At 39.7% G+C, this 63,466-nt stretch overlaps 3 protein-coding genes across 3 annotated transcripts; all 3 read left to right on the top strand.

Moving 5' to 3' along the window:
* Positions 1-32,205: 32,205 nt before the first annotated feature.
* Positions 32,206-32,781, top strand: LOC109213313 (uncharacterized protein At4g02000-like). Its single transcript, XM_019377096.1, has one exon. It carries the CDS (start codon positions 32,206-32,208, stop codon positions 32,779-32,781), a length of 576 nt encoding a protein of 191 aa, XP_019232641.1.
* Positions 32,782-50,037: 17,256 nt separating this feature from the next.
* On the top strand, positions 50,038-55,382 carry LOC109213315 (cystathionine gamma-synthase 1, chloroplastic-like). Its single transcript, XM_019377098.1, has 11 exons — positions 50,038-50,770; positions 51,200-51,303; positions 51,815-51,888; positions 51,978-52,146; positions 52,448-52,507; positions 52,600-52,803; positions 52,898-52,984; positions 53,330-53,437; positions 54,248-54,343; positions 54,426-54,544; positions 55,036-55,382. Exons 1-11 carry the CDS (start codon positions 50,254-50,256, stop codon positions 55,157-55,159), a joined length of 1,662 nt encoding a protein of 553 aa, XP_019232643.1. The 5' UTR covers positions 50,038-50,253; the 3' UTR covers positions 55,160-55,382.
* Positions 55,383-57,147: 1,765 nt separating this feature from the next.
* LOC109213314 (transmembrane emp24 domain-containing protein p24delta9-like) lies at positions 57,148-59,461 on the top strand. The gene is made up of 4 exons (XM_019377097.1): positions 57,148-57,571; positions 58,141-58,350; positions 58,890-58,966; positions 59,183-59,461. Exons 1-4 carry the CDS (start codon positions 57,353-57,355, stop codon positions 59,325-59,327), a joined length of 651 nt encoding a protein of 216 aa, XP_019232642.1. The 5' UTR covers positions 57,148-57,352; the 3' UTR covers positions 59,328-59,461.
* The last annotated feature ends 4,005 nt before the right edge of the window (positions 59,462-63,466 follow it).

Consider the following 63,466-nt stretch of genomic DNA (forward strand, 5'->3'; position numbering starts at 1 on the left):
TGTACTGACTGTATTTGTATACAATAAGAATTTTATATGCATGTTGTATGTAAGTTGTATGTTTTGACCTGATTTTATATACAAGTTACATATTTTGACCAAAGTTGTATATATTTTATAAAAAACTCTCGCTGCATTTTAAAAATCCAAAAACCAAGCTAAAGCGGGTAAATATTATTCTATTTTTGTACCTATAGGGAAAAAATCCCCTTAATATATAATATTAGTTCGTTATTAACCAAAAATAAAAGTTTTCATAGCGCATCCATAGAGTTTCATATGAATATTCTATGATAAATTAGTAAAATAATTAAATTTATATACCCTTACAAATAAAGAACTTTTACACTATCATGTGTTGAAGCTAACAATATTATAGCAAATAATATCTTATTTTTTAAGTTACTACTCTTACTATTTATGAATGATTTCCTATAATTATTTTATAGATAGATAGCTTGATAATATAAAAATTCTGTTATACTATCTCCTTTTAATAGTTAAGCTAATAGCAAAAAGGCATTCTGGGAAAATTTCCTTCTTTCCATTTTATCCAATATATATAACGCAGCAAATCTGGAAAAGCCTAACAAGATAAGGAAATATTGGACTTCTTATTCCCAATAGAAAGTTATAGTACTAGTCAAACCAAAAAATTGATCGTAGCGTTTAATGATACAAAAGGAGTGGCTATCTAATTGCTTTTGACGAGAAGTACAATTAAGTAATTAAAATAATATGAAATGTGCTCTCTCCTACAACATAACATCTTAGACGAAAGGATCACACACTAAGAATGAGTACTATAACTAAGCTAACATAGCATAGAAAATCACCCAGACAATCTCCTCACCCCACACTTAAAATTGTGCAATGTCCTCAATGCACACTAAAAATAACAAGAGGGTAAAAGAGACTCCCTGGTAGGCCAAAGGCCGAAGCATTAGCAGTTCACGGGATACTCAGACTTCTCCCAGGTACGATCCTTTGTGCGGTCACCCCACACTTATTTCAACCACATAGCTCACTTTTGCACACTTCCAGTGGCTTTTCTTCTATGCTCATAATCCTACAAAAAATGCTACAAAGATAGAAAAATAAAATAAACAAAAATAAATAAAAATAAAAGAAAGCAGTAAAGCTGGGTTGCCTCCCAAAAAGCGCCTAATTTAAAGTCGCGGCACGACTTGAACTAATTTTTGTCTCCACCTTGAACTTATGAATTGTACGCCTAACATGGCATCCAGTCTGTGGCTATGCACCTTTGGTGGGGCTACAAAGATAACCGGGCCAAGTAATAAATTTTTCACTCTGCACCTCTCGGCCTTTAGATGAGGAATGTAATTTTTGCTTTTTGGCACAACAAATTCAAGAATATAGGCGCTCTTATCCTCACTCTTTGACCCCTTCATTGGCTCAGATGGCTCGATTACTATCTTACTATCTAAACACAATGTGGAAAAATAATTGGAATGAGGTCTAATGCGCTCTAACTCATGAATTTTACTACTATTTGCATCCCCATATTTACACACACTCAAGTCTCCCAAAGTAATGTTATCTACTCCCTCATATGACTTTAGAGCACTCTTCTCAATATTGGCATCCTCAAGAAAAACATGGTCTAGTGATTGGTATTCTCGTTTTAGCTCCTCAATTTGGTCTAGAAGATTTTTTTCAGTTTCACACAACTCATTATTAATTTGTTGAGCGTTACACGCATCAACCTTTGTGCTCAAATCTGCATCTAAGTTATGTACAGCCAAGCAAAAATTATCAATCTTATGTGCAAGTTCATTGCTCTCCTTAGACCAATCATTCACCAACATCGTCAGAAGACAACGTCGTTCCGCATATTCGCCTAATCGAGAATATACGTCCCAATACCAACCCTTACTCCCATATTCAAATTCAGACCTCCCAGATGTCATGTTGAGAGAACTAGAAACACACTAGGAGAAAAGTCAAATAGTTATAAAATTAAAATATTTACAAAAAGAGAAGAAAAAAAACTTGTAAAAATAAAAGTAAAAGTCTAATTTAGAAAAATAGTTAATTTCTAAGTCCCCGGCAACGGCGCCAAAAACTTGTTGCTCCCAAGCGCGCACGCAAGTATACGCGGTCGTCAAGTAATAAAGTGACTAAAAGTCGGATGTCGATCCCACGAGGACTTGTGATTAACCATTAACTAAATTAGACTCTCTTGATTATCTAAACAAGAATTAAACCTAGAAGTAATTGATTCTAAACTAATTAAATAAAGAATATAAATAATGAACTTTAAACAGAGGAAGAGCAGATTTTTATGATATCAATGTAATGAAAACGATCTAGGGTTATGGGCTATCTAACATTCCTATTGTATTCTTCAATTGAATTGACTAACTAATTTATCGAGTTTATTGGTTGACAGGGTTAATATTGCTCATAAGAATCTGTCGAGTTTTTACTCGCCTATTCAAGCTAACCTAACGCCTATATGTCTATGGAGTTAGAATCAACAAGAACTCATTTATAATTCCTGTATTTCAACCAGGCAAGGCAATTAGGTATATGTCTATCCTAATTGCGAATCCGTTCCCCGATGCCAGGTTCAAGAACTTGCTCTACTCAATCCTATATGCAATCTAGAATTCTCACTTTCGAGTTCAACTCTAGATTCGTAGATAGTATTCAATTGGTGATCAAGCAATCAAATAATTAAGTGCAGGATTAAATAAATAAACCAACATGATAAACTAAGAAATCAAAATCAATATCCGAATAACAATAGTCATGAAAGAACCACAACCCTAGAACGTGAATCTTAGCTCCACATAGACATGGTAGCAAAATAACAAATCATACAAAGAAACATAAAAATTACTAAGTTGGTGGAAGAAAAGATGAAACCCGGCCTCCACGGCGGCTCTGTGCTTGTGTTTTCCTCTCAAAAACGTCCTCCTCTCTCAAATACCGTTTTTCCATGTATATATACCAAGTAGGGTTGGTCCCAAACAATTATACCTTCTCCAATGTGAAAAAGGACATTATTCCCGGGTTTGACTAGCGCGATTGCGCTAGTGGTCGCGCTAGTGGCCCAGTGTTCTACCTGACGAGCGCGACCTGAGCGCGATCGCGCTATTGACGCGCATTTTTCACCCTGTTCCATTTTGAACATGGAAAAACTTAAAACATTAAAGTTGTAGCCCTTTGAGTTATCTTTCCAACCATATATTGTGGAGCCCAAATGGAGTTCTGAGCAAAAAGTTATATCTATTTTACTAGACGGTGCGCAATATGCCTACTGGAGTCTTCGTTCGCTCTAACTATCATCCGTTGACCCCCAAATACGATCCCTGCTTAATTCCTTGAACTTTTACTCAAACTTTAAAGCTCCAAATCACTCGAATTTATTTCATAACATCTACATACCTCGGAATCACTCCTACAAGGCATAAAACACACTGTTAGTGCAAAACACTAGCGATTAACGCGCAAGCTCAAGTGCAGTAAATTAGAATGTAATAATCGACTAAAACACGTAATTATAGTCTATCATCACAAGAGGTCTTGAGTTCAAATTTTACGACCATTCGTAAAGTAAAAAAATCAATTATGTGTTTGGCCCATAAATAAAGAAATCATTTTTATACGTAAGAATACATGTTAACAACATAATATGATTAACTAATTAGAATTATGGCCACTTACAACTCACTAGCATCAAATTGCTCCTTCTGATTTTGTGAATCTCCTTTTAGATATTCCATATTCAAACGTGTCTAAGCACTAGCTAGCAAATGATTGATTTATTTTAGTGTCTCTTATTATATTAAGTATTGTGTTCTACCAACTTCCTTGCCTAGCCGTGTGCATATGCTTAATGGGGTCTTAGATTTGCTACCCTCTGTCCCCTCCCTTGGGAATATTAGCGGTGACATCTTATAATATTATTTAAAGAAAACGTCAAAGATTTGACTACAAACCATTTATTAAGAGTACCATTTGTAAAGAGACAGAGATAGAGAAAACTAGGCCAAAATATGGAATATATTTTTATGGTTGATCTAGCATAGTTTTCAGTGATAGCTAACAGTGCCCGATGGATCAAATTGGCTTTTCGAATCACTCATGAGCTTCCTTTTCTTTAATTATTATATATTTGTTTTGAACTAATATGAAGGTGACATATCTACAAATTTCAATCAATAGTTCGAAAAGTACCACTATGTTCACTCAGTGACGAAATCAAAAATTTAAAATCATGTGTGTTTCTTTCTTTTTTAGATATAAAATTTTTATCAATCGCATACCATAAATATAGAACTTAAAGTTAATGAGGAAACTATAGTTAGTATTACTGGTATAAAAAAAAATCAGTCACAAATCATACAAATACTTGACAATTTTTTACATTTTGAAAACTATATAAATAATTTTGTCATCGACACTCTACCTAGTAAACCAAACAATTATTTAAAATTCACCACCAATGTTGTTAAAAAATTCATTTGTGGTGTGGTTCTGGAAATTGTTTCGAGTCATCAAGAAGGCTAATTTGGAGTCTTTTTGGAAGCTGATTTTTCTTCCTTTTGCATCAATAAATTAAATAAAGTAAGGAAAAAAAAAACTCCAAAACAAAAACAAAAAAGAGCAAAAAAGTCGATAGTACCAAAGAGAAAAAAAAAAAGTAGAATTGAGACAAATAAATCACTAATGCAAAGCAATTGAGTAGAAAAGAAGACCTAGAAATATTTGGGGTAGGAGGAGGTGGGGGAATAACATTCAACAGATAAAATTAAAAAACAAAAAAACCAAAAAAAACTGCTGCTTAATCATTTGCTTTTATGTCACGACCATAATTTTTTCCCTTAAGATATCGTGATAGCACTTAGTCTCGAAGATTAGATAAGCCTAACATATATTGATAATTAGCAAGAATAATAACTTCAATATCAAATCAAACTATTAAACTATTATAAATAAATCCAGATAGTACAACTGTCAAATAACTCCCAAAACTCGGTGGAACTGAATCATAAGCTCTGCAGAGAATGCACTCATAATCTCTAAATACAACTCTATTTGGAATAAAGACAAGCAGTAGTAAAGCAACAGAAGAAGGTGATTATGAGGCTTGCGAGCGTCTAGCAGGTATACCTTGAGGTCTCCGGGATAACTAGTCAATCACTAGCTTTTGGCACGAGCAGATGTACCTGGATCTGCATAAAAATATGCAAAAGCATAGCATGAGTACACCACAACGGTACCCAGAAAGTATCAAGCCTAACCTCGGTAGAGTAGTGACGAGGCTAGATCAGAACACCTACTAGACAAAAGAAAGCCTGAATAGAATATGATATATAATATTATAATGGAAATCAAAGAATTAAATTGCTAAGAGTCTCAACCGGTCAAATATCACATATAAGCCCGTACACATTCGTCACCTCGTGTACACGTCTTCTACATAATTCAAATAGTACAATTAACCCAAATCCTAAGGGGTAGTTCCTCCACACAAAGTTAGGCAAGATACTTACCTTGACTAGGCCAAATCAACAATCAAAAATAACCTTCAATTAAGATCCACCTCCGCACGGCTCAAATCTAACAAAAAATGACTTAATAACATTAACAAATGCAAGAGAAACCAATTACGAGTAATAAAGCTATGGTCTTTACACAATTCTCCAAAAGCCAACAAAAGTCAACATCGGGCTTGCCCGGTCAAAACCCGAGTCCAAGGGTAGATCTTTAGTATCCATAACCCCCACGAGTCTATATATGTATTTTATTTTCAAATCTGAGTCCAATTTGACTCTCAAATCCTAAATTTTTATTTTTCAAAACTTAGACAAAAATCTTCAAAATCTCTCTTTGAGTCTCATAAATTTGAAGTTAGATCTCATATATAATCATGAAATATAGTTGAAAATTTATTAAAACTACTTACCCAATAATTATAGGTGAAAATATCCTCTGCAAATCGCCTCATGTCGAGTCTAGGGTTCTAAAATGAGAGAAATGGGATAAAATCCCGACTTTTCAGCCCTTTGTTCCATTGCAGATGTCGCAATTGCGAACCCTCGCAATTGCAAAGAAAGCCTCGCAATTGTGGTTACTGACAACCTAAGCGGGAAGTCGCAAATGCGACATTGGCTTCGCATTTGCGAAGCCTGTTCCTATCGCAAATGCGACATAATTATCACAAATGCGAGTCTACACTGCCTAGGTACTACTTCACAATCGCAGATGCGACACCTGAGGTCCCCTGCTAAGTCGCAATTGCGATGCTGGTGTTCACAATTGTGACACTTAAGGTATTCCCACACCATCAACATGTAATCGGGTCCAAACCTTTTCGAAATATGTCCGAAACTCACTTGAGCCCTCAGGGCTTCAAACCAAATATCCGCACAAGTCTAAAAATATCCATACGAACTCGCTCGCGCAATCAAATTACAAAAATAACATCTAGAACTATGAATCGGACACCAAAACGCATGGATTTCAAAAGATAACTCAAGAACCTCTAGAATTGCAACCAAGCGTCAGAATACTATCCAAATGACACCAAATTTTGCAGGCAAGTTACAAATAGCACAACGGGCCTATCATAAGTCCCAAAACCAAATTCTGAATCTGATAGCAAAAAATTCAACCTACGGTCAAACTTGGGAAAACTTCTAAATCTCAAATTGCCAACTTTGGCAAAACAAGCCAAATCAACCTAGGGACCTCCGAATTTAATTATGGGCATACAACCAAGTCCAAAATCATGATACGAATCTATCGGAGCTATCAAAATTACCATCTCGGGTTTGTTTTCACAAAATTCAAACTTTGGTCAACATTTCCAACTTAGGCTTCTAAAGCAAGGACCAAAGGGTCGAAATCAACCCAAAACTTTCCCGGAACAAAACTAATCAACCCCAAAAGTCATAAAACCACAAATACACATATGTAAGGACCAAAAGGGGAAACAGACTCAAATACACAAAATGACCGGTCGGGTCATTACATTCTCCCCACCTTAAAACAAATGTTCGTCCGAAAAGGTGAGGATAACGACTCCGTATGTCGTGCTCAGTATCCCAAGTGAACTGCCGATAAGTTGGGTGGTAATGGAAGTCTGTAGGCCACCTCACCAACTCTCTCAAGGATCTCAAAGGGAGCAATATACCTGGGGCTCAACTTGCCCTTCTTCCCGAACCTCATCACACCCTTCATGAGTGAAACCTGAAGCAAACCTTCTCTTCCACCATAAATGCTACATCACGAGCCCTCCGATCAACATAACTCTTTTGTCTAGACTGTGTTGTATGAAGTTAATCTTGAATCAACTTGACTTTCTCCAAGACATCCCAAACCAAATCAGTGCCCAATAACCTAGCCTCTCCCGGTTCAAACAAACCAACTGGAGAATGGTACCGTCTCCCATATAAGACCTCATAAGGAGCCATCTGAATACTCGATTGGTAGCTTTATTTGTAGGCGAACTCTGCAAGCGATAGAAATCGATCCCATGAACCCTCGAATCCATAATACAGGCACGTAGCATGTCCTCCAAGATCTAAATGGTGCGCTCAGACTGCCCATTTGTCTTGGGGTGAAATGTTGTACTCAACTCAACCCGTGTGCCTAACTCACGATGTACGACTCTCTAGAAATGCAATGTGAATTGCATGACTCGATCGGATGGACATCGGCACACCATGGAGACGAAAAATCTGCCGAATATAGATCTGAGTCAGCTGCTTCGAAGAATAAGTAGTCACCACAGAAATGAAATGTGCCGACTGGTCAGCCTATCCACAATAACCCATACTACATCAAATTTCCTCAATGTCCGAGGGAGCCCAACAACGAAGTCCATGGTAATACACTCCCACTTCCACTCGGGAATCTTAAGTCTCTAAGGCAAACCGCCAGGCCTCTGATGCTCGTACTTCACCTGCTGACAGTTCAAGCACTGAGCCACATACTCCACTATATCTTTCTTCATTCTTCTCCGCCAATAGTGCTGCCTCAACTCCTGATACATCTTAGTGGCACCCGAATGAATAGAATACCGCAAACTATGGGCTTCCTCAAGGATCAACTCACGCAACCCATCCACATTGGGCACACATATTCGGCCCTGCATCCGCAACAACCCATCATCACCAATAGATACCTCCTAGGCATCGCCATGCTACATTGTCCTTAAGGTTAAGCAAATGGGGGTCATCATACTGATGCACTCTAATGCGCTCAAACAAAGAAGACCGAGAAACCATACAAAAAACAACCCAGCTAGGCTCCGAAACATCTAATCTCACAAATTGATTGGCCAAAGTCTGGTAGTGGCCTTTGTGCTGCTGGTAAATAGGCCAAACTTTCCGTACTCTCCGCCTTTCTACTAAAGGCATCGCCCACCATATTGGCTTTCCCAGGATGATATAATATGGTGATATCATAGTCTTTCAGCAACTCTAACCATCTCCACTGTGGAAAATTAAGTTCCTTCTACTTGAATAGATGCTGGAGACTCTGATGGTTGATATAGACCTCACATGGAATGTCGTACAGATAGTGCCTCTGAATCTAGAATACGTGAACAATGGTCGTCAACTCTAAGTTATGCATAGGGTAATTCTTCTCATGAACTTTCAACTGCCGAGACGCGTAGGCAATCACCCTTCTGTCTTATATTAACACCGCGCCAAGCTCAATAAGCGATGCATCACAATACACAATGTAAGACACTGAACCTGTAAGCAATACTAACACTGGGGCTATATTCAATGCATTCTTGAGCTTCTGAAAGCTCTTCTCACGCTCCTCAGATCATCTGAAAGGAGAACCCTTCTAGGTCAATCTAGTTAAAGGTGCAGTAATGGACGAAAAATCCTCTACGAAACAGCGATAATATCCAGCCAAACCAAGGAAACTCTGGATCTTAGTAGCTGAAGACAGTCTGGGCCAACTTTGAACTACCTCAATTTTCTTTGGATCTACCTTGCTTCTCTCACTAGACACCACGTGACACAAAAACGCAAACGAATCAAGCCAAAATTCACACTTGGAGAACTTTGTATATAACTTCTTCTCCCTCAAGGTCCGTAGCACGATCCTCAAATGCTACTCATGATCCTCCCGGCTGCGAGACACCAAGATGTAATCAATGAATACGATGACAAAAGAATCAAGATACGACTGGAACACACAATCCATCAAGTGCATAAATGTTGATGGGCCGTTGGTTAGCCCAAATGACATCACTAGAAACTCGTAGTGATCATATCGAGTCCTAGAAGCAGTTTTCGGAATATATTAATCTTGAATCTTCAGTTGATTATACCCTGACCTCAAATCAATCTTTGAGAACACTCTAGCACCCCAAAGCTGATCAAACAAGTCATCAATGTGCGGTAGTGGGTACCTATTCTTGGATAGAAATGGGTTGAGTGCCTGTCACCAGGTCAATACCAATAACAATATCCCTATCGGGCAGTATGCCCGGTAGGTTTGTTGGGAACACATCAGAAAAATCTCTCATTACCGGAAATGACTCAACGATAGGAGTTCAGCACTAACATCTCTCACAAAGGCTAGATATGTTTCACATCCCTTCTCAACCATTCATTGCGCCTTCAGAAAGGACATAACCCTACTAGGAATATAATCTAATGTACCCCTCCATTGCAATCGCGACAAACCTAGCATAGCTAGTGTCATAGTCTTGGAGTGACAATCCAGAATAGCGTGATAGGGCGACAACAAATCCATGCCTAAGATCAACTATGGTCTCATAACCATTAATATCGACTAAACACGACCGATAAATGCGGCCCGCAATAATAGAATCTCCCACAAACATGGACATATATACAAGAGAACTCATAGAATCACGAGATATATCTAAATACGGAGCAAAGTAAGATGACACATATGAATAAGTGGAACCCGGATCAAATAAAATCGATACATCCCTATGATAGAGCGGAACCATACCTGTGATGACAACATCCAATGCAACCTCCTCCGTCCTACAAGGAAAAGCATAGAAACGAGCTAGCCTCGTCCTCTACGGTGACCTCTACCTTCCTGACCTACACCCCTAGTTGACTGTGCAGGTGGAACGGTAACTGGAGCAGCAACCATGGCTTGAGAACCCTGTGGACCATGTCGAATCCGTGGAGCTTGTGTAGTCTGTGGAGGTCCACCCCTCTTGAGTCCGGGGAAGTCCCTCACCATATATTTGGTATCACCATATTCAAAACAAATTCTCGGTGGGCGTGGCTGCTGAAACTAACTCTGGCTTGGTCGGCTAGACTGACCGTTGAAGGCACCCCATGAAGGAGGTGCACTAGAAAGTGGCTGAGCATAATGGGTAACCTGAGACCTCAGAATAGCCGGAGCACTAGTAGTAGCTGGAAGTGCTAAATAAACTGGGCGGCTCACATAGCCTCTACCATGACGGCCTGCAAGCGAAGTGCGGGCACCACTATATCCTCCAGAATCTCGAGGCCTCTTGTCCTCCATGTTATCCGACTCTCGGCCCCGCATACCCTCTAACCTCCGAGGGATATCAACAACTTGTTGAAATGGAGTATCCGTCTCCAAATCTCGAGCCATGCTGAATCTGAGACCATAACTGAGCCCCTCGATGAATCTGCAAACTCTCACTCTGACTGTAGAAACTAAGGAAGGTCCATATCGGACAACTCACTTAATCTGATAGCATACTCTAACACTGACATAGACCCTTGATGCAGTTGCTCAAACTTTGTGCGCCATAAATCTCGAAGGGTCTGAGGAACAAACTCTCTCAAAAAGATCTCTGAAAACTGAATCTAAGTGAGTAGGGCTGCATTAACTGGCCTAATCATACCTTTTTAATTGTGTATTTTAACTATACCATACCTTCTTTTACTCCGTGTTATTATTCATGTCATGCCTTAATTTTTACTTGTCTTTATTTATTAGAAACATGTCCTTATAGCTACATGCCTTCGTTTTCTACATGTTTCATGCATCCATGCTTTTACTTGTTGTCAGTTTTTACTTGTTCTATGCCTTTAATTGTCTACTTGCCGTCACTTGCTTCTATTTCACTTTGGTTTGTCATATTGGTTTGTATTAGAATATTTACTTATTTTGGTTCCTTTCTCGTATGTTGTGATCTACGCCGTAGTTATTTGTAGTATCACTCTCTCTCTCTCTCTCTCTATATATATATATATATATATATATATATATATATATATATATATAGAGAGAGAGAGAGAGAGAGAGAAGAGGATTGTGTTTGCATGTTACAACAGAAGATAATATGATTGTATAAGGATCTGGTCGCACGCTGCAAATATATTAATGTGATATTGAAATTTGTGCACGCTGCAAAGGATATTGGTACTTTTTGGTTGCGTATACGTATTGTATTGTGAAATTTGAGCATAGATGATTTTTAAGGGCCCTCTGTTATGTTTTTCTGCTCTGGTTTTCATGCTTAATCTTGTTTCTCTATTCGGCTATTAGTTTTACTTATATATTTATACTCGTTGTTTCTCTATAGTTATTTTCATGAAATATATGTTTACTTATATTTCATGCTAATCGTTGTTTCTCTATACTCATACATGTTTGTAGTGAGTGCCTTGTTATAGGCTCGTCACTACTCCGTCGAGGATAGGCTTGGCACTTATGGAGTACATGAGATCGATTGTACTCATACTGCACTTCTGCATTTCTTGTGCAGCTTCTGTATTGGTCCAATGGTGTTTAGTGGAGGCTTTGCTCAGACTGTTCATTATCGGAGACTTGAGGTAGGCTGCACGGCATTGGCAGACCCTTGAAATCCCCTTCTTATCTCTATTACTGTTCATTTTTTCAAACAGTTGTATTTATTCAGACTTGTTTGTAGTACTTTTAGCAGCTCATGTTACTTGTGACACTAGTTCTGGGTGTAGACCAGACTACATTGTTTTAGATTTTATGTTATAGAAGTATTTCAACTATATTCTTAATCCTTTGCTTTTAAATTGTTAAAATTAATTATGTGATACTAGAGTTGGCTTGCCTAGCATTGCGGATGTCAGTCCAGTGGTTGGGATTTCGAGTTGTGATAATTGTATGGCCGTACAATATTTTATATTCTTCAGAGGAATTTATGGCATCCATCTGCTATGTCCAAATCCTCTTTTTTTGATGACTGCATATGTTTCTGTAGTCTCATATTAATAATACCTGATAACTTTCTTCTGTATCGAGGATCATCGAAAATAAATCAAGAATACTATTTCGAAGAAAAATATTCAAACGCAAATGATAAGTTAGGATTTTAACGTGTTTTATGCCCCTACTTGCCTATGCTTTAAGTATAAATTGCTACAAAATAGCCCCAAAATGCTCACAGGTTGTGCTTGATTGCAGGTTTGGTCGACCAAAGTGGCAAAATGCTCCAAAGATTAGGCTCAAAAAAGGAGTGAAACCTGCTCAAGTATCAATGACCAAGAGAATTGAGGAAAAGGGCCTAGTGCGGACCGCGCAAAAGTGGATGCGGCCGCCACTAGGAGGTTCAGAGACATGGCATATTCAGTGGAAGTGCTACGCGGCCGCGATTGGATTCTCGCGATCAAGCGGTCAGGCTACGCGGCCACTTCACACTTTTTGTGCGATCCGCGTGAACGAGATTCAGAGAGTTGAAGTTTTGACAAATTTCAAGCAATGCGCTCCGCGCTCCTTTATGTGCGGCCGACCTCCACCGCGGCCGCGCTGCATTTCCACGCGGGTCCGCGGGTCCTCAACTTCAGAGAAGCAAAACCAGAAGTCCAAGAGCTAGTTGCGGCCGCGCGTCCGCACTGACCCCGCAGGGTATTTTGTCAATTTTTCCAGCCTAGTATAAATAGAACATTTTACCATTTTTAGGTTAAGTTATTATTTCTAACGTAGCTGAGCTCGCGAGACTGGATTTTAGCCCATTTTCGGCATTTTTGCTCTTTATTATTGTTAGTTTCTTCTTAGTAATTAATTAATATGCTTAGTTCTTCATCTATTTCTTTCAATTTCTGTACTAGCATGAGTAGCTAAACCCACTTAGCTAGGGTTGTGGGCCACCCTAGTGTGGGTAATTGATGGTGTTGCCATCTTGGGTTAGATTGATTATGGTGTTTGCTATTTGGGTTGATTTATGTTTTTATTTAAGAATTTGTGGTTGCAAACACTAATTCAAGATTTGTGGGTTGACTCTTCTTGAGGAAAGAGAGTTTATGACCCCAAAAATTGACCCAACAAGGAATTGGGATGCACTCATGAGAAATGATAGTCCCAATTAACGGGTTAAATCTCGAGAGAGTAATCACCCTACTTGAACCCTAGCTGCTTGATCTTATTGGCCTACCCAAATTGGTCTCGAGAGAGTCAATTGGCAATCACTCTCTCTACCGAGAGGTGTGAGAGTGGGTACAATTGTGCAACAGTTATAGCATAACCCCCAAATATGTCAATCTATCCTTAGTAACATCTACCCGTCAATTAGCCACCTAGGTAATGTCACGACCTTAGTGCCCTTCTTCCCATTAGTTACAATTTAGCAATATTCTAGTAGCATAATTTAGCGTTAATCAGTAGTTTATTCATAGTAGTTATAAAAAATCAAAAAAACCAAGAATGTTTGAAGTGACATTAGGAGTACAAACACATTTCTAGACTAGACAGAAAATCCAACTCCACTACTAGCTCCCTGTGGATATTGATCCCGACCACTATTCGGGTAAAAGCTATTGCGACCCGCTCTTCCTACCTTGGTGTAGTGTCGAGTTGGCAGCGATCAACTTTTTGGCGCCGTTGCCGGGGAGCTTACGGTGTTGACTATCTGTTTAGCTCGTTTTGTGTTTTGCTTCTCTTTCCTTCTTGTTACTAATTTTGTTGTGTCGATCATTCAGGTACTATGGCTTTAAATGTTAATGACTCTATTGGCAATGCCATGGCGGGGGAGGAGGTAGAAGATATTGATCATGATGAGGTCCCGTACCTCAAGCTCCACGTAGAGGCCGGGCCAATGACAACAATCCTATTCCAGACCCTCCTCCGCCACCGCCAAGAGCAGTCCCAAGAGTTCTCCCAAATCAAGGGTACGCGAGTGCCATTGTTCCTCCCCGAATCCGGGCGGGGAACTTTCAAATCACAAATGACATGTTGACCTTGCTCGAGCAACGAGGATATTTTACGGGCGCCTCGATCAAAATGCATACAAGACTTGAAGGGGTTTCGTAGATACATGCTGGGGCAGCAAACAAACAAAACGTGTCAGAGGATGCATTGAGATTGAGGCTTTTCTCGTTTTCTCTTCGGGGTAAAGCGTTGGATTGGTTAGAAAGGCTCCCAATTCATTCTATCACCACATGGGATGAATTGGCGGACAGATTTATTGCCAAGTTCTTTTCTCCAAAGTCATATGGCGGCTCTTTAGGGATGAGATTCTAGCTTTCAAGCAAATGCCAACGGAACCTTGCACGAAATATGGGAAGATATAGAACAAATGGTGAAGGAGTGCCCTAATAACGACATGACCGAGGCGATGATACAACAAACTTGTTATCGGGGCATCAACAACCACGAATCAGTGCATTGTGAACCAATTGCCGGAGGGAACTTTATGAAACTTCTTACCAAGAGGCATGTAAAGTACTTGATGAAATGTCCGACACCTCTTCGGCATGGCAAAGCAAGCGAAATGTGCCCCAAGGTGACCCACGGTCACCATTTCACAAGGAATTAAACGATCATGAAGCCAAGCTATTGCCGAACATACAACAACTATGAACAATTGGCGAAGGCGCAAATTGCAACAAGTCCAAAACCCGGCGCCAAGTCAATAAATATTGGAAGGTGTTTCTTGTTAAAAATGAGGCAAAGAGGCAACAACAACCTCAAGGTAATTGCTGAGCAATTTGACAACAACAATGATGTGTGACGGTTATTCGCAATGAGGCTATTGGATGATCAAAGCGAGGAATGTCAATATGTAATACACACCAAGGGAATAAAGGAAATCAAAGGAAATCAAAGTGGCGCCCCCAAGCGAAATTGGGGCAATCAAACAAGGTGCGTAAATTGGAACGAACAAAATGGGCGTAACCAAGGTAACAATCAAAGGCATTAGAACGGAACAGTAATAATTGAACAAGAAACAATGCGTCAAAGGAGGGTGAATAACAATGGAAATCAAGGCAACCGAGGCAAGGTTTTCAAAGGCTCCCGATGTATCAACAACCGACAATCCGCCTCCGTTTCAATCTCAAGGGTCTAGTTCTTCGGGTAGTGATATGGGAAGAATAGAATGATGTTCGAACAAATGATGAAGAAGAACCAAGACTCCGATGCTCAATTGGCTTCCCACAATACCTTTATTCGGAATTTGGAGGTGCAATTAGGCCAAATCTCTCAATCGTTGAATACTCGACCTAAGGGTGCTCTACCAAGTGACACGGTAGTGAACCCGAAGGGAGGTAACAATCATGTGATGGCGGTTACAACAAGAAGTGGGAGAGGCGGTGATGTGCATGCCTCGAAAGAAAATCAAGTTGTGGATGATAATGTTGGGTTCCAAGAAGATGTGGGTCCTTTGGTTGTTGAAGATATGGTTGAACCAAATGTGAACAATGAGGTGAGGATAGATATTGATGAGGCCGAGGTGGAAACTAAAGAGGCCGTGAACCCATCTAGGGAGCACATAATCGACATGCCGGAGCCGGTGGTGCCAAAAGCCAAGGCACCTTTGCCTAGACCACCTCCACCTTATCCTCAGCGGTTAGCAAAGCAAAAGAGTGACAATCAGTTCAAAAAATTCATAGATATGATGAAAAGCCTTACAATCAATATGCCTTTGGTGGAGGCACTTGAACAAATGCCGGGCTATGCGAAGTTCATGAAGTATTTGGTCACAAAGAAGCGTTCCATGGATTGTGAAACAATAAAGATGTCTCACCAAGTCAGTGTGATAGTGCATTCTATGGCCCCGAAACTTGAGGACCCTGGAGCTTTTACTATCCCTTGCACTATCGGTAGTGCGGAGTTTGCTAAGGCCCTTTGTGACTTGGGGGCTAGCATTAATTTGATGCCTTATTCAGTCTTCAAGACCTTGGGAATTGGGCAAACTAGGCCCACCTCAATGAGACTTCAAATGGCGGACCGGTCGATGAAGCGGCCTTTGGGTATAATTGATGACGTACTTGTCCGGGTGGACAAATTCATATTGCCGGCCGACTTTGTCATATTGGATTGTGAAGTGCACTTTGAAGTGCCGATTATTCTTGGAAGACCTTTCCTAGCTACGGGGAAGGCCTTGGTTGATGTTGAAGTGGGTGAGCTGACATTCCGAGTGGGAGATGAGAAGGTGGTATTCCATGTGTGCAAATCAATGAGACAACCCAATAGCACGGAGGTGTGTTCACTTGTGGACATTTTCACATCTGTGATAGTGGATGACACAAGTTCCATGATAAATGTTGAAGATCCTCTTGAGGCCGTGCTTCTTAACAAGGATGTCGATGATGATGCTAGTAGAGTGGAGTGCGTGAATGCATTGCATGGTATGGGTTCATATTCATATGAGCCTAGGAAGTTATCTTTGGATCTTGAAAACCGTAAAACTCCACCAACTAACCCATCCATTGAGGAGCCGCCGGTGTTGGAGTTGAAGCCACATCCTCCACACCTTAGTATGAATTTTTGGGCTCAAATTCAACTCTTCCAGTTATTCTTTCTTCTTGCCTTACTAACTTGCAGATTGAGGCCACTTTGGAGGTACTTCAAAGGCGAAAAAGGGCAATAGGATGGACTCTGGCGGACATTAGGGAAATAAGCCCCGCATTTTGCATGCATAAGATTATCTTGGAGTATGATCCAAGGCCTTCGCTTGAACATCAAAGGAGGCTAACTGAAGCGATGCAAGAAGTGGTACAGAAAGAGGTTATCAAGTGGCTTGACACTGGTGTGGTTTATCCAATCTCCGATAGCTCATGGACTTCTCCGGTCCAATGTGTGCAAAAGAAAGGAGGGATGACGGTGGTGACCAATGACAACAATGAGCTTATTCCCACTCGAACCATTACCGGGTGGAGAGTTTGTATGGACTACCGGAAACTCAACAAGGTGACCCGCAAGTGTGAGCACGTGATTTTTGCCCTATATATGAATTATTCCCAAAAATTCAAACAAAATAATTTCTCTTTCATTATTTTACACTTTTGTGAATTTTGTGTTATTTTCTGTTAATTGTTGCATTTTATTTGTGCATCTTTATTTCATATGAAAAATATAAAAAATATGCCTGACATTTGCATTTAGGATCTAATTTCATATTTTAGGATTATTTAGTGGTTAAGCTGTTTTAGAACAAAATTTAAAGAAAATAATAATAATAGTCCATTTTTGCATTTTTGTTAATTGATGAATTTGTCATGGGTTTGCTTTTAAATAGGATTTAATAGAGTTTTAGGAATTAATTAGTTTAATTTTGGAAACAAAGCAGGTCTTTGATTTTGCATGTTAATAAAGTTAGAAAAACATAAAATACAAAATGAAAACAAATAAGTAAATAAAATACAAAAAAAGAAAAAAAAAGAAGGAAAACAAATAAAAAGAAATTGAGAATTTTTAGGCTGGCCAATCTTGGGCCAATTTTTGACCCCAGCCCAAAAAATCCCTCCCAAATCCGGTTAAAATGGCCCAAGCCCAACCCTTTTACCCGGTCCAGCTCCCCTACCCTTTAAACGACGTTGTTTGCTTAAGTTTTAATCTTGACCGTCGATGTTTATTGATCTAACGGACAGGAAGCCCATGTTCAATGATATATATATGTCCTAACCTTACCCACCCCCCACCAAGTCCGTCTCCCTCACTCCCCCATAACCCATTCTCAGAGACCACCGCCCTCCACCGCCTGCCGCCCGCCGGAAATCGCCTGCGGCGGCGGCCGGTCACCAAACGCCCCCAAAAACACACCACAGCACCTCCTCCATCTCCTCATTCCCAATCTGGGATCATTCTTCCTCAATTCCCTTCCCAACTCCTCGAATCTTCAAATTACTGTCACCGTCTCCGCCGTGTCCGGTGGCGGTCACCCCAAACCGGTCCAAAATCACACCTCATGCTCCTCTCCTCCTCTCCTTTCCACATCCATGTCTATTCTCCCTCAANTCAAGCAAATGCCAACGGAACCTTTGCACGAAATATGGGAAAGATATAGAACAATGGTGAAGGAGTGCCCTAATAACGACATGACCGAGGCGATGATACAACAAACTTGTTATCGGGGCATCAACACCACGAATCAGTGCATTGTGAACCAATTGGCCGGAGGGAACTTTATGAAACTTTCTTACCAAGAGGCATGTAAAGTACTTGATGAAATGGCCGACACCTCTTCGGCATGGCAAAGCCAAGCGAATGTGCCCCAAGGTGACCCCACGGTCATCCATTTGCACAAGGAATTAAACGATCATAGCCAAGCTATTGCCGAACATACAACAACTATGAATCAATTGGCGAAGGCGCAATTGCAACAAGTCCAAAACCCGCGCCAAGTCAATATAATGGAAGGTGTTTCTATGTTAAAAATGAGGCAAAGAGGGCAACAACAACCTCAAGGTAATTGTGAGCAATTTGACAACAACAATGATGGTGATGGTTATTCGAATGAGTGCTATGATGATCAAAGCGAGGAATGTCAATATGTCAATAACTACCAAGGGAATAGAGGAAATCAAGGGAATCAACAGTGGCGCCCCCAAGGAAATTGGGGCAATCAACAAGGTGGCGGTAATTGGAACAACAACAATTGGGGTAACCAAGGTAACAATCAAGGCAATTAGAACGGGAACAGTAATAATTGGAACAAGAACAATGGTCAAGGAGGGTGGAATAACAATGGAAATCAAGTCAACCGGGGGCAAGGTTTTCAAAGGCCCCCGATGTATCAACAACCGAACAATCCGTCTCCGTTTCAATCTCAAGGGTCTAGTTCTTCGGGTAGTGATATGGGAAGAATAGAAATGATGTTCGAACAAAATATGAAGAAGAACCAAGACTCCGATGCTCAATTGGCTTCCCACAATACCTCTATTCGGAATTTGGAGGTGCAATTAGGCCAAATCTCTCAATCGTTGAATACTCGACCTAAGGGTGCTCTACCAAGTGACACGGTAGTGAACCCGAAGGGAGGTAACAATCATGTGATGGCGGTTACAACAAGAAGTGGGAGAGGCGGTAATGTGCATGCCTCGAAAGAAAATCAAGTTGTGGATGATAATGTTGGGTTCCAAGAGGATGTAGGTCCTTTGGTTGTTGAAGATATGGTTGAACCAAATGTGAACAATAAGGTGAGGATAGATATTGATGAGGCCGAGGTGGAAACTCAAGAAGTCGTGAACCCGTCTAGGGAGCACATAATCGACATGCCGGAGCCGGTGGTGCCAAAAGCCAAGGCACCTTTGCTTAGACCACCTCCACCTTATCCTCAGCGGTTAGCAAAGCAAAAGAGTGACAATCAGTTCAAAAAATTCATAGATATGATGAAAAGCCTTACAATCAATGTGCCTTTGGTAGAGGCACTTGAAAAAATGCCGGGCTATGCGAAGTTCATGAAGGATTTGGTCACAAAGAAGCATTCCATGGATTGTGAAACAATAAAGATGACTCACCAAGTCAGTGCAATAGTGCATTCTATGTCCCCGAAACTTGAGGACCCTGGATCTTTTACTATCCCTTGCATTATCGGTAGTGCGGAGTTTGCTAAGGCCCTTTGTGACTTGGGGGCTAGAATTAATTTGATGCCTTATTCAGTCTTCAAGACTTTGGGAATTGGGCAACCTAGGCCCACCTCAATGAGACTTCAAATAGCGGACCGGTCGATGAAGCGGCCTTTGGGTATAATTGATGACGTACTTGTCCGGGTGGACAAATTTATATTGCCGGCCGACTTTGTCATATTGGATTGTGAAGTGGAATTTGAAGTGCCGATTATTCTTGGAAGACCTTTCCTAGCTACGGGGAAGGCCTTGGTTGATGTTGAAGCTGGTGAGTTGACATTCCGAGTGGGAGATGAGAAAGTGGTATTCCATGTTTGCAAATCAATGAGACAACCCAATAGCACGGAGGTGTGTTCATTTGTGGACATTGTCACAGCTGTGATAGTGGATGACACAAGTTCCATGATAAATGTTGAAGATCCTCTTTAGGGCGTGCTTCTTAACATGGATGTCGATGATGATGCTAGTAGAGTGGAGTGCGTGAATGCATTGCATGGTATGGGTTCATATTCATATGAGCCTAGGAAGTTATCTTTGAATCTTGAAAACCGGAAAACTTCACCAACAAAACCATCAATTGAGGAGCCACCGGTGTTGGAGTTGAAGCCACTTCCTCCACACCTCAGGTATGAATTATTAGGCTCAAATTCAACTCTTCCAGTTATTCTTTCTTCTTGCCTTACTAACTTGTAGGTTGAGGCCCTTGGAGGTGCTTCAAAGGCGAAAAAGGGCAATAGGATGGACTCTGGCGGACATTGGGGGAATAAGCCCCGCATTTTGCATGCATAAAATTATCTTGGAGGATAATGCAAGGCCTTCACTTGAACATCAAAGGAGGCTAAATGAAGCGATGCAAGAAGTGGTAAAGAAAGAGGTTATCAAGTGGCTTGACGCTGGTGTGGTTTATCCAATCTCCGATAGCTCATGGACTTCTCCGGTCCAATGTGTGCCAAAGAAAGGAGGGATGACGGTGGTGACCAATGACAACAATGAGCTTATTCCCACTCGAACCATTATCGGGTGGAGAGTTTGTATAGACTACCGGAAACTCAACAAGGTGACCCGCAAGGATCATTTCCCCTTGCCATTTCTCGATCAAATGCTTGATCGCCTTGCGGGGCGAGCTTTCTATTGCTTTTTGGATGGGTACTCGGGCTACAATCAAATCTTAATTGCCCCGGAGGACCAAGAGAAGACCACTTTTACATGCCCCTATGGTACATTTGCTTTCTCCCGGATGCCAGTCGGGTTGTGCAATGATCCAGCGACCTTCCAACGTTGCATGATGGCTATTTTTACCGACATGGTGAAAGACATATTGGAGGTCTTTATGGATGACTTTAGTGTGGTTGGTGACTCTTTTGAAGAATGCTTGGTAAATTTGGATAGAGTCTTGGCCCGATGTGAAGAAACTAACCTCGTTCTCAATTGGGAAAAATGCCATTTTATGGTCGAAGAAGGTATAGTGTTGGGTCACAAGATTTCTAAGCATGGGATTGAGGTAGACAAGGCGAAGATCGAGGTGATTTTAAGGCTCCCTCCCCCTACTTCTGTCAAAGGGGTGAGGAGTTTTCTTGGGCATGCCGGGTTCTACCGGCGGTTTATCAAAGACTTCTCGAAGGTTGTGAATCCCCTTTGCAAATTGCTAGAGAAAGATCCCAAGTTTGTTTTTGATGGAAAATGCATGGAGGCTTTTGAACTTTTAAAGCACAAGTTGACCACTACCCCTATCATAACCCCACCTAATTGGAGTTTACCTTTTGAACTAATGTGTGATGCTAGTGACGTTGCAGTGGGGATGGTGTTGGGTCAACGGGTTAACAAAATGTTCCATCCCGTTTATTATGCAAGTAAGACTATGAATAAAGCTCAACGGAATTACACTGTGACGGAGAAGGAGCTATTGGCCATTGTATTTGCCATGGAGAAATTTAGACCATATCTTATGGGGGCCAAGGTGATTGTGCACACGGACCATGCCGCCCTTAGGTATTTGATGACCAAGAAGGATTCCAAGGCGAGATTGATGAGATGGGTGTTACTTCTTCAAGAATTTTATTTAGAAATAGTGGACCGGAAGGGAAGTGAGAACCAAGTGGCGGACCATTTGTCCCGGTTGGAGGAAGAAGGGAGGCCATGTGACGGCCTTGAGATAAATGATACATTCCCCGACGAGCAACTTCTTTCCGTGTCAATGTGTGACATGCCATGGTTCGCGGACATCGCCAACTTCATTGTGACCGGAATTGTCCCGTGTGAGCTCTCTTCTAACCAAAGGAAGAAACTCAAACGGGATAGTTTGGATTTCTATTGGGATGATCCATACTTGTTTAAAATTTGCACAGATGGTGTGATTAGGAGGTGTGTCCCGGAAGGTAAACAATTGAGCATATTGGAGGCTTGTCACTCCTCCCCCTATGGTGGCCATCATGGAGGGGTGAGGACGGCTTCAAAGGTCTTAAGTTGCGATTTCTATTGGCCGACTTTGTTTAAAGATGCTAGTGACTTGGTAAAGAGATGTGATGCATGTCAAAGAGCCGGCGGAATTTCAAAAAGGGACGAGATACCTCTCAATACGATTCTCGAGGTGGATATTTTTGATGTTTGGGGCATTGATTCCATGGGTCCTTTCGTGAGCTCTTGTGGGAACACTTATATTCTCATGGAGGTGGACTATGTCTCGAAGTGGGTTGAAGTTGTGGCTTTACCCAACAATGAAGCCCGGAGTGTGGTGGCATTCTTGAAAAAGAGTATCTTCACAAGGTTTGGCATCCTTCGTGCTATCATTAGTGATGGGGGGTCTCACTTTTGCAACAAGGCTTTTGATTCATTGCTTGCCAAGTATGGAGTAAATCACAAAGTGACCACCCCCTATCATCCTCAAGCTAGTGGTCAAGTGGAAGTCTCCAATCGAGAAATAAAGAGTATCTTGTCCAAGACGGTCAATGCTAATAGGACTGATTGGTCGAAAAAGTTGGATGACGCCGTATGCGCGTACCGGACGGCTTACAAGACCCCAATTGGTATTTCCCCGTATCGGTTGGTGTTTGGGAAAGCTTGCCATCTTTCGGTAGAATTGGAGCACAAAGCTATGTGGGCCTTGAGAAAGTTGAACTTGGAATGGGATGTTGCAGCGAATCTCCGTGTTGAGCAACTTAATGAGCTTGATGAGTTTAGATTTCATGCCTACTCCAGCTCGTCTTTGTATAAGGACAAGATGAAGTATCTTCACGACAAATATGCTCGGGAAAAGGAGTTCAAAGTTGGTGATATGGTTCTTCTTTTCAACTTCCGGTTACGTCTGTTTCCGGGAAAGCTCAAATCAAAGTGGAGTGGGCCATTTGAAGTTGTGTTCGTGACCCCATTTGGTGCTCTCGATCTAAGGAACAAGAATGGTGAAATATTCAGAGTCAACGGACATCGTGTGAAGCATTATCTTGGGAAGATTGATGATAGCCACGTGGTGGCTATGGTACATTTCAAATGATGTGTCGTAACCCGCGTCATGCCGCGGCATTAAATCAGGCGCTTCTTGGGAGGCAACCCATGTCTTTTTCTTTCTCTTTAATTTTCTTTATAGCTTAGGATTTTTGAGCTAATTGGTTGTGAGATGTTGCAGGGATTGTGTTGATGCAGTGCAAAATAAGTTGGAACAAAGTGAACAGTCTCTGAAGTTTGCCAGTGCGGCCGCGGTCACCTTAGCGCGGTCCGCACTGGCATGGTCCAAATATGTTGCTCTCTGAAGTTTTCCACCGCGGCCGCATTGCACTTTAGTGCGGTCCGCGGTGGACCTTCGCGGCCGCGTTACACTTTAACGCGGTCGCTCCAAGGTTGCCTTCTGAAACTTCATATGTTGAAACCCAGCGCGGTCCGCGGTCGCTTTTGTGCGGCCAGGCTAGTAGGTAAGTAAGGGACCCACGGGTTGTCTATAAATAGAGACCAAGGGTTTCATTTTACCCTTTTTGGCAATTTGAAAACCCAGAGCCATAATTCTATTGTTCATCCCTCTTCTAAGACCGTAATTCTTGCTAGTTTGGATAGATTGCATTCACTCTTCCTAATCCTGGTAACATTTCATGCATTTCATGATTACTTACTTTCTTATTTTCATTTTATTTGCTTGCCAGTAGTGTGTAACTTCTTTTTCTTCCCGTTTGTTTTCTTTGAATTACTAGTCTAGGTTAGATTTCCTGTTAGTTTTTGTGTGCTGAACATGATTAAGGATTGGGTAACTGAGTAGGGACAAGTAGGAGTCAAAAATTGAACAAAAATGGACAGAGCATGAAAACCTAACTTAGTGCCCATACACCCTAGCTCAGCGCGGACCGCGGTTGCTCTTACGCGACCGCTCTGCCCTGACGCGGCCCGCGTTGCATTTTTGTGCGGACCGCGATGCTCTTGTGATTGCAAGTTAAATGTTTCCAGCACGGCCGCATTGTTGTTTTGTGCGGTCCGCGCTGGCCCACCGCGGCCGCGGTCCCATTTTGTGCGGACCGCGGTGGTAGATTTAGAGAGTTATGTTTTGGGACCTTTGCCCAACGCGAACCGCGGTCACTTTTGTGCGGTCCGCGGTGCCTCCAACGCGGCCGCACTCCTGTTTTGTGCGGTCCGCGTTGCTATGTTCTGCAACTGTGTACTGCAATTATCTCTGCAATCTATTTCATTCACTTGTTTCATTGCATGTGCTTAAACTAACAATGTTAGATGCTTATCTTTGCAGATAATGGTTAAACAAAGGGGCGGCAAACAATCACAACAACCCGGGAGAGGTGGTTCCTCCCGAGGGGGTAATGGAAAGAGAATAGCAAAACTTACTCCCCAGGCTCGGGAGAACATAAAAAAGATCCGAAAATTGATAAAAGTTGCTGATAAGGCTGCTTCTCATTCGTCGGGGAGTGAGTATGTGCCCTCCAAAGACATTTCCTCAAATTCAGTCCTAACTCATATAACCGACCCCCTCCACCTAGTTGATACCCCTCCACCATCACCCACCTCCAAAAGACCAGTGAATGTAGTCTCGGATTCATCTGACGAGTCCGCAGCCGGTAGTGGGAAATACTCCACCTCCCCCACAGCTTCATTATCCGGGGAGAGTACAGGCAGAGATGAGGGAGGTGAGCCTCAGATTGGGGGAGTTGCACGGACTAGGAAAGCCGAAGAGTGGGAGGATAGATTCGTGAGCCAAGTGGCTTACCACAAGTTTAGGAAGTGGTGGCCGGTGAGGAAGTTGATACCGGAGAGGAGTTTTATTGACAGTGACCTCTTACCCCACAACCCTAATGTGCAGAGGGAGTTCAAAACTAGATGGAGCTGGGAGTTTTTCATGGAGAAGTGCATCGATGCTGATGAGCACATGGTCAGGGAATTCTACTCTAATGTAGCTCACATTGTCAAGGATACCAAGGTGACCAAAATTAGAGACAAAACAGTGTTGTTTGATGGAACATCTTTAAATGAGTATTTGGGGTTCCGTGATGAAGATGAGTCACTTTATTTGGCTAAATTAGGGATGGGTGAGGAAGTCCATCCCTGGTTGGCCCAGTACTTGGCAATCCCAGGTACTGTGCCAGAGTGGTTGCAAGCAGGGAAGAAAATATTCCGAAAGACCTTCAACTTTGAGGCTCGAGGGTGGTTAACATTTGTATGCAGTCGGCTTGACCCTTCTACCCACGATCAGACTATTCCACTTACCCGGGCGGTTCTTGTTGCATCTATTTTGGCCGGGTACCCTATCAATGTGGGCAATGTGATGTCCCGTGTGATTTCTGCTGGGGGGCAAGAGCATGACAGGAATTATCCTTTTCCCAACACCCTTTCAATGAATTTCCGGGACCTGGAGGTGGAGAAGAAGAGATATGATGTCAAGACCAAGCCTGTNTGGAATAACAGTGGAAATCAAGGTAACCGGGGGCAAGGTTTCAAAGGCCCCCGATGTATCAACAACCGAACAATCCGCCTCCGTTTAAATTTCAAGGGTCTNATCAACAACCGAACAATCCGCCTCTGTTTCAATCTCAAGGGTCTAGTTCTTCGGGTAGTGATATGGGAAGAATAGAAATGATGTTCGAACAAATGATGAAGAAGAACCAAGACTCCGATGCTCAATTGGCTTCCCACAACACATCTATCCGGAACCTAGAAGTGCAACTAGGCCAAATTTCTCAAGATTTGAATACCCGACCTAAGGGTGCTCTACCAAGTGATACGGTAGTGAACCCAAAGGGAGGGAACAATCATGTGATGGCAGTCACAACGAGAAGCGGAAGAGGCGGTGATGTGCATGCCTCGAATGAAGATCGAGTTGTGGATGATAATGTTGGGGTCCAAGAAGATGTGGGTCCTTTGATTGTTGAAGATGTGGTTGAGACAAATTTGAACAATGAGGTGAGGATAGATATTGATGAGGCCGAGGTGGAAACTCAAGAAGCCGTGAACCCGTATAGGGAACACATAATCGACATACCGGAGCCGGTGGTGCCAAAAGCCAAGGCACCTTTGCCTAGACCACCTCCACCTTATCCTCAGCGGTTAGCAAAGCAAAAGAGTGACAATGAGTTTTAAAAATTCATAGATATGATGAAAAGCCTTACAATCAACGTGCCTTTGGTGGAGGCACTTGAACAAATGCCGGGCTATGCGAAGTTCATGAAGGATTTGGTCACAAAGAAGCGTTCCATGGATTGTGAAACAATAAAGATGACTCACCAAGTAAGTGCGATAGTGCATTCTATGGCCCCGAAGCTTGAGGACCCTGGAGCTTTTACTATCCCTTGCACTATCGGTAGTGCGGAGTTTTCTAAGGCCCTTTGTGACTTGGGGGCTAGCATTAATTTGATGCCTTATTCAGTCTTCAAGACTTTGGGAATTGGCAAGCTAGGCCCACCTCAATGAGACTTCAAATGGCGGACCGGTCGATGAAGCGGCCTTTGGGTATAATTGATGACGTACTTGTCCGGGTGGACAAATTCATATTGCCGGCCGACTTTGTCATATTGGATTGTGAAGTGGACTTTGAAGTGCCGATTATTCTTGGAAGACCTTTCCTAGATACGGGGAAGGCCATGGTTGATGTTGAAGCGGGTGAGTGACATTCCGAGTGGGAAATGAGAAAGTGGTATTCCATGTTTGCAAATCAATGAGACAACCCAATAGCACGGAGGTGTGTTCACTTGTGGACATTGTCACATCTGTGATAGTGGATGACACAAGTTCCATGATAAATGTTGAAGATCCTCTTGAGGCCGTGCTTCTTAACATGGATGTCGATGATGATGCTAGTAGAGTGGAGTGCGTGAATGCATTGCATGGTATGGGTTCATATTCATATGAGCCTAGGAAGCTATCTTTGGATCTTGAAAACCGCAAAACTCCACCAGCTAAGCCGTCCATTGAGGAGCCACCGGTGTTGGAGTTGAAGCCATTTCCTCCACACCTCAGGTATGAATTTCTCGGCTCAAATTCAACTTTTCCAGTTATTCTTTCTTCTTTCCTTACTAACTTGCAGGTTGAGGCCACTTTGGAGGTGCTTCAAAGGCGAAAAAGGGCAATAGGATGGACTTTGGCGGGCATTCGGGGAATAAGCCCCGCATTTTGCATGCATAAAATTATCTTGGAGGATGATGCAAGGCCTTCACTTGAACATCAAAGGAGGCTAAATGAAGCGATGCAAGAAGTGGTAAAGAAAGAGGTTATCAAGTGGCTTGACGCCGGTGTGGTTTATCCAATCTTCGATAGCTCGTGGACTTCTCCGGTCCAATGTGTGCCAAAGAAAGGAGGGATGACGGTAGTGACCAATGACAACAATGAGCTTATTCCCACTCGAACCATTACCGGGTGGAGAGTTTGTATGGACTACCGGAAACTCAACAAGGTGACCCGTAAGGATCATTTTCCCTTGCCATTCCTCGATCAAATGCTTGATCGCCTTGCGGGGCGAGCATTCTATTGTTTTTTGGATGGATACTCGGGCTACAATGAAATCTTATTTGCCCCAGAAGACCAAGAGAAGACCACTTTTACATGCCCCTATGGTACATTTGCTTTCTCCCGGATGCCATTCGGGTTGTGCAATGCTTCGGCGACCTTTCAACGTTGCATGATGGCTATTTTCACCGACATGGTGGAAGACATATTGGAGGTCTTTATGGATGACTTTAGTGTAGTTGGTGACTCTTTTGATAAATGCTTGGTGAATTTGGATAGAGTCTTGGCTCGTTGTGAAGAAAGGAACCTCGTTCTCAATTGGGAACAATGCCATTTTATGGTTGAAGAAGGTATAGTGTTGGGCCACAAGATTTCAAAACATGGGATTGAGGTAGATAAGGCGAAGATCGAGGTGATTTCAAGGATCCCTCCCCCTACTTCTGTCAAAGGGGTGAGGAGTTTTCTTGGGCATGCCGAGTTCTACCGGCGGTTTATCAAAGACTTCTCGAAGGTTGTGAATCCCCTTTGCAAATTGCTAGAGAAAAATGCATGGAGGCTTTTGAACTTTTAAAGCACAAGTTGACCACTACCCCTATCATAACCGCACCTAATTGGAGTTTACCCTTTGAACTAATGTGTGATGCTAGTGACATTGCAGTAGGGGCGGCGTTAGGTCAACGGGTTAACAAAATGTTTCATCCCGTGTATTATGCAAGTAAGAATATGAATGAAGCTCAACGAAATTACACGGTGACGGAGAAGGAGTTATTGGCCATTGTATTTGCCATGGAGAAATTTTGGCCTTATCTTATGGGGGCCAAGGTGATTGTGCACACGGACCATGCCGCCCTTAGGTATTTGATGACCAAGAAGGATTCCAAGGCAAGATTGATGAGATGGGTGTTACTTCTTCAAGAATTTGACTTAGAAATAGTAGACCGGAAGGGAAGTGAGAATCAAGTTGCGGACCATTTGTCCCGGTTGGAGGAAGAAGGGAGGCCATGTAACGGCCTTGAAATAAATGATACATTCCCCGACGAGCAACTTCTTTCCGTGTCAATGTGTGACATGCCATGGTTCGCGGACNAAATGAATCAAAAGAAGTGCTTAAGGGAAGATTGAACCTACTTGAATAAAAACATGTCCTACCCTTACCCAAAAGCCTTCACAATGACTCCACAAAAGCCCTATAGGATCTTGAGTTGAAGGAAACCTACATTAGTGGATACTTACATAAGGGGCAAGCATATGGTACCTAGAGCCGGACTTGTGACCTTCTTCTTGAGAGAGATGAGTGAGACTCAACCTCGATTTGTGTGTTAATACTCTAAAAGGTGAGGTTCGCTTAGGGAGAGTTGAGGATGTGTGATTTTGGGTTCCACAATGACCAAAGTAATTGAGAGAAGTTCTTTGATGAAATGTGTCAACTCTTGATGCTCTTGTGCCACACTTGATCCATGGTTTTTCAAAGTTTAAATGTGTTAATGATGCATTCGTATTGAGGGCAATTGTTAGTCCCAATTGATGCTTATTGAGGCTGCTTTAGGATAGCTGGAATTACTTGGATTTTTTTTTAAGGGGTGGGTCTTATTTTGTTTGCTTGAGGACAAGCAAAGGCTTATGTTTGGGGGAGTTGATAAGTTAGGATTTTAACGTGTTTTATGCCCCTACTTGCCTATGCTTTAAGTATAAATTGCTACAAAATTACCCCAAAATGCTCGCAGGTTGTGCTGATTGCAGGTTTGGTCGACAAAGTGACAAAATGTCAAAGATCGGCTCAAAAAAGGAATGAAACCTGCTCAAGTATCAATGACCAAGAGAATTGAGGAAAAAGGGCCTAGTGCGGACCACGCAAAAGTGGATGCGGCCACACTAGGAGGTTCAGAGACATGGCATATTCAGTGGAAGTGCTACGCGGCCGCGATTGGATTATCGCGGTCCGCGGTCAGGCTACGCGGCCGCTTCACACTTTTGTGCGGTCCGCGTGAACGAGATTCAGAGAGTTGATGTTTTGACATTTTCAAGTAATGCGCTCCGCGCTCCTTTATGTGCGGCCGCGCCGACCTCCACCGCGGCCGCGCTGCATTTCCACGCGGTCCGCGGTCCTCAACTTCAGAGAAGCAAAAACCAAAAGTCCAAGAGCTAGTGCGGCCGCGGTCCGCACTGACCCCGCAGGGGTATTTTTGTCCAGTTTTTCTAGCCTAGTATAAATAGAACATTTTACCATTTTTAGGTTAAGTTTTATATTCTGAACGCAGCTGAGCTCGTGAGACTGGATATTGTAGCCATTTTTGGCATTTTTTCTCTTTATTATTGTAGTTTCTTCTTAGTAATTAATTAATATGCTTAGTTCTTCATCTATTTCTTCAATTTCTGTACCTAGCATGAGTAGCTAAACCCACTAGCTAGGGTTGTGGCCCAACCCTAGTGTGGGTAATTGATGGGTGTTGCCATCTAGGGTTAGATTGATTATGGGTGTTTGCTATTTGGGTTGATTTTATGTTTTTATTTAAGATTTGTGGTTGCAAAACACTACAAGCTTTGTGGGTTTGACTCTTCTTGAGAAAGAGAGTTTATGACCCCAAAATTGACCCAATAAGGAATTGGGATGGACTCATGAGAAATGATAGTCCCAATTAACGGGTTAAATCTCGAGAGAGTAATCACCCTACTTGAACCCTAGTTGCTTGATCTTATTGGCCTACCCAATTGGTCTCGAGAGAGTCAATTGGGTAAAATCACTATCTCTACCGAGAGGAGTGAGAGTGGGTACAATTGTGCAACGGTTATAGCATAAGCCCCAAATATGTCAATCTATCCTTAGTAACATCTAACCGTCAATTAGCCACCTAGGTAATGCCACAACCCTAGTGCCATTCTTCCCATTAGATACAACTTAGCAATATTCTAGTAGCATAATATAGCGTTAGTCAGTAGTTTATTCATAGTAGTTATAAAAAATCAAAAAAACCAAGAACGTTTGAAGTGACACTAGGAGTACAAACACATATCTAGACTAGAAAGAAAATCCAACTCCACTACTAGCTCCCTGTGAAAATCGATCCCGACCACTATTCGGGTAAAAGCTATTGCGACCCGCTCTTCCTACCTTGGTGTAGTGTCGAGTTGGCAGCGACCAATTTATAAAATAAGTTTCAACCCTTAAAATCTTCCTTTCAACACTTGATGCTTAAACAATACTTAAATTCAGCCAATCTGAATGAGCTCTTAATATTTTGTGAATTACCTATCACCCCATATTCTTATATTAAATGGAACTAACATCATCTTACGACAAATATAATCAGTTGTATGGTGGGAGGTATTTTATGCTCACCTTCACATTATCGTCATGGTATCTGTGTAAGGCCCATTAAAGAGGAATAACACTTCATACCAAGATTTTTAACATTTATAGAGTTCGAACACAAAACCTCTAGTTAAGGGCGAAGGAATTCCATTCTTAATAAGAAAATCATTAGTGGTATACATATGTAACTTTAGGCATATATTGTCAGTGTATAAACATATCATTTTACTCCCTCCGTCTAAGTTTACTTGTCCACAATACTAAAAATAGATATCTACTTTTACTTGCCAGTTTGAAAAATCAATGGATAATTTATTATTTTCTACCTAATATATCCTTATTATTTACAAATATTTTTATTTATAACCATCAAAGTTAGTTTTTCAATAGTAATAATTATGGGTGACATGGTAAAATTATCATGTTATTTATTATTTTTTAAGGGATGTACCAAATCAATAATGGACAAGTAGACTTGGACGGAGGGAGTAAATTTTGAGACTCCTCCTATCTTAATTTATTTGGCATTGTTTGACTGAATACAAATTTTTAAAATTTGTGGCATTGGTTTAGACCCCTCCTATCTTAATTTATATGGGTTATTCGACGGAGCACAAAATTCTATAATTTTTTATATTGTTTTAGACTCCTCATATCTCAATTTATGTGGCATTGTTTACCAACCTACATATTTATAAAATTGTAATCTGAAGCAGGTCATAGAAATTTATATAGCTATAAATAAAAAGATTTAATGTTAACTTATTCTTAAATATAGAATAATGACATTTTTGTTGTTGGAAACATACTAAAAAAATATGCAACATAATCACTCCACTCCCATTAATCCAAGCATCTCCTCTTTCAAAGAGAAATTACTCTCCCATGAAAACCTAACGGACGCCCCAATCAATACAAACATCAATGTATTTAATTATTCTGAGCTATGATGGATGATTCCTCCCACAAATCTATCTCCTCCAAATTAAAAAAAAGACTCTCTGACAGCAGAAAATAGAGGAAGAATGTACACACCTTGGCAATTTTCTCTTATAATCAAACTACTGGGCAAACGAGTCATCCACCAGTACCTCAAAAAAAATCCAAGACCTTTGGAAACCAAACAAAACCTTTCTATTAATTTATTTTGGATCAGATTTTTGTGTAGTTAAGTTTACTAAAGAAGAAAACATGGCCAAAGTTCTACAACATGGCCCTTGGTTTATCAATGAGCACTACCTCTCTGTTCGAAGGTGGGAGCCAAATTTTGTAGCTAGAAAAGCTAAGGAAGTTCACTCAGCTGTTTGGGTCCGTCTTCCACAACTACCCACAGAACTCTACGATGGAATAGTGCTTGGAAGGATTGGAAACTCAATTGGCCGGCTACTACGCGTAGATGCTTGTACAGGCTCAACACTCAAAGGAAGATACGCGAGGTTATGTGTGCAAGTGCCATTAGACCAACCAGTCCAAACAACGATTCCGATTGGCTCTCACATACAACAACTCGTGTATGAAGGGGAGAATTTTTTATGCAAAGTTTGTGGTAGACTGGGTCACACTGCACCATCATGCTCCTACTCTACAATTGACTCACTAAACCAGACACAACAAGGCCCTTGGTCCATCACCTCCAACTCCACAAACAAGGGAAAAGCAGTTGAAGAACTATGGCAAACAGTCTCCTTTCCTAGAGGTAACAAACAAAAACGACACACTGCTAGTTCATCTCAGAACAAAGCACAAACGACACCCCCTAGGTATTAATGTCAATATATTTGATGCAGCATCAGGTAAATTCCTAAATACTCAAAAACTAGTTTTTAAGTCTAAATACACTGATAATGCTGAACTGCTATCTAAAAATGGATCCAACTACACATCCTCCAAAAATACTAACAGTGTTAGTACAAACACTAGCAAGCCAATTCACACCTCTAATAAGTTTTCATCACTCCCCACTGATGATAATAATGTTTTACTGCAATTGGATAACTCCTTCCATATGGATTTGGATGGAAAAAAACCATAACCAATCCCAATTCCTGATCACTCGTCCCCTCCAAGAAACCCTTCCCCTTCCCCCAACTTCCGTCTCCACGTGGCCAAAAGGCTGCATGCAGCCACACTAATATGAATAAAATAGCAGCTCCACTCCCTATTCCCCTACCAAGCACGCCACCCCTTCTCACACTGATGACACCTAATATCTCTAATATACCCCTAGATAACTTGTCATCTACCACCTGCCAAGTGGCCATGAAAACCAACTCCCCAATAATGGATAGCCCATATTTGGAAGTAATTGATAAAGACATGCAAACACAATCTATTATAATAGATACATAATCATTAGTTCGCGAACACCAATTTCCCTCATCCACTACATCGTCTTCTACACACTATGAATCCAGTACAACCCCACACCCGCAGAAGAATCCCTCTGAATCAACTCCCTCACCACCATCGTCCATCTATACTCCATAATGGAAAACCAAGTACCAAACCCCAATCTTTCGATATATGTCACCAATGCCCTCCCACAGGATCATCAACCAACGACATGACTGGAGCAAGGGCTTTAGGGCCAGCAGCCTTCTTCACTCTCAATATCCAAAACCAAGAGGTTCTATTCGTTCTTCAAAACCCACAGATTCTAGCACAACTAATTTCAGAGGGCATGAGACTAGCGATGTCAAACTACATCAACCACCTTTGGTTGAAAAATGTTCTAGACCCCATAGCTCCAGCATTAGCACCTGCCCTTCTTCACAACATGCAGGCTCACTGGAATCTCCTGCACCATTTCAACCCTCTGCAGAACATGCAGCTCCTTTATTAACTCCCATTCTTTTCTCCACAGGATCAAAACACCCCACCCTTGATCCATGCATGGCAGCCTGTCCCCCGACACTTCTCAGCTCCAGTGGATATTCATTAAGCACACCCCCATCTCCATCACAATGCACTCATACTAGGAGAACAAGAAATTGTGGCACAAGATCAGAACATCCCACCACTAAATATAACATCATTCACAGAAATTTCAAATCTACAGGTCAAAATCATGTTGTTCCAAGCGATGGAGGACAAGAAGTTTGTTTGCAAGTTCCCAATAGAGCTATACAAATGCTCCCTCAACATAAGGCCTCTACTAAACGAGGCAGTAGGCAACTTCACAGTCATACTAAGCCCATCAGTGAAGGGTGTCCCTGCACCCCAATCGATGAGACACCCAGTGTTATCCCCCCCCCCCCCAAACAACATCCATCGATGAGTAAACTCCCTAGATTTGTCATCTGGAACATCAAGGGTGGTAATAATGATGAATTCAAGCATCATTTTAGGATTTACTAAATACTCACAACCCTTGCTTGGTAGCCCTTCTCTAAACTCGAATGTCCAATCATATAGGCATTAGAGATGAGTTTCAATTTTCCAATATGGTTGAAATCCCTACGCAAGGCCAATCTGGAGGAGTTGCCATTCTGTGGCATGACACCATTGTCCAACTTAGTCACATACGCCTCGATGGTTAGGAAATCCGTGCAATGATCCAGGTACTCCCAAACCACCAACCTTGGCTATTTAGTACTGTTTATACTAGTACTAATGTAAATACTAGGAATCAACTATGGCTAAACCTAGAAAATATTGCTAATAATTATAAGGGAATGTGGTTCCTAGGAGGTAATTTCAATGAAGTAACTAGCCAACAAGATAAATGGGGGGGGGGGGGGGAGACCTATCAATAGAAATAGAGCCTCACGTTTTCAATCGTACATTAATCACTTTCACCTTATAGATCTTGGTTTTAAAGGAGCAAAATACACATGGTCAAATCACAGACATAATCGCTCTGATCTAATTCTTGAACGACTTGATAGATGTTATACTAATGAGCAATGGTTAGAATATTATCCTGATGCAAACGTTACTCATCTTCCTAAGACTTACTCTGACCATACCCCCTCCTAATTTCACTCTCCCGCCATAATATGTTCCACACTCAACGTGTTTTTCGCCTTGAAACCTACTGGTGCCATCATCCAGATTTTAATTCCATTGTTCTGGATACCTGGACTGGCTATAACCTACCAACTGCCACCACCCTTTTTACTAACAAGATTAAAAACTGGCCTGCCACCACTTTTGGTGATGTCATTACTAAGAAGAAAAAAAACCCTTGCAAGGATTAGTGGGATCCAAAAATCTGTTACCTATCCTACTAGTGCCTTCTTGAAGAATCTTGAACAAACCCTCACTAATGACTATAGTAACCTTTCAAAAATTGAGGAAGATTATTGGAAACTTAGGTCGCGCATTAATTGGCTTAGTGAAGGGGATGCAAGTACTAAGTTTTTCCATATAAATGTCCTCAATCGGAGAAGGAAAAACCGTATCTCTTTTTTTAAAGATGAGCATAAAAACTGGATTAATGCCTGATAAAATCCTTCAACATACCTTCACATATTTCCAAAACATTTATCAAACAAGCCATGAATCATCAAACTGGGCAGGCATTCAAGCATCCCCAATTTCCACTTCAGACACTGATTTAGCAGTCCTAGACAAAACTTTATAAAAGTATGAGATCACTAGGGATATTTTCTCCTTTAAACCTTTAAAAACTCCTGGCACGAATGGGCTACACCCATTCTTCTACCAGAAATATTGGCACGTTCTTAAAAATACAGTTTTTGATTTTTGTCACACCATCTTTGCAACCCACACCATCCCGGAGCAACTCAATACAACTTTTCTTTATCTAATCCCCAAGTTTCCTAATGCAAATGACCTTAAAAATTTCTGACCCATTGGGATTTGCAATACAATTTACAAGGTCATTACCAAAATTATTATCAACCGTCTTAAACCCTTCCTTAATAACCTAATTGGCCCTTTTCAATCTAGCTTCCTCATGGGAAGACGGGCGGCTGACGATGCCATCATCATCCAATAAATTATTCATCACTATAACAAAATCAAAGGCACCAAGGGGAAAATCCTCCTTAAAATTACTTTAGAAAAAGCCTTTGACCGACTCGAATGGTCATTCATTTGTAGAGCCCTGCACTACTTTAACTTTCCACCATGCATCACCAAACTTATCATGGCTTGTATTAGCACCTCCCCTATTGATGTTTTTGTGAATGGATCCCAAATAGAGTTCTTCAAGCCATCAAGGGGGATAAGACAAGGTGACCCTATGTCCTCGTACATTTTTATCCTTTGCATTGAGCTACTATCCATCCTTATAAATCACCAAATTGATTTAACTCTTTGGGACCCTATCAAGCTTAGCCCAACAGGCTCTCCCCCCCCCCCCCCTCCTCCCATCTATTTTTTGCGGATGATTTAACCCTAATGGCAACAGCCAATGAGAAATCTGCCAATAGAGTCAAGCGATGTCTTGATTACTTTAGCTCATTATCAGGGCAAAAAATAAATCACACCAAATCTAAAATAATCTTTTCAAAGAACTGCTCTATTAATCAGAAAAATTCCATTTCTACCATCCTTAATATCAAAGTCAGTGATAGCTTTGGAAAATACCTAGGCTTTCCAATTTCGACTAACAAACCTAAGCCAACTGACTACACGTTCATCCTTGACAACCTCAACAAAAGGCTGACTAGTTGGAAAACCCAATTTCTCTCACATGCGGGAAGAGCTACTATAGTTCAAATTAAACCACCCTCAATGCCATCCCTAACCATGTTATGCAATACACGATGCTGCCTAAAAAAATTCACCGTCAAATTGACAAAATTCAACGTGATTTCTTGTGGGGCAGTATCCAAAACTCCAGAAAAATCCACTACAAAAAATGGCACACTGTCTCTCAGCCAAAACATGCTGGGCGTCTAGGAATAAGAAAATCCACTAATAAAAACATTGCCGCTATTACAAGCCTCACCTGGAGATTCTTTAGTCACCCCCTGCTATTTGGGCTACAGTTATCAATTCCAAATGTGCTGGTCGATACTCAAATACATCTCACTCCTTCATATGGAATAACATTCTCACAGGCTGGACAATTTGCAAAAATGCTATTGTCTCGCATATTGGAGATGGTTCCAATATTGACTTTTGGCATGCAAACTGGCTGCCTTAATCAAAAAGCCTACGTAGTATGATTCAAGGTCCCCTATCATATATTGATTCAAATCTTAAAATTTCGGACATATTCTCCAACAACTCATGGGCCTTGTCACAACTCTCTTTTGAGCTCCCATCCCACATTTTAATCGAAATTCACTCCTTTCAAACTACTAATGACTACCACCACATTGATACCCCGATATGGGCCCCCACCATAGATGGAGTTTTCAGCAAAAAATCTGTGTACCCTCTTATAACCTCTAACAACACTCAAAACCAAAGCAAGAATTTTGCATGGCTTTGAAAACTGAAAACTTGGAACAAGATTAAGTATATCCTATGGCAATGCTACCATGATCGCTTACCTACCAAAAGCTACCTATGTCATATTGGGATTGATACTCCCTTGAACTGCTCAGTTTGTATCAACACTAAGGAAACTCCACAACACATTTTTCTCTCTTGCCCAATAGCCGGACATCTATGGGAAGAACTAGGTGTTAACACATAAACTGTTGACAACCAATCTACCCATTGGCTTGATAGCCTCTACAAACACAATGGCTATTTTGGCTAAATGAGAATAGAAACACCTTTCACAATCTTTGCAACTCAATAGACAATAACAAGGTTATCTCAAGAGCCATGGAATATCTTCATTGTAGTAACATCAACTGCAGCAAGCTAGATAGACCCCTAATAGTTACTACCAAATGGGAGCCCCCCACCATGCACCAAGTGAAATTAAACATAGATGGAGCTTTTACAGGTAGGTTTAAACAAGGAAGGATAGGAGGTGTTTTTAGAAACTCCAGTGGAGAATGGATTTTGGGATTTAGTAAAACAACCGATGGCCCCTCCCCACTTTACATGGAACATGAGGCATTATGCTATGGCTTAAATCTAGCAGCATCTTATAACTTGACCAACCTCCAAGTTGAGACGGATTCAACCTCTATACCATCAATAGTCGAAACTACTAATTTTCCACCTTATAACGAACTTATCACCACTTGCAGGTACTGGCTGAAGATGTTGGGGAATCCACCATCCTACACAACTGTCATGACCCAAACCGATAGACCGCGATGGGCACCCGGTACCTTACTCAACCGAGTACCAACATAACGTATCTTTTCATGTCAAACTATCATAGATAACTGAGCCGGAAGGCTGCTGTGAGATAAGTAGAATACGGCATGTAATACCAACTTATACATAAGACATACAGGCCTATAAGGCCAAAATAACCACTCGTACACTGAACATAGGCCGACAAGGCCATACAATCTTTTACGTACATGACATCTGTCTACAAGCCTCTAAGAATACATAATTTTCATAAAGGTCGGGACAGAGTCCCGCCATACCAAACAGTACACGTCTAAATCATACTAACCAAACAAGCAACACCGAAGAAAATGGAGTGCACCATCATCTTCCGCTGTGCTGATAGCCTACTTGGAGGGCTCTCGACTTGTCTATCGGGACCTGCGGGCATGAAACGTAGCGTCCCCAAGCAAAAGAGACGTCAGTACGAATAATGTACCGAGTATGTAAGGCACATAAATAAGTACATAACATACATGGAAAAAATATAGAGTAAATGACTCAACCTGTAAGTATGGATAACTTTGTAATTCATGAAATAATTATAGTGTCATGCATATGCGTATGAATGTCATGTCGTGCATAGGTACATGTGTTCATAACATCATCAAGCCTCTGAGGGCACCCCATCATAGCATCTCGGCCACTGTGAGCAAAATCATCAATGTATACCAGCTAATCAGGTGGTGGTGCATATATAACGCCAACCTTTTTCCCATAATCCCATATACATATATACGCGTATATAACGCCGTCTGATCATAGGTCAATGTGCATGTATAAATGCATGAAATGCATATGAAATACGTTAATAAAATCTCTTGGTACGTCATAAGACCATTATGCCTCTGATTAATATCATGAATTAAACTTTATCAACCTACGTATTTTCTGAGACCCATGAACATATGATAGAATAATAAGATACATGGGAATTCAAGAACATAGGTACCTCTAATACTTCTATGATAGAGTCATTTATGGAAGTTGTGAATTTTCTCGTTTTGTTCATATCGTATAAATCATGCCAAAAGAAAGAAGAAATAGTTCCTGAGCCGATTCTCTTGACAATCCCTCTAACACACATCTTTTGTGACGAAGCACGTAACGGCATATCGAAGTAGGGAAAAATCTGTCACATGGCAGACATGCTTTCATTCATATGGCGTGACAACATTTGATTGTAAGATTCAACACTAGCATACTGGATATAAAAGCGGCTTGCAATACGACCAAGCTCAGTGCAATAAAAGTTCCCACTTTTCTCATCGAAACGCATCATTTTTGCTTTTTCAAGAGCATGAGCATTACTTATAAAATCTCTTTGCCTTAAGCTTAATCATGGATCTGCCATGAATTTATCTCATCTGATTCCATAGGCCAAGGATTCATCTTCATCCTAATGCAAAGATAAGTGTAACCAAGCCAAGCACAAGCTTTTAATCCTTGGTGGTGTGGGCCCCATTTTTGGGGTTTATTCTATCCAAAATTGCCCTACACATGCCACCTAACTATCAAGACCAAAGAGTCACACATACCTCAAGGACTTGTTGCCACGTTGGGAGATTTATTCTTACCCAAATATTTGAATTAATTATTTACTAATCACTTGATTAACTTGTTAATCTCTCATTAACCAATAATTAACCACTTACCCACATAATTAAGAATTATCTCAAATTATTTAAAATAACACTCACTTTTAACACACCTTATACACCTTATTATCATTGCCATTTGGTACCTTGTATGGTACTAGTCCACAAATTCCGGATATTTTAGTTCGGGCCATATTTTATCCCAAAATATCAAATTTCGACGAAATTCATTGTCTTTGATTTGCTTAACTTCTCACCTTCACGAATTTACTCATCACTTATTTGAAATAGCATAATGTTTATAGTCTCCAAATAATCTTTTCCTTGAACTTAGGTGAATTATCTTACGACAATTTCACGTATAATACTACAGGGTGCAACATCGTCGTAATTTAATACTGCAATAACATCATCGTAATGTAATACAGAAAGGTGTAACATCATCGTAATATAATACTGCAAGGCGTAACATCATTGTAATATAATACTGCAAGACGAGTAATACCGACGTAATGTTGCGGGGTGTAACATCATTCCCCCCTTTGGAACATTCGTGCTCGAATATTGACTGATGCTCTTATCATTTTCATAACTTATAGCTCTTGTGAATACCTCAATACTCTCCTTTCCATTTAGGCAGTTGTTCTGTGAATATATCCAAAGGCTAGGGCATTCCACCCTTTAGGCCTCTTTCCAACGCCATGACTTGTGATCGAATTCCTTTCAATCTCATAACTGTTGCTACCTTCTATCATGCAACCTCTACGATACTGACCTTTTAAGTGTGCTTATGCGACTCTTTTCTCCTTTTTCCTCCAGCTTTTAGCCAATCTCTAGGCCGTACTTTGTAAATATATACAAGGTTTAATAGGATGCCTCTCTGGGCATCTATAGGTGTTCTGAAGTTCTTCGCTCGGTACTTTGTAGAACTTGCGAATATAGCTATATCTTATTTCATAGACCTGGTTATCCATTCGTATGACTTTGCTGCATTAGCGTAGGTCATACTATACCATAATTCTTACTTCAATTTATCGTTACTGAGGTCTGCAGCCAACTCCAAGTTACTCTCGTTGCTTATCCTTAAGATTGCTGGTCTAATCTCATCTCATACTGTTGATCTTTTATCCATTTATTGTTGATTCACTTTAATGTTGATTCATCATCTACCACTGATAACTTGAAACTTCTTACGTAACACCACCGCTAAGGCTCGCGTCTTATCGAGGACATCAGCTCCCTTGTTTTTACGGGCTTAACCCCGGGGACTTATCCATTTTCGTCATCTTCTCACTTGCCCTTTTCTTATTCTTACTCCTGTCTTTCTAAAACCTTATCGTTCTATCATACTTTAGCTTGCGACCGGTTTCCTTATGCTTCTCTGGAACATCGAGACATCACATCGTCTCTAACTCTTTTTTTACTTTCTAATTAGACCTTTCGATACTTAGAAACCAAAGGGTGGAAGATATACCACTGACGACGCTGCTATCATTCCTAAATATTGAATCCCAGCGCTTCTAGTCTTTTACCTAAAGTACGGACCACTCTCATCCTTCTATACTTGAGTATTTCGTACGTTGTTTACTTTTACCTTACTTACTTTTGTGACGCCCCGAGCCCGGGGGGCGAGACCGGCACCTAGTGCCTCATCTATCCTTGCGTACCACTTGCGACTAAGAGACTCTGAACATGTAATGTTATACTTTGGTTATGGGCCACATTACAAGATAATGTGCGATGCAAAATATAAAACTAAATGAAGACTAACACTGACTAATGTCAACATAAAGCTGGGTCGGCAAGGCCGTCATAATTACTACAACTGACAGGCCAACAAAATATATGTACAGGGCCTACAAGCCCAACATACTGTACTAACCGACAGGATATGTCTACAAGCCTCTACTGATAGATATAATGTGATCGGAACAGGGCCACAGTCTACTCATAACATATATATACATATATATACAAGATATACATAAAGCTCTAGACCCGGCAACTCCGAAGGGTATGGAGCTTACCGATCAAGCTGAACTTGGGCAACACCTAATGAGGAGGTCTACCCGTCTATCTGTCTGAACCTGCACGCATGAAATGCAGCGGCCCCAGAAAAGGGACGTCCGTATGAAATAATTTACCGAGTATGTAAGGCAATATACTGAAAGCTGAACCTGAACTGATAATATAATAACTGGAAGTCAAAGATGATCTGAAGATATGCCTACCTGCTGATACTGACTCAACTCTCTCAATATAGTAAGTAAAATAGTTGTCCGGCCCTATAAGGCTCGGTATATATATAACTGCTCTGCCGTAGTAGGCTCACTTATAGGCGCTCAGCCATACTAGGTTCTGTATCTCGACCAACTGGGCTCGCTCATATGCGTTCGGCCACAGTAGGCTCGGTATATAACTTACCATCTGATCAGAGGTTGCCCAATAGGGCCTGCCCATCGATTATAGCTCGATGGTAATAAAAATACTTTTAATAGTGTATATATGTAAACTCTCTGCTCTCTTGACCGGAAGAAGGAAATACTCAACTGAATATGAGTCCCGATAAGAAGAATATGGTAACTTACAAAACTAGAAAAATATATGTAATTTGCGAGACTAGCAAAATATACGTAAATTTCGGGATATGAATTTTTCTTTATTGCTCATTAACAAACTCGTGTAATGACAAGATCATGCAAAACGAAATAAGGGCTTAGCCTTAACATACCTGGAGTAGGGAAAATTCGGTATAATATTTCGTTGGAAAACCTTCGTTGATTGAACGAAATTTGCCTTTGTTCCTTAGAAATTCATGGACGAAAATATTTTCTGGTTCCTAAAAATTTTGGAACGAATAACATTGAATTCATTTGATTTTGGAGGAAAACGTTTCTGGTTCTTCTCAAGTTTGAAAGAATAACATTGAATTCATTTGATTTTGGAGGAAAACGTTTCTGATTCTTCTTAAGTTTGAAAGAACAACATTTGAATTCCTTGAAATTTTTTGGAACGAATCACGTTTGGTTTTGGAAGGAAATAGGTTTCTGCTTCTATTGTTAAAGCCAAAGACAGAATGTGTCTTTCTATGGAATTGCTTACTAAGTTTCTAAAATTAATCCCAAGTCTTATTTGCTAAGACTTAGTCATGTCTTAGTCATGCTCATAAGCCATTTGGCAAGAGTGACTACTTAGTCATTTCCAACCTTGTGGCTTCTTGCCACGTGGGGTGAGGGATGGGATATTAATTTTTTTATCCACTTATTAGTTAACTGGGTAATGTCCTATTATCCGGTAATTAATCAATTACCCGTATAATTTAAAATTACCACAAGTTACTTAAAATTCTATTTATTTTTAAAAATACTTCATATATACTTTATATATTATACTACCGTGGTCATATGGTACCTTGCATGGTACTAGTTCATAATTATCGGGTATTATCGCTCGACCCGTATTTTATTCCAGTTTGTCCACTTTCAACGAAACTTGTTTTCTTTAATCCGTGTACCCCTTTATCCTTCATAACACTTATTTATCGCTTGTAAAATAGCTTAACCCTTATAATCTCCAAATAATCTTTTACTTGGACTGATGTCATTTACCTTACGACAAATTTAACGTACAATACTTCAGGGTGCAACATCGTCGTAACTTAATACTTGCACCTCTGGTGCCTAGACAATCGGGTGGGAGCTCCATACTGAATTCTTATGAGGCTGGTATTTTTCTAACTGGCTTTATCGTAGAGTCGTCATAGAATGTGGTTGTTGTGCTATCTTTCTTGCACCTCTAATAATAAGAGTGATTCTGCTATGTTCTCAATCATGATTCCTATAACTTTTGGGTCCAATAATCGGATTCATGATTTACAACGTTGATGTAACTCTTTAGTTTCCTCCTTATTTTGATCGACCTTTATGTAGGCTTAAGGTATCTCCTGATCTGCGGTTCATGGTATTCGTTATTATGTTTAGCCCTTTCATGAGCGCTATGGAATATCCATGATATAATCCTTTAACAATTTAATCCTTCATTTATGATCTGGGCTCAATTCTTTCTTTTAACGTATACCAGAATCTTTTACGACTATATATGCTGCATGTATAAAACTTCAAACCCTTAAGTGTGTTCATAACGTAACCAACTCTGGATCATTGATCGAATAATTTCTTTCGTTCCATCTTAGCTATTTTTTTTTCAACGTAAGCTATTACTTCACCTGGTCATTCTGCCACTTGTTGCGTGCATACGTAGCTTATCTTAGTACCCACACATATTGGAATTCCATACAACTCATATAATCTTGAATATCACTTCTGATTTTACTCCCCGTTCAATAGCCACGGGAGGCGCCACCTTTTTATTAAGTACATATAATGTTGTTGTGAGGCTGTTGTTACAAGACCATTTCCTTTTTAGGTCATTATGCTTAGGTTGTAGCATTCTTCCTTATTTCCTCAGCTAGTCTTTCGTTGTAGTACTTCGGGAGGATCCTCTGACTCTTTTAAAGTTGTAAGCTCATTTCATCTTATATTCGACAGACCTTTTGATGTCCTCTCTTGCCTATAATTATCCGTAGTTACTTACCTCCATGCCCTTGTTCTTGAATGGTTGCTTCTGAACTGATATTTTGACTCTCCACATTGGCACTCTCTTTTATTCCCGTAACGTTCATACGGTACCTTTAACTACCCCGACTCCTATCTGAATATATCTCAAGTATTACAATGACATTAGGGTTCACTATGTTTATCTTGCACGATCTGTTGATTTGTCTGTGTCTTCTTATCTAGCCATAACTAGGCTCTTCTAGAATCAGCTACTAACTATTTGTTGGCCCATTCTCATATCAATATTCTGCGTAATCTTTTTTGGATTATTTTCTTCATCTTAACTTACCTCTCGCACTGGTTCCTTATTTATCCATAACATCTCAGGTAGGAACCCTTACTTCCTTTTCTTAACGTCGTGCTTGCATAATGTTCTAGAATCGTAGCATATCAGTAGGATTTAGATAAGTGCAATCTTGTCCCTTTCTCATTTTGATCGCATTCTTCCTTTATCATTCCATATTCCCCTCTTTAGGGGAGTACTAAGACTTGGAGCTATGACGACCTGCCTATAGATGTTTTTCCTCTTCGTCTTTGGCGTCCTTTCACATCATCAATGACCCTTACTCACCTTGCGGTAATCTTTCTGTACCAAGGATAATAAAATTCCTCACTCACGATGGTGACACTTAGTGTAACTGGTACATACAGTCCCTTAAGCTTAACTTTGCTCATACTGCTTGCTTTTAGGGAAGCGTCTCCCTGGTGACCATTCTCTGAATTCATCATGGATCTTCTTTTGTTGTCCATTATATTATCGCCGGAACGTAATATGAAATTCTCATGATGCTGACTATTATCCAATCACTCAATCCTTAATTCATTTTTAGTTTGTCTTGTTCACCAGTCCATACTGATTTCTATTACTCTGATCTAACTTTTCCTTCTGGTAGTCACGTTGGAGTCACAAACTTATTTCTCGAAATAAGGATACGACTTTATGGCCTATACTCTTTTGTTGTCTCAAGGCCTGTCACCCCTCGTCCCTTCCTTCACCTGACTATAGACTCTGTAATACTGTCATTTCATTTTTTTTACCGTTGTCATCCATGTATCACACCTTATTCATAATGCTTCCTTATCTCTCTTCTTATTTCCCTACTAATATTTCTGCCTGTCACTTTCTTTTGAAAACTTTAACATGTCATTCTTTTGCTTTTAGCTCCCCTTGCTTCATCCATTGGCTGTTCGAGTTGCCAAGCATTCTCGTTTTACTAGGGACAGGAGCCATACTAAGGTAATATTTATCCCTTCAAGGTTTCCAGTGCCTATCTTTGTAGTACTCATATCTAGCTGTACTATTTTAGAGTGCACCATCTAGGTGTCTCATAAAGAGATCCATTAGCACATTTGCGATATCCTTCGGAAATGTCAACTGACGCAAACAATCCATCCATCATTTTGAGTTACTTTAACCCCAGCCAGATCCTGATATCCCGTCCTCTTCTTATTCTACTTCTGTTAACCCCCATAGGGCATAGCTGGAATGGGTGTGACCAATTGTACATACCTTTGTTACTATTGAAGGTAACTCAAAATGCTTATATCTCTCTGCCTGAGTTGAAGTACCGATAATCTTCATTAACCGGGTACCTCGTACCCTTTTTTCACCTTGCTTCTGTTACTTCCCGGAGCTTATGTCTACCTTCCGATTCTCTTTTTCCCTTTTTTTTTGTAAAAGTGGATAGGCATTCTTGCCTTAGGGATCCTTATCAAGAAGCTTACACATCTTTGTATACACATGATTTGCTGAATACCTCATATTCATCCATCATAAGCATGATGCAAAAATTGAGTTCCTCTGACTCAACTCTTCCACAGCTATATCTCTTACCAACCGTCTTTCTAGATGTAGGTATCGTCGTACTATAAGTAAGATAGAGTTTAGGAAGTTGAGTTCTTACAACTGAGCTCTACCACACGATCTAGAGTAGGAAGAAAGACAATCCTAAATGCCCTGTAGCCTCCTGTTTATAAGTGTGGTGCACAACACACCCATAAACAAGACTCTACTAGACACGGCTTGTAGACTCCCTAGGACAGAACTGCTCTAATACCACTTTTGTCACGACCCAAACCAATAGGCCGCGACGGGCACCCGGTACCTTACTCAACCGAGTACCAACATAACGTATCTTTTCATGTCATACTATCATAGATAACTGAGCCGAAAGGCTGCTGTGAGATTAGTAGAATACAGCATGTAATACCGACTTATACATAAGACATACAGGCCTATAAGGCCAAAATAACCACTCGTACACTAAACATAGGCTGACAAGGCCATACAATCTTTTACGTACATGACGTCTGTCTACAAGCCTCTAAGAATACATAATTTTCATAAAGGTCGGGACAGAGTCCCGCTATACCAAACAGTACACGTCTAAATCATACTAACCAAACAAGCAACTCCGAAGCAAATGGAGCGCACCAACATCTTCCGCTGTGCTGATAGCCTACTTGGAAGGCTCTCGACCTGTCTATCGGGACCTGCGGGCATGAAACGCAGCGTCCCCAGGCAAAAGGGACGTCAATACGAATAATGTACCGAGTATGTAAGACACATAAATAAGTACATAACATACATGAAAGAAATATAGAGTAAATGACTCAACCTGTAAGTCTGGATAACTTTGTAATTCATGAAATAATTATAGTGTCATGCATATGCATATGAATGTCATGTCGTGCATATGTACATGTGTTCATAACATCATCAAGCCTCTGAGGGCACCCCATCATAGCATCTCGGCCACTGTGGGCACCCCATCATAGCATCTCGGCCACTATGGGCAAAATCATCAACGTATACCAGCTGATCAGGTGGTGGTGCGTATATAACGCCGTAGCCTTTTTCCCATATCCCATATACATATAATATACATATATATGCGTATATAACGCCGTCTGGTCATGGGTCAATGTGTATGTATAAATGCATGAAATGCATATGAAATACGTTAATAAAATACCTTGGTATGTCATAAGACCATTATGCCTCTGATTAATATCATGAAATAAACTTTATCAACTTACGTATTTTCTGAGACCCATAAACATATGATAGAATAATAAGATGTGAGCGTTACTGTGTTTAAAACACAAAATCAGAGGGAAAAAATGTTAGAAGAATTAAAGAAATCTGGAAAATAGTAGAGAATCAGAAATATTCCGAGTCCACAAGTTTCTTGTGTGTCCTTAAGGAATTTTAACCCCCTCACAAGTTGCCAAGGTAATGGATTAAATCCTCCCAGGATAAAACGGAATAAACCTTCCTGCAACAGTGGCAATACAAACTGCAGGATCCCAACGAACTCAAAGAACGGAGCAAAATCACACTTACGAATTGGAGAGAGAGACTGCGAATTAGGATGCAGTATATTCAAAAAGAAAGAAGTTTTGGAGTGTTTTTCGTGTGTAGAAAATGGAGCCTTGCCTCAGAATTTATAGGCAACTATCAGAAGAGGTGTCTGGAAAAGGTGCATTTTCAGAAGAATACGCTGCCTGCCGCGGTTCTACTGCGGTTACGGCAGAACCGCGGTCAGAGAGGCTCTCTGAATCTGCCTGCCGCGGTTCTACCGCGGTTACGGCAGAACCGCGGCCAGAGAGTCCCTCTGAATCTTCAGCAGGGTTCTGGCGTATTTTCAGCCGTGATTTGGTCGATCGATCATTTGACAAATCCAAATCCAAAGCCGAAGCCGAGCCGAGCGAGCGACGACGACGGCGCGAGGGTTCATTATCTTCAACTCCTTTTAAGAGCTTTAAGAAGTGATTCTATATATAAACACACAAATGTGATTGTCCCTCACCAATGAGGGACAAAGTGCAAGACAAAAGTTCACTTCTACAAATTTTTATTTTTCCCTCCATTTTATTTCCCTCCATTTTCAATTCACACTTCTTCTACTTTAAAGCCCAATGGCTTAAAGTCCAACATAAGATACACGGGAATTCAAGAACATAGGCACCTCTAATACTTTTGTGAATAGAGTCATTTATGGAAGTTGTGCATTTTCTCGTTTCGTTCATATCGTATAGATCATGCCAAAAAAAAAAGAAGGAATAGCCTTAATACCTGAGCCGATTCTCTTGACAATCCCTCTAACACACGTCTTTTGTGACGAAACACGTAACGGTAGATCGAAGTAGGAAAAAATCCGTCACTTGGCAGACTTGCTTTCATTTATATGGCGTGACAACATTTGATTGTAAGATTCAACACTAGTATACTGGATATAAAAGTCGCTTGCAATACGACCAAGCTCAGTGCAATAAAAGTTCCCACTTTTCTCATCAAAACGCATCATTTTTGCTTTGTCAAGAGCATGAGCATTACTTATAAAATCTCTTTGCCTCAAGGTTAATCATGGATCTGCCATGAATTTATCTCATCTGATTCCATAGGCCAAGGATTCATTTTCATCCTAATGCAAAGATAAGTGTAACCAAGCCAAGCACAAGCTTTTAATCCTTGGTGGTGTGGGCCCCATTTTTGGGGTTTATTCTATTCAAAATTGCCCTACATATGCCACCTAACTATCAAGACCAAAGAGTCACACTTACCTCAAGGACTTGCTGCCACGTTGGGAGATTTATTCTTACCCAAATATTTGAATTAATTATTCACTAATCATTTGATTAACTTGTTAATCTCCCATTAACTAATAATTAATCACTTATCCATATAATTAAGAATTATCTCAAATTATTTAAAATAACACTCATTTTTAACACACCTTATACACCTTACTATTATTGACATGTGGTACCTTGTATGGTACTAATCCATAAATTCCGGATATTTTAGCTCGGGCCGTATTTTATCCCAAAATGTCAAATTTCGACGAAACATTTTCTTTGATTTGCTTACCTTCTCACCTTCACGAATTTACTCATCACTTGTTTGAAATAGCATAATGTTTATAATCTTCAAAATAATCTTGTCCTTGAACTGAGGTCAATTATCTTACGACAACTTCACGTATAATACTACAGGGTGCAACAACGTCGTAATTTAATACTACGAAGCGTAACATCATCGTAATGTAATAGTGCAAGGTGTAACATCATCGTAATATAATACTGCAAGGCGTAACATCATCGTAATATAATACTGCAAGACGTAATACCGACATAATATTGCGGGGCGTAACAACAACTTCCGTGAAGGCAACAAGGTAGCACATGAACTGGCATAACATGGAGTTAGGCAAGCCAACGTATACTATAGTTAGTTATATTCAGATATCCCAGACTACCTCAGAGATGCTGTGCAAGCTGACAAAGAGGGTGTTAGTACTACTAGGACCAGTATCACTAATCTTGTTGTCTTAAATAATTTGGTTATGCTCGGAAACTCTTTAATGTCTTCTTTAGGATGTAACAATATTACTACTACCATGCCTACGTCTGCTCCCAATGGAAGGACCAGGCAATGTAATGTAACCCTACTAGTTAACACATAAAGTATCTTCATTTAAAAAAAAAAAAAAAAGTAGACGTAGAGAATCAATCCACATATTCAATAGTACTCCAAACAATGTGGTATGATTTGAGTCTTTGACTATTGACTATCGAGTCATTCTAGGGCTTATAATTGGCATTTTCCGGTTCCGTCCAGATCCCTTTACTATAAAAAAGGACAAATCTCAACTCGCTGGGATCTTATACCTTCTCTTTTTTCGCGTGATTAGTAGTTGGTGACAGATTCTCTGAACTAAAATCTCGCTCTCTCATTTTCTTTAGAGAAGGCAGAGGGCGCCGCCGGTGAAATCACACTTTTAACCCTCAAATTCATCACAAATCCAATGGCCGTTTCAAGCTGTGCAGCTGCAGCTAGGGCATTTCCATCCTTCGAATGCCGTTCCGATGCCGACTTCTCCGCCGGCGGCGTTCCACGTCACAACGACGTTCCAAAAAACTCCTCCGGTGTCCGTTTCTCCGGTAAGGCAAACTCGTTAAATCACGGATCGTCGATTCACGGTGGCATGTCTTCTCTGATCCTTAGGTTTCCGCCAAACTTCGTGCGGCAACTGAGCGTCAAAGCTCGTCGGAACTGCAGCAACATCGGCGTTGCACAAGTCGTTGCGGCTTCCTGGTCGAACAACCGCGGTTCTCCTGACTTCACTCCGGCGGCGGCTAAGGCCGTTGATGCCTCAGCCGCCGCCGCCGCCGCTGCCGTTGCTCCTGTTGATGAGGAGGTGACGGTAGTGGCGGAAAATGAAAATCCGGCTTGTGATGATCGAAATGTACAGATTGAGGAGTTGACACGCGGAAAATATTCTTCGTTTTTGAGTTCTGATGGAAGTATTGCTATTCATGCCGGTATACTTTTAATGCCCTTCTAGTTTTGTATTTTTAGAAAGTCTTACGTCTAATTTTGTCTCTATTTCGTGTTATGCGTTGGTTTTGTGGATTTACTCTGAATATTTCTGATTATATATACTTGATACTGCTGGAGTGCTTATCAGTTTCTTTTTCACAAATGCTTATTATCAGTTTCAAGCATTTTGACTAGACACGAAGTTTTAACAAAGAAAGAAACCACATTAAAAAAATCAAGTCATCATGAGAGGGATTCAAACCACAATCCGCCCGCTTTTTGCACTCTATTGGTTATCAGCTACTTTTAATTAGCTAACTCAAAGGGGCTCTTATAAGATTGGAAAAGAGTGGGGATATAGGGATTGAGGCGTAGTTGATTGATTTGTTAATTCTTTTTGTTTTTTGATAACCTGATTTGTTTTTTCACAGGTGAGAGGTTAGGACGTGGTATTGTTACTGATGCAATAACTACCCCAGTGGTTAATACGTCTGCTTATTTCTTCAAGAAGACTTCTGAGCTCATTGATTTCAAGGTATTTGCTATTCTTACATTTGCTCTTGTGCCTTTACTTCTTTGTGGTGTATGACCTGTAAAATAGGTTCATTAGGTAAGTCCAGTGAAGAGTTTACACCAGAAAAGGTGAGCCATATCAGTTAGTGAAGGCAAGTGATGTTCTTGGTCAATAGTCAGCTCATGTGAAATATTATAGTAGTGTATCATTTATTTTGTGATAAGTAATATTGTACTAGTGTATCATCGTATTTGCTTATAGAGAATGCCAAGAACATAATCTTTTGGGCACGGGCTGATGTAGTGGGTAAAATATGGGTTCATCTGAATCCAGTAGCTTTGGCTCGGACCCTTTATAAGTGTTGAAAAATTTACTAAATAAGTACAAACAATTGATTTCAAGCCAATAAATCAGATGTGTGATGGTAGAATCCCGAACTCGAACCCATAAAGCTCAAATCTGGATCTGCCTCTGCTTTGGGTTTAGCTGAATTGAATTTTTGGTTTGATTTCTATATATGATACTTTTGCAGGAGAAAAGACATGCAAGTTTTGAATATGGGCGCTATGGAAACCCCACTACTGTTGTTGCTGAGGAGAAGATAAGGTGAGTTAATTAAGAGAATTTTCCTTTCCCTTCTCCGTTTCTTTTGTGTTTGGTAGCTAAGTGGTAATGTATTATTTCTACTGCAACAGTGCACTGGAGGGTGCTGAATCAACCTTGTTAATGGCATCTGGAATGTGTGCGAGTACTGTAATGTTGTTGGCATTAGTTCCTGCTGGTGGACATATTGTAACAACAACAGATTGCTACAGGAAGACTCGGATATTTATTGAGACAATACTGCCTAAAATGGGAATCACGGTATTTACCTATTCCACATGTTTAAGATTCTTGAAGTTTGAAGCATAGGGTATACCAAGATTTCTTGACACAAGAAGAAAATTGGATTCAGATCTGAGAAGTTGGCTTAGCTTTACACATAGACATAAACGGTAGAAATAAATTCAAATCCATGAAAGTCTCTCCAGAAACAGCTCTTGACTAAATCATTGGGCTATAGTTTTTTTTTTCTTTTTCTAATGCATAATTTGTATATCCAAGTCTGAAATGGTTCGCACCTTTATGCTGTGTAGTGATAGTCTCCTTTCCTTTATGAGTGCAGGCCACAGTCATTGACCCAGCTGATATTGGAGCTCTAGAGTCGGTCCTAAAACAGAAGAAAGTGAGTATGCTGCTTATTGCATTAACTGTTTTGAATTATATTTGTGGAATAGCTGAAGATATCCCCAATGACTGGAACATTGTCCGGTACAGGTGACTCTTTTCTTTACCGAGTCTCCAACAAATCCATTCCTGAGATGTGTTGACATTGAGCTGGTATCAAAGTTTTGCCATGAAAATGGAGCATTGGTTTGCATAGATGGGACGTTTGCAACTCCTCTTAACCAAAAGGCCCTTGCTCTAGGGGCTGACCTCGTTGTGCACTCTGCAACAAAATATATTGGTGGCCACAATGATGTATGGTGGCGTCAAATGATGTTTATAGCAATTCAAACTACTATGCACAACTAAAATTAGTCAGACTGATGCTATGCAATTGCATTTGTTGCAGGTTCTTGCTGGTTGCATTAGTGGACCTGAAAAGTTAGTTTCAGTAGTTCGTAACCTGCATCATATCCTGGGTGGTGCCATCAATCCGGTGAGTAGTCTTGCTTGAAGTCTTGCTTGACTTATTTCACATGCATTTTATGCTATATGGGGCCTGTCTGGTATGCAAAATTAAGATCCAAATGAAATTTATCCAATCTATTCTTCAATTCCATGTGCCTCTGAATTGGATAACCCTTTATTATTCATCGTGAAACCCTCACTATTTTAAAGGAGAGTTAACCCTTGGGATGGGAAATTGCTTTTTTCTTTTAAATGGACTCTAGATAGTAGTCGTGGTATTATGGCATTGTGTATAAAGGATGAAAGATATGTATTAGCTCAGCTTTAGCTTGTATTTTATTGAAGCTTGATTCAGTTTTCTCCCATGTATCAGAATGCTGCGTATTTGATCATCAGAGGTATGAAGACGCTGCATCTTCGTATAAAGCAACAGAACTCAACTGCGCAAAGGATAGCCGAAATTTTAGAGGCTCATCCAAAGGTATTCTAAGCTCTCAGTAATTATGTCAGTGATTCGACATTTGTAGCAGAATACAACTGCCTAAACTAATTCTCAAGGAAAGAAATAAAAGAATTCAAGAGAAATGTATCTTTGAGGAAATAAACAAGGTTCTATTTAATTTGTATTGATATAATAATTTGCAACAGGGAGCCTAATACACACACAGCTTAGTCTATTTTTGTAGGTTGTATGTAGCTAATTTGACCTTAAAGTGTGTGAAAGATAATCAAGATATGGAAAGTGGTCACTGCAGAAGTTCCAGTCTCCTGTTTTCTTCCTTTATTTGTTAGTTGTAGCAACGCCGGGTAAACTGGAAGTTTGTCTCCTCTTTTGCACCTTAAGATCCTGCTGCTAGTATCACAAAGCTTCATTTCTTTTGCGGGATGGGGTGATTCTGATTTACTTTTTCACTTCATTTGTTAACCAAGATGATGCTCTTTCACTGTAAATGCAACTTGGATGGTTTCATTCCGTGGCAAAACACACAAACAATTGCAAAGAGAACAGAGGCAAATAAAGATAAATGAATAAAGAGGATAAGAAAAACCGGTCAGTGTTGATAAAGGATTTCTTCTTGCCAGTTTTTCTTAAAACTAGTTTTTTTCTTTGTTTGGCTCAATTGCTCAAAGTTGCTTGCCTCTTATTTTTTTTGCTTATATTCCATGTTTACTCTACCATAAATATTTAGCTGTACATCTATGTATTGTTGGTTGCCTTGTATTTTCTTTGCTTCAAAGTTCTTTGTTCCATGCTCCAACTGCTATCATATCTAAGAAAATTGAGTTGCAGGTGAGATGTGTCTATTATCCTGGCTTGCCGAGTCATCCTGAACATCAGCTGGCAAAGAAACAAATGACTGGTTTTGGTGGTGTGGTCAGCTTTGAGGTATTTTACAATCTATTCCAAGTTTATGCTTGTTAAGTCCTATATTCTGGATGGTTAATCAGAAGGTTATATTATTAATTAGGTTGATGGGGATCTGCTGACTACTGCAAAATTCATTGATGCTCTGAAAATTCCTTATATTGCTCCATCATTTGGAGGCTGCGAGAGCATTGTGGATCAACCAGCAATAATGTCTTACTGGTATGTCAATTTTCTGTATATGGCTGGCAGTGTCCTTTTCCCTTTGTCCCTTTCCGGGGCTTGACAAAGCATGTTTATGGAGACTCTGGACATCCAATAAATGTGACACCAAGGATTGATATACCTAGAAGGTGCTAACAGTAATGTGGTTTTATTAGGTGGATGTATAAGCTATCCACCGTTAGAGGCGGATGAGGCCTTTACTCAATATGTTCAACTGGACCCAGTATTTTCAAAATTGAACATCTATATATGCGTAAAAGCCACTAAAATTTCTGCAAATATTAAATTCGAAATCATAATTTCAGAGGTACAATGAGTTCCGAGTTCAGTGCTAAGAACCTTAAAAGTTGAACCCATCAGGTTCAAATCCTGAATCCGCCTTTGTCCAGCATGTTGGATCAAATGACTCTTGGGAAAAACATTCTTAAAGAAACCTTATCGGACTTGGATAATAAGTGGATAAACTTTCTTTATCATTCTGAAAACAGGGATCTTAGCCAGTCAGACAGAGCAAAGTATGGGATCTTGGACAACTTGGTTCGATTCAGCTTTGGAGTGGAAGACTTTGAAGATTTGAAAGCTGATATTCTTCAGGCTCTGGAGGCCATATAGACCGTCTTACCTGCAACCTGATTTTATTGTTTCCTATGATCCTTTTCGTTCCCCTAGCTTTGAACGTTTTCATCTGTAAGTGTTGTACTCGTTTCCCCAATTGATAGAATATAGTGAAAGGATCATTCCGCAGATGATCCAATCTAATGTGAAAGTGGGATATTACTGTTACCGTCTTCTTATCTTCTTGGAGAATTGAGTTCTTTAAATGAGTTTAACTCTAGTAGCAGCGGGTACAAGAGAAGCAGATGAAATTTACATAATAATGCAGAAGGAAGGGACAATTTGCAGAAAGCTTATAGGCAAGAATCTGGATAACAGCTCTTTGCTTTTCAAATGTTATTACGTAATTTTATAATTGAGGGAAAAGGAGAATGAACGTAAATCCAAGTGAAACATGTGAAGAGAGGAGACATCGTAAACAAGCAGTGGTTTGCCACTATTTGTAATTGTTTCCTCTCTTTTTTTCTTCTTTTTCTTTTTTTTCCGAGCAGCAGCAGACAGACTAATTTTCTGACTCTTTTATTTCTGCGATATGTCATATGGGATGCTTTCGGGGAAAGAACAGAGAAGAATGAGAGGCGTATAATTTAAATGGTACCTTTAAATAGTCAGATTTTTATATAAGAGGAGGATAGTGTTTATAGTTGAACTTACAGCTCGTTTGGATGGTTGTTCCCCATTCTATCGTACTGTATTGTTATCCGAAAACAATATTTGTTTTGATTGTTTCATTAAAGTTGGTTGTATTGTATTGTTAAATCCATTGTTCCGGAACAATGAAAATTTCCCGTTTTTGAAACAACCAATTTGGTGTGGTGGGATTGTTTCCTATTTTTATTTCCAATTATGCCCTAACTTAATACTCTACAATTTTATTTTACCTTTTATTTTTTTTTTATTTTTTTTCTATTTTAACTCCAATTTTTCAACCTATTACCTACTTTGTTTTTTTCAGAACTTCTGCCGCCAACGTTAAAGGTGTTTTGACGCCTTCTGTTTTATTTTTTCTCTGCTTCTTTGTTTTGCCTTCTTCTGTCTCGCTCCTTTGTTCTGCTTTCTTAAGGTGTTTTCCCTTCTTCTGTTTTATTTTTTTTAAATTATTTTTTACGCAAAATTTTTGAGAAATTTAATATTTAAATATTGAGGGTATTTTAGTAAACTTATAAGTTAAAGTACGGTACGATACAGTCAAACCAAAATATTATTTAACAAACAAACAATACAATCTATCCAATCATTGTATTCATAAAACGATACAATACAATACAATACATTATAAAACGACGGGGAACAATGATCCAAACAGAGTGTTAGTTTAGTTTCATAGTCATGCCAGAAGAAGTTTATTTTGGGTACTATTATCCCCGGTTAACGCGTTTTTTATGCGTATTAGATATAGGTCGGGTCGAATAATTTATCCGTTTTCTTATTACCCGTTTTCGACCCGCCTCATATCCGACCCGCCCCGCCCCATTTGCCGTCGTGAAATCAGTTTCTAAAGTAGAAACTTACAAGTACCCGTGCTATATACATTAATTACACATATATCTCAAATTCAATACACTTCTTTTTAAATCTTATAAATACCACTCCTCTGTTTTAATTTGTATATATGACACACTTTCCTTATTAATTCGCTCTTAAAAAATTGACATATTTCTCCATTTGGAAAATCAATCTTAAATTTTGTATTTTACCCATTTGACCATTAATGAGAAGCTTTTTTATAGTCATATTATAGCCCCACAAATCTTTTTATCCTTCAAGCTTTTAAGACCGCAAGTTTTAAAAGTCTTTTCTTTTTAATTACGTGCCGAGCCAAACTACTTCATATAAATTGATGGAATAGAAGTAGTACGTCGCAATTAAAAAACTTGTCAATCTAAATAATAATCATATTAAACAAAATAGATAGAGTATGTTTGAGTTTGAGTTATTCATTTATGGATATGCATTCTGACACATATATGTAAGTATTTAATCCAGTTAGGTGTACTTTTATGTTGAATATATTTTAAAGAATTCTTATGAAATACCCAACATATATTTTCAAAACAAATGAAGGATCTTTGCAACATAACCAATGTCTCTGTGATATAGATCGATGAGATCTAATGCTCAGAAATTTACACCTCCTAATTACCAATTTTGCTCTGAAATTCTATCGCTCTGTGTCTTTAGTTTATAGAGATGATGATGTGGAGATTAAGGATGTTAGATTCAATTTTGATTTGGGTTATCATAGTATTATCACCATTGGTGGATGCAATGCGATTTGAGTTGATATCTGGAACGTCAAAATGTATAGCAGAGGACATTAAGCACGATGCCATGACTGTTGGCAAATACTCTCTCGTCAATCCTAACGACGGTTACCCTCTGCCCGATAACCACAAAGTCACTGTTCGGGTAATTTTTACTTCCAAGTTTTACCCTTCATTTAGTAACTTCTGGAAATTCTCTCATTCATCAAAAATTTGCTTTTTAAATATTTATGTAGTTTAACTTATGATAATAAGTGAAATGCCATTTGGAGTTTGAGCTAATTGTCTGTGTGACCTTAATATATGTCACATAGAGTATGGATGATGAAGTGTAATTATTCAAATGAGTGCATGCATTTTCTTTGTTTATCTTTGGTTTATTTTGAGAATTTTACGTTAAGTACTTAGACTAATGTCACACTAGTTCGACAAGCAAATGAAAGATAATTGAACAGAAATGTCCACGTTTACTATTTAATTTGCACAACAAATATCGTCTTTTCTTGTCAGCATATTACAGTAAAGCCAATGTCGGAACCTGGCGGAGCCACACACCTTTGCCGGAAAATTACAGTCTGTAGTTAAGTTGAAAAAAAAATTGTTTTATGTATATATACAATATGTTGAATCTCTTTAGCTTCTTTCTGTGTTTTTACTTCTTTATATTTTGACTCTTTTTAGTGAAAATACTTGCTACGATGTGAACTGATGCAGGTCACTTCTCCATACGGGAACAATTATCACTTCATGGATCATGTAGAATCTGGTACATTTGCCTTTACAGCATCTGAGGGAGGTGACTATATGGCTTGTTTTTGGGCAGCAGATCATAAGCCACCACTAAACTTGTCAATTGACTTTGATTGGAAATCTGGTGTTGCTGCTAAAGATTGGTCTAAAATTGCCAAGAAAGGCCAGATTGAAGTAAGCAATAATTACTTCCATTTTTTCGTGTAACTCTCTTTATGTTGCTACTTTTAGCATTAATTAATGGATATGTTTCTTGAAAAAGAAATGGCTAATTGTAGTAGCAGTTGAAAAAGAATATTTGAAAGTTGAAATGTGTTTAATTTGGTCATGAATTTCGCTTGAAAAAAGTTGAAAATTCCACCAATATTTCACTTAGAGCGTAACACTCTCTAAACAACTTCTTCAATATATTAGCAGTATTGCATATACTGATAGTATTTGCAGATACTGATGGCCAAACCACTATTTAACAAATACTGGTGGTCAAATCAATATTTGCAAATACTTGGTCGTTTCCGGCTAGGTAGAGGGAAAAAGTGAGCCAGTATCTATCCAGCCTTTCCTTGCATCTATGCAGTAGACTGTTTTCACGGCTAATTCTCTATTGATTTTCAATCTCGCCATTTCTTTGAAAGGAGTTCAGTTTGAATAAGTGTAATTTGATACTGATAGGAAAGTACAGTTATTTGTCACTAAACAACCCTTGCATGTAGGTGATGGAAATTGAGCTGCAGAAGCTGTTCGATATAATCACTTCCATTCATGATGAGATGTTTTATCTTCGCGAACGGTACGAACATAAACATGTCATTCATGTCATTGCTATTGCTTCTATATATTGACAGTATAAAATTTAAATTTCATTAAATCTCGTAAGATAAAGTATAACAAATGAAATTAGTTACTTGAAAATACAGCTACCAGCATAGTAGATGATGTTATAAATTGTTTTTACACTGTCCATGTATATAATTAAATTCTAACCTTTATTGTGTGAGTTGTACAGGGAGGAAGAAATGCAAGAATTAAACAGAGCAACTAATTCCAAAATGGCCACTTTTACTGTACTATCTTTACTTATTTGCTTGTCCGTGGCTGGTCTCCAAGTTTGGCATTTGAAGTCATTTTTTGAAAAGAAGAAGCTTATCTAATTGTAATCTTTACATTTTTCATATTTTGTCTATTCACCTTTAAGCACCTTTGTCCTTAATTTCCATCTGTAAGTTTTTTGCTTGCAAGTGTTTATGGTTGAAGTTAGTTACTTCCAAAAGCTTGTTTATGTTCACACTTTCTGTTATGCCATTGCTAAGCTAGTGTCCGAGTCCCTAAGATTAGGAGTGGATCTAGCGGATAAGCTATGGGTTAACACTACAACAAATTTGATTATCAATGACGAATTATTTTGTCACTTAAACGTCATATTTCGTCACCAAAAACCTTTTGCGACAAAAAAAACACCGTCACTAAAAGTATACAAAGACAATTTTGCGGTTCGTGGCTAATCAAGTTGTATTAGTTACGAAATTCTTTTTCATCCCCAAATGCCTAGTACCCGTGACGAAATTGTTTGTCAAAAAAAGTATAAAATATTTGTCGCTAATAGCGTATTTTGTCACTAAAAAAATTATCGATGCCGACGAAACTACCTTGTCACTAAATATTTAGTTTAATTAGTGACGACGTTGATTGTCTCTAAAGTTATATGTATTTCGTAGTTAAACTAACATTATTTCGTCACTAAATACTACCTTTTATGTACAAAAAATAATTCATTCCCAAATATAGAGAGAGATAAAGTCAGATATATAGAGATATATATATAGTATATAGTATATATATATATATACTATATATATAAATAAATAAAAAACTTGTAGAGGACTCTTCCCTGACTGAACGGACTATGTGGACAATACTCTTAGGAATAGTCCATGTAGAATTTTTTTTTATTTTTTTTTCTATCTCTTAGGTAAGTGTGTGCTCATCCCTTGGTTTTCTTTTGACACACGGTTTCTTTTTCCAAGGGTTTTTCATTTGCCGGGTTAGGTTAGATTTTCTTTTTATAGTTTTATGATTAAAGGGTGAGGTCAGAATGTAATCCCAAATGTGCAACTTGCAAAGAAGGAATGAACTAAGGGTGTAAGTCTTAAGCTCATTTGTGGACTCATATATATGCCTCTAATTTTGGCAAATACTTCGTCTTGCTTGAACACTCGTCATGATTGTGTTGATGAACTGATTCGGAATGAGTTGTCATGCTAAGTGTTGTGTTGAGTTGTTACTTGCCATCCTATGCGTGCATAATGAGTCCTAGAACTTGCCCCTGTTGTTTGGCGAACGAATAGGTGTTTGGTTTTTAGAGATGATTGAAGCATTTCTTTGGCAACCTTTTCTTGACATCACCGGTGAATATTACCAATAGTTTAACCCCTTTGAGGCTGAAGCCTATTTTTGATAACACCTATAATGATCTAAATCGCTGTGTTTGAATAAGCCAAATTGTTTTGAACCGTTAACGGTCCATAGAAGCACTGTGAATCAGCTAAAGAATATACAAAAGTCAAAAAGTGTGGGTGGGATGAGAGTTAGTGAAAAAAGGGAAATCAAACCAATGAAGGTTCTGGGTGGTGAACTGGCAGTGTACAATCAATATACAAAAAAAAAAAAAAAAAAAAGAAAGCCAGTGTACCTAAAGAAAAGTGGGGGTCACAAGTGAAACAAAATGTGAAAAAAATGATTGGGTTGAACATGAAGGTGAAATAAAAGGAAGTGTGTATTAAAAGTGCTTAGGGAGGTTAGTCACTATATCCAAATATATCCTACCCGTCCCTTAGCCTACATTACAACCTATAAACGCTCTTGATCTTTGACTGAATGGCTCGATTAGTGGAGTATTACACTAGGGGCAAAGCTTATGGGTGGTCTGTGTGGCATGTGAATGCTCTTTGCTGAGAGTGATGAATTCTTTCTAATATGTGGTTCCTTGTTGTTGAATTTTATATGTGGGAACTTCTCTCAAATTTTGTTCATGTGAGGGCATGTGACTCAGGAAGAAAAAGGTAAGTCCTTCACCTCTGTTAGAGTAATTAGAGTGAGCACAAGTGTGTCTTGGCATGAGAGTCCTGCAATTGAGATAATGATTTGTGCACTGCTTGGGTCGATACTGATATATAGCAGGTGTGACATAAATTGGGGCAAATGCATTGAGCAGTTAGGCCCTAGAAGTGGGTTTAGTTGCTCGAGGGACGAGCAAAGATTTAAGTGTGGGGTTGTTGGATAATAGGTGAATTTGCACTAAATCACACCTTAAATAATCCACTTCTTGCGTAGTTTAATGCTAAAAGTGATGACAAAATACTCTTATTAGTGCTTTTCATGAATTTGTAAAGTGATATATGTATAAAGACGGCTAGGAGCAGTTTTGGAGTCAAAAGTGATGAAAAGAGGCCAACTGTGAAATTTCCTAAGTGAACCCGGGCCAAAAAAAAAAACAGGCCGAAGATTCAGAGAATGGGATCCACCGCGGTTTCACCGCGATTCGCGGCAGAAGCCGCGGTGGGAAGGCAGCTGCAGAGTTGTGAGAATCCGCGAGGGGTTTGTTTGGCCGCGGTTCTAAAACCGCGACCGCGCAGAAACGCGGCAGACGCAGAAACTTCTGGGACCAAAGTGTCAATTACGGGATTTTAAGAACCTAAAACCCTATTTAAAACATTAGACTTTCGCCCAAGAGAGGATGTATTGATTTTTTTAAAGTTTCTTAGCAGGAAAACAATTGTGGAAAGTACTCTAAACATCTTTCTTCTTTTCTTTTTGATTTTATGAATGAATTCAAGCTTAGTTTATTTCTTCCATATCTATGAGTAGCTAAATTTCCTTGTCTAAGGCATTGATGGAACCTATTGGGTGATGAACTTCTTGTTTATGTGAATATAAATTGCTAGTTTAATCTTTATTTGTTTCAACTTCGTGTTCGTTGTAGTTAATTGACAGGATCCCTCAATTAGCTGTGCCCTATTTAGTGTGCATAACTTAGAAAAGAATGCATATTTAGGGTATTGTTGAACAACACCACTCCTAGATTATTAGAGGAATCTATAATTGCAGGTTTAAAGGCGGGATTAGGGATAAACGAAGCCTTGGGTGTAATCTAAAGTGAATCGTGCTAAATTAAAGTAAGCTAGTGTATCTCGGGAGAGTGCAATAGTAAAATTACTGGTGATTACTCGGAGAGATTTACGGTAAGATTAGCGTTCAATGATTGAATAGAGATGTGTTGGTAAATTTGGTATGAGCATAAACAGAAGGGATATTCCACAATAGAGAAATCAATTGCCCTTTAGCTTGTTTTTCTCATAATTGTTTACGACCTTTATTTTTACTTAGTTACAGCACAGTTAGTTTATTTGCAAGCTAGTTTGTTAAAGAACACCTCAACTGAGATTTGAAATATTTGGGAAGCTGGTTCTGAAGACTTAGTGGGTCTGAAGGTAGCAGTTGATAGGTTAACTCTCTGTGGATTCGACCCTGGGCGTAATACTCGGGTTATATTTGCAACGTCCGCAGAGTCCTTTTTAATAAGGCATAATTGGGCGTGATCACCGCCAGTACTAATTTGTCATTCTGTTAATTTCTTCACAAAATTAAAATATGATATGACTAATGTCTAAAAATATATTTTTGATAAATTATGTTATCAAATGTACTAAATTATTTTTTTTTTCTTCCACAGGTACAGAAAAGTTAAAATTTATTCAAGAGCAAAGTTAACAAGAAAAGTGGTTACATTAGCGTTTGAGGAAGAAGCAAAGCATATTTTTTTCTTCAGTTTATTACTAAATTATTGTATTTCTATTTGACCTCATGTTGAATGAATTTTTAATTATTATTGTGTTTTAAATATTAAGGAGTTTGTAAATGAAATATTATCTCAATAATAGTACTAGTTCTTAATTATGTGATCATGGGTGAGAATTTTGTTGTTATTTCCATGTTTTAATTATGTTATTTTCTTTAGTAAATGATACATTCTTGAATTAATGAAAAATTATTATAAATAGTACCACTACGAATTTTGACGTCATCAAAGTGTTCATCATAAAATTGACCACATTTACTGACAAAGTAATTCGTCTCCCAGAATTATCATTTTACGGATTCGTATTCCATGTTAAATTTTAACTAGCATTGTAAAAAAAAAAAAAAAAAAAAAAAAAATTGCGACGACATAAATAGTTTTTAAACTACAAATTATAAATTATTTTTGTAAAAGCAAAGTTGTTACTAATTTTAT

This window comes from Nicotiana attenuata, unplaced genomic scaffold, assembly GCF_001879085.1.
Source record: "Nicotiana attenuata strain UT unplaced genomic scaffold, NIATTr2, whole genome shotgun sequence".
NCBI lineage: Eukaryota > Viridiplantae > Streptophyta > Magnoliopsida > Solanales > Solanaceae > Nicotiana > Nicotiana attenuata.

What these genes read in the sequence shown, in the direction of transcription:
- LOC109213313 (XM_019377096.1), top strand. Translation starts at nt 32,206, where the DNA reads ATGGCCAAAGTTCTACAACATGGCCCTTGGTTTATCAATGAGCACTAC.
- LOC109213315 (XM_019377098.1), top strand. Translation starts at nt 50,254, where the DNA reads ATGGCCGTTTCAAGCTGTGCAGCTGCAGCTAGGGCATTTCCATCCTTC. An exon ending in TTTTAGAGGCTCATCCAAAG is followed by an intron (nt 53,438 to 54,247) that starts GTATTCTAAGCT and finishes ATTGAGTTGCAG; the next exon opens with GTGAGATGTGTCTATTATCC. An exon ending in GTGGTGTGGTCAGCTTTGAG is followed by an intron (nt 54,344 to 54,425) that starts GTATTTTACAAT and finishes ATTATTAATTAG; the next exon opens with GTTGATGGGGATCTGCTGAC.
- LOC109213314 (XM_019377097.1), top strand. Translation starts at nt 57,353, where the DNA reads ATGATGATGTGGAGATTAAGGATGTTAGATTCAATTTTGATTTGGGTT. An exon ending in CCAAGAAAGGCCAGATTGAA is followed by an intron (nt 58,351 to 58,889) that starts GTAAGCAATAAT and finishes CCTTGCATGTAG; the next exon opens with GTGATGGAAATTGAGCTGCA. An exon ending in ATGTTTTATCTTCGCGAACG is followed by an intron (nt 58,967 to 59,182) that starts GTACGAACATAA and finishes TGAGTTGTACAG; the next exon opens with GGAGGAAGAAATGCAAGAAT.